This window comes from Magnolia sinica, chromosome 13, assembly GCF_029962835.1.
Source record: "Magnolia sinica isolate HGM2019 chromosome 13, MsV1, whole genome shotgun sequence".
NCBI lineage: Eukaryota > Viridiplantae > Streptophyta > Magnoliopsida > Magnoliales > Magnoliaceae > Magnolia > Magnolia sinica.
Window position 1 is genome coordinate 4,792,284 of NC_080585.1, and position 72,089 is coordinate 4,864,372.

The window sequence follows — 72,089 nt, forward strand, 5'->3', positions numbered from 1 at the left end:
TTGTCCTTGAGTTGCTCAAGGGAATTGGCTCATAATTCTCAAATAACTTCTGACACTAATGTTTATTAGCCCTTCTCTTGTACTTGGCATTAAGCTCTTGAGCTGATACAATACATGTACTCATACTCTTATTGACTTGGCTAGTATGGATTGGTTCCTTCACTTGTGTCTGTAAAATCTCGCATCCCCTTCTGATAATGTGGGTAATTAGGCGGACTTGCCCCTGAGACAAGATCAATGTGGTTTTTTATATCTCGTATGGGAGACAATTTATTAGAAAGTTCATTGAGCATAATCGACTTGAAATCCCGCAATATTGGTTTCAAATTTCTTAGGATGTTCACAGTGCTCCATATTTTTTTTTTCAACTAATGTATCTACATCTCATGTTTTCTCATATTATTTAATGAAATCATGTTTGGGTATGAGAGAGTGTTCCTCAACTTTAGAAGTCTTGGGTTGGTTATCCGTTCTCATAACGTACGAGACAAATCTTTCTACCGTCTTTAACAAATATAAATACGTTATCCCGACCTCAATGCGTAGCATTAATATTATTTTACCATAGTCGACCAAGTACATATGACAAGCTTTCATGTTGATTACGTTATAAAGTACTTGAACCTTATAATTTTTACCAATTGAAAACAAGACAATGCATTGTTCTATCTTTGTTTTGTTGACATCCTTGATCCATCCAATCATGTACGGAGATAGGTGCCTTTCTGTTTTTAGTTGCACTTTTCTACCATTATTTTTGACACGAGATTCTCACCGCTCCTAACATCGATGATCACATTACAATTTTTTTGGTTTACAGTGCACCTTGTTCGAAAGATGTTCCGAACTCAAATTGAGTTAGAGACGCAGAGATAAACGTGATGAGGCCGATCACCGTCTTCCTCGGGGGTAATTATTCAATCCACGAAACTTCTTTAGACTCCTCACAGAGAAACCTCGAATCCACGAGGAAAGAAAATAGAAATAATTCTAAAATATTGAAAATAAATTTATTGATGATTGAAATAAACGAGTCTTCAACCCTTTAAATAGGGATACCAAGCCTTGGAAAGATTTTATGAATTAAACTCTAACTAAAACTCCCTAAAATTCATAACTTACTATAAATAGTAAATTTACTATTTATAGTAAATGTCCTATGTGGCTTAACCACGTTATTCTCCTAATTTTTCTAAATACTTTTCATGTTGGACACAACTCCTAAAGCCCATCGGATGAAGAGTTACCATCAAACCAAAACTTACTAAAATAGTAAAAGCGAAAATAAACAAGGAATTTGATAAAATCTGATGGAATCTTGAAAATTCGGCATGGGAAACCTGGATAAGCAGGGTTGGTTGGCTAAAGTGGCTCATCCTACCCCAAAATCATATATGGTACATCGAGTAACTCATTCTGGTTTGTGAGATATGCTTGTTTTAAGGTTCTAATGGTCTTGATGACTTCTGCCTTCTATCAAGCCTTCTCTGGCCCATCTTGGACATGAAAGTGTCCGCGACCCGCTCTACATCAGTCCACTCCACTTCAAAAGTACTGGTCCTCAAGTTCTCATTCTGCTTCGGTTCATGATACTCGATCAGGTGCGCTCCGTAACAATACCTGGATCAAAAGTTATAATCAATTTACGATCCACCTTTTGGTCTAACCATGCTAGAAATGTATTTGTGATATGTTCGACATCAATAAGGAGGAGCACATGTAGAGAATTGTATTCCATTCATCATCTTTTGGGTTATTCCTTAGTATGGGAAGATCTTGTACCTAAATGAAGAGTGGGAAAGAGGTAAGTTTTGTAATTCTATTTTTCTTGTTTTAGTGAAGAAAAAAATTCCGTGTTATTGCCTTGTGGACATAGGCATTAATGGATAGATTTTAAAAAGTAATAGAATAAGAAAAATTTCTAATTTCTAATACAATTAATTAATTAATTACGACGCCCATTTAGATATAGACATGTTTCCAAAAAAAAAAACATCTAATTTAATTAAATGTACCTCACAATGAGCCATTGATTGATTGCCAGTGCCGATCTACCAATCAAGGGAATATGTCATAGATCTATTCCAAGTGAAGATAATGGAGAGCTTTAAATCTATATCTTGGTAGGAGCTAGATCTGACTTCTCAGTGTCTTTGAAATTGAACCTTAAAGGTCTATGTACATTGATCCTTCTCTTAACTAGTTACTCTATGAGGTGCCAGTAGAGTGTGAACACAACATAGACTTATCCAGAAGGTTATAATGTACTTAAAACTACATGTCAATATGCCGATGCAACCTTCACACGGTTCACTACATGAATTTATGTACGTGGGATTTTGAATGGTTGTCCACACTTTTATATATATAACGTGGCATGTGCATTTCATCTTAAGGTGGCCATCAACATGATAAGGAGATGTTGGATAGTCAGGCCTACACATTCATTACGAGAGCCTAGACAAGGGTTTGGTTGCAAGTTAAACATTCAAGGCTTGCTTCTCTTTTGTTGAGATAGCACCGAGATTCAAGGGATGGGGCATGCATAAGGACTGCATGGATTTGGATAGAAATTCTACTCTTAGCATCAAGTCTTTTTTATTTTATTTTATTTTATTTTTTGGGGTGCTATTAGATTCTGAGGCGTGGGGCATAAGACTTAGATATAAGCCCAGATTTTTTACTAATTTGTTTTAGCTTGTCAAGCTGAAATCAATTTGAAGTTTTTATTAAGGTTGATAATAGGCTTGTGACTACAGTAAGCCCATGGGCCCAGGTGGTCAGGCCTGCTTCTAACTCAGTCGTAGGTGTACTTATTGGGTTGTGCTTCAGTTTTAGCCTAAAAGCAAGGGATATTAAAGCAAATGAGTCAAGTTATGGCTAACTCACTCCCATTTCAAGGATACACATACGTATTAGAAAAGGTTTCAATTCCCAAATCAGATAAAATTTAGTAAGATCCTTTTAAGTAAATAGATCAAAGGAATGGTTATTTGGCCTAATAATTTATTGACGAGTGGGACCATTTGTTAGAAATCTAAACCCAATTAGTATATGGGTGACGATCAGGTCATTGGTCCATGTGGGGCTCACTATGATGTTTATCTTGTATCCACTATGTCCATCTTTTTTCCAGCTCATTTTAGGACATCAATATATGAGGCAAATATTTTTTTTTTTAAATGGAGCTCACCTCATAAAATAGTGGGGATGGAAATGCCCACTGTTCAAACCTTCTTGGGCCACTATGATGTGGATATGTCATCCAATCCATTCATAAGGTGATTCTCATGGGGATGAAGGGAAAAGGCAAACATCAGCCTTTAAAAAAAAAAAAAAAAAAAAAGGCCCCAAAACAAGTTTCAATGGTGGGTGAATCCTTGTTCCTATAGGACACTTCAATACATTCTCTTGGGTAGCCTATAAAAAGAGGAAGATAGATGGAGAGATGTATTTCATTCATCATCTTTTGGGGTATTTCTTAGTGTGGGAATATCTTGTAATGAAGACGTGTGGGAGAGAGGTAAATCTTATAATTTTGTTTATCTTGTTTTAGTGAAGAAAAAATCTTTGTATTTCTATCATGTAGATGTAGACTTTGCTAGGCATTTTTTAAAATGTAATGAAATATATTTTTTTTAAAAATTATAATACAATTAATTAATTAGTTAGGATGCCCATTTAGATCTAGTCATTTTTATTTTAAAAAATTATTTTAATTAGATACCCATCGATTGAATGTTGCTTTCGATCTCCCAAGCAAGGGAATCTCTCCTAGATCTATTCCAATTGAAAAGGATGGAGAGCTTTCAGTCTGTATCTTGGTAATTATGACCATATATGACTCTTAAGTCATTTGCGAGATTGCAGTTTAATGGTCTAAGCACATATGATCGTCCTCTAGGTTGGCTACTCTCTGAGGTCTTGTAGATCATTAAGCTTATACATTAAATGTGTGGTGACAGGTATGCTACTGAAGTGTGAACACAGCACAAACTTGTCTAAAAGGTCACCGGGTAATCAAAATTTGATGCCAATAGGCTGATGCAACCTTCACATGGTTCAGCACATGAATTTATGTTGGATTTTGAATGGTTGTCCACTCTTTCTACGGCTTAGCATGTGTATTTCATCTTAAGGTGACAGACAACATGGCAAGGGGATGCTTGGAAAGTCAAGCTCATGCATTCATTATGAGAGCCACAACATTGAAGACGATGTATAACCATCCATAGATGAGAGGGAGTTTTTAAGGAGTGCGGCCCAAGACAAGATGGGTTTGAGCCTAAATTCTAGGGTCACTTCTCCTCCTTTATTGAGAGCATCGGGATTTCAAGGGGTGGAGCATGGGACTAGATGGATTTGGGAACAGATTCTACTTTTACATTGAAGTATACCTTTTTTCAGGTGTTGCTAGAATCCAAGGAATGGGGCCTGAGACTGGATATTAGCCCAGATTTTTTACTGATTTGTTTCAACTTGTCAGGCCTAAATCTATTCAAAATCTTCATTTTGCACCATGTAGGCTTAAACAAAGTGCTAAATTATGGCAGACAATGAACTCGTGCCTCTGGTCAGCCCATATTAGGTTGTGCTTGAGTTTCAACCTGAAAACAAGGCTTATTTTAAAAAATGAGTAAGAAATTGAGATAGGCTATGGCTAATTCACTCTCGTTTCAAAGCACTTTAAGGATATATGTTGGTATTAATAGAAGGTTTTAATTTCCTAATCACTTAAAACTTAGTCAGAGCCATTAAGTAAATGCATGGTTTTGGTTTCTCTCTCTCTTTTTCTTTTCTTTTTTTCTTTTTTTCTTCTAGTGTTCACCACATAAATTTGTGGTAGATTTTGAATGGATGTCTACATCTTTCTATGGTGTGGCATGTATATTTCATCTAAAGGTGACTGGGGAATATAATAAGGGAATGCCCGAAGGTCAGGCTCATGCATTCATATTGAGAGCCACAACAATAAAAACAATGTACAACTATCCCCCAATGAGAGGGAGATTTTGAGGAGTCAGGCTCATGCATTCATTATGAGAGCCATAACATTGAAAGCAATATACAACCACCCCTACATAAGAGAGATTTTAAGGAGTGGGGCTTGAGACAGGATGGGTTTGGGCCAAGATTCTACAGTCAAGTCTCCACTTTTGCTAGAATCACTGAAATTTCAACAAGTGGGACACAGGACTGGATGGCCTGAGATTCTACTTTTTAAGTTTTCTTTTCTTTTGGGTGTTATGAGATTCCAAAGAGTTGGGCTTCATACTGGAAATGGGCGCATACTTTTTATTGAATTGCTTGCGCTTGTCAATCCAAAGTCTATACGAAAATTTTATTTTGCATAGCCAGGGTTAAGGGAAACGCTCAATTACAGTTGGCAATGGGCTTGTGAATTTGGTCAGCCTACAGGCTAGCTGGCCAGGCCTGCTTTTAACTCAATCTTAGGTACACTTACTGGGCTATACTTTGGTTTCAACCTGAAAACAAGGGCTATTAAAGCATATGAGTCAGGCTGTGGCTGACTCACTCCTGTTTCGAACAGTTTCAAGGATGCCCATAGGTATTAAGAGAAGCTTTCAATTTCCAAATCTCGTAAGTTACTAATAGGTTTAAAATAAAACTAAATGGGTCAAAGGAATGGTACTCATGTCTAATAATTTGTTGACGGGTGGGACCATATGTTAAAATTCTAAACCCAATTAGTAAATGGGTGAGGATTGGGGTCATGGGTATATGGGCTAGTCGGGATTTGAATAGTCTGTCTATCTTGTAGCGAGCCATTGACCCGAGACTAGTCCCACCCTCTACTACTCTGCTTAAAATTTGTATTTGTATTTATTTATTTTATAGAAATGATGGATTCGGTGATGGATCCAAGTTTACATCATTGAGCTTGGGGTTCAAATAACGCCCAAATATTCAACAAAATATATAAGAGATATGCCAACAAATTTGTATAGCAAGAGGTTGTAGAGATTATTCTTGACACCCCCACGTCATCTTGGCATTCAACAACCGCCACCAATGGCCTCAACTACTCGTTACACACGATTGTGACACAGCACTGATAAATGATAATAACACCGAGCAGTTGGGATCGTGCGAATCGCGCACTTACCTCATCTAGAAAGGGACCCACCGTTTAGATGGTTGGGATCACGATTCAGATGACTAAGTAGGAAGAAGAGAAGGGTGATTTCGACAGGAAACCGATAAGAGTCATAAATGGGGATCTGCTAGCCCCACAACATAACCCTCCATTTGTCCACACGCGTTATCCTGGTGTCCGTACAATACATCCGAACCGTTTATCAGATAGGTTCCACCGCATAGATGATCTGGCCAAAAAATAGAACTGGTAAAAATATTGGGTGGGACACACTGTATCTAAAATATCCAACGGCGTAAAAGCCTTAACTGTCAACCATTTTGGATAAATCTGGCCTGTTTAATTGCCGACCAGTCTAATCTTTTTGACAGATCATCTAGACGGCGGGTCCCACCTGATAACGGCTTGCCTGTTCCACAGACATTTCGAGATGACACGTGTGGTTGAGTACAGATGTGCGTGTGTGGACCATTTAATCTTCGGTTGAAATAAAATATAGTCACCTATGTGCATTTGAGAAACAGAGGTTCATTATATATATGTATGTGTGTGTGTGTGTGTGTGTATATATATATAGAGTAGTGGTCTCCTACGAACCGTACCGCACGAGACTTCGTGCGCACTAAGGCCGGCTTACTTGGACAGTAGGTTGAGGGTGGACCCCATTGTGATTTATTTGTGACATCCATTCCAACCATTATTTGCCTTGTTAAAATTCATGCACAGGAATGAAAAATTTATACGTATGTACTATTGATGTGACCACACCACATGAAAATGTAGTTATTGAACGCCCACCATTAAAAAAATGTTAGGGGCTACAAAAGTTTTACAATAAGCTGATATTTGTGTTTCCCTTCATCCAAGTTTGTATGACATAATTAACAAGTTGGATATCAAATAAACATTATAGTGGACCCTAGGAAGTTTTTAATGAGACTAGTGGTTAAACGGTCATTCAATAATCCTGCAACAATCTTCTTACCTCTGAAGTCAACAAAGAGATGAATCAAATGATCATGCCCGATGACTATTTGCCTTTGTACGAGACAATTATTAGATATATTTTCTTTTTATTGTTTTACATTTAGAAGTTGAGTCAGTGACATATATTTTTATTGAATGAGACCAATTTTTTTAAAAATTAATATTAAATTATTACTCCACTAAGTAACATATCATATATTTTATTGAAAGTCTTTACTCATGGCAAAATAAACTCATTAAAAAAATGAACATTTTACTTCACAAATTACTTAACTTTTTGCAATCGGTTGTTGAATAAATGACCTAGTTCTCCCAACCTCAATTTTTTGGGTTTATTTGGTGAATAAGGTCACAGTGTTCAGTTCAAGTTGAACCAATATTTGTTGTGCACACTAAGCATGTACAACACATCCAACTAAATTGGGAACCAACAGTTTCTTGTAGGAACAAGATGTGTACAAAATCACTCCGAATGTTACCTGCAAGATACAATCGGCCGAGTCTAGTTTCAGTGTCATATCTAAAACCCAAGCCTAATAGAACTACCATACTTCCTCTACATGCCGTCCAATAGAAAATGAAAACAAATATTTTAAAAAGGGAAGATGAAGGCAAAGAAATTTTGTTATCAAGGAATTCTTAAGAGCCCACACATTTATTTAGAAAGAGAAAAACAAATCCCCACCCCCAACACAAATATAAGAAACTGATGAATCTGATAAAAAAAAATATTTTTTAAAGAAAGACCTAAAGAGGGAACCAACCCAAGCCAACTGGGGCTAGATACACACCTGCATGTTTAACGATTTTCCCGGCCCATTTTTTCCTTTGGCCAATCTCGTGCATATTTGCAAACTAGAGTACCATATAACAATTTTTCAAAAGATTATTTCAAAAACAAGTTCTGTAAAAGCTTCACTCTAAGAAAGATACAATTTACTTTTAGCTGTTTTTTGGAACTTTGTATTTAATACTTCAGCGACTCTACTCAGCAAGGTCTTTCCAAGCCATAAATGAGATCCATGCCAATTCAACCATGGAGACCAATAAAATCAAAAGTCCATATACAGGTGAAGTCCACGTGATGAGTGGACCAGCTTGATTTTTCATTGCATGGATTTTCTACATAGGTGGCACCGATACTCTCTAGGCTAACAGCACGTTAAATCCAAACCGTTCAAATTGCAGTCCAAGCTTTACATAGACATCCGTGGAATGACTCGAGTGTACTGGTATAGCGCACCCAATCAGGACTAAGATGGTCATGATTTTCTTAATAGGTAATCATCACCGTTCAAATATAATACGTTGGCTGGAAAAGTGATGGCTGTATAGATACAGCGAATCCATATTAATTTGGAAAAAAAAAATTTACGGTTGAGATTAAATGCATCTTCGTGGCACGCAATTTAAGGCCCCAACTGGTTTCATCCATGATTTCACCGCATCTTTATGTTGCATTAAAAATCCCAACCTTCTGCATGAATGGGCCTTTTATTCTACGGATCGTGATCAATGAGGGTCCTCCCTTATGTGAAGGGGTGGGACACGTGTCAGAGATCCGGTCCTTTAGTCTAGGTAGGGAATATACCGTGGACATTCATGGACCAAAAATAGTGTTGGCGGGCAGGTCAAAGCGGCGGAAGCGGATTGGCTGGTGTACCAGACACCACCGATCCGGCTAGTATGTTGATGTCACCAAGTTTTGTGGGTCCCATCATGAGGTATGTGTTAAATCCAAACCGTCTCTCCATTTGGTGAGCTCGACATAAGGATTGAATCAAAAAATAAGACTGATCGAAAGATCAAGTGGACCACACTGTAAAAAGCAGAGGGCGAGTGAACATCTACCAGTGAAACCCTTTTGTTTGGGGTCACGGAAGTTTTGGATCAATATCGTATTTGATTTTCCTCTTTTCCAGGTATGTATGACCTTATGAATAGATTGGATGGAAAATAAATATTATAAAGGGCCCTATGAATATTTTAATGGTAGGATACCTATGTTATTTGTGGTGTGGTCCACTTGAGATTATTACATGATTTAGTTTTGAACTCATGTTCTAAAATGATCTCACTAAATAAATGAAGAGCCAAATGAATGAAAAATTTGGATATAGTAAATACATCATTCTAGGGCTTAGTTAACTTTGATCTTTTTTAACAGTTCACATGAGCGTTACCGCAATGGAAAAACGACGTAAAACAGAAAAGGGAGTGGATTGGGTGCTGACGCAACACCACCTAATTAGGTGGTGTTGGATACCGTGGGACCACTGGTGCATTGTATCCACGCGGTCCAATTGTTTTCCCAGCTCATTTTAAGGCATAGAACAAAAAATGAATCAGTTCCAAAGTTCAAGTGGACCATGCCACAAGAAACAATGGCGATAATGACACCCTACTTTAAAACTTTCTTAAAGCCTGCCTCAATGCTTATTAGCTATCCAACTTATTGACAAAGTCAAGCAGACTCATAGGAAGGGAAAAAACAAATTTCATATTGATTCAAAATTTCTTTACCCAGTGAGTTTTTAATGGTAGGCATTCAATCACAACTGTTTCCTATGGTGTGGTCCACTTGAGCTTTTGAATTTTTGAATTTTTATTTTATTTATTGCCCTAAAATGATATGGCATAATGGAAGGGTGGTGTGGATAAAACATATACATCATGGTAGGCCCCACAGCACTCAACACTACCTAGGGGTCACCACCCAATCAAATTAATGGACACTTAAATGACACATTTATAACAAGTAGGTTAGGTTGTACACATTTAGTCAAATGATTAATTTAGAAGTTCATGAAGGGCCTCACCTGTTTGGGATGGATAAGGGGCTTCCTTGTTGTGCACTGAATTCACACATGTGAGGTCATGGTTGTTTTATACAGGCCATTAATATGAGGTACCCATCACGAATGACCGTCCCCTCCAAATCTCCTGAATCGAAAGATTCCACCGATTGAATCTTTGATTGTTGATACATTTCTTCTTAATAAACTATGTATTTGCATTGCAACGATGGAAGGAAAATTTTTTGCTTGCATGGTCCATCCATGATGGGGTCATTAAATCAATGGCTATGATAGACTTAACCATGGTCCCCACAATTGTTTTATTGTTTTTTTTTTTTTTTTTTTTTTTTTTTTGGAACCTAGGATTAGGTGATGTGGAATTGCATTTGGTCATGTAAATTCCATTTGGTGTTTAGAGACAACGGGAAGGATTGAATCAATCTAAATATTATATCATCATGTGTCGGCAAAAGATATAGCAATTTATGGAAATCCACATTTGCATTCGTGGGCCTCATTTTAATGCATGTGTTTTTATCTATATTGTCCATTTGTATGCATCTTATACATGTGACAATCGAGTTGCATATGCATAGAAGTGACTGTCATTAGCTGTGAAATCTAGTCCACTGATTACAATGTTATGATCCACCAAATGCAAGAAAGAAACATCCCAAACCAATGATTAAATAATTCCATCATGTTAATTGAATAATCCTAAGCACCCAATCAATATCACATAAAATGAATAATCAAGATTAAATGAATAATGATTCCAGATCCTTTACTTGCTACAAATAGAGAGTTTCTATATTCCCACATTGTGATTTTAACGTTGTCAAGACTGTTCCATTAAATTTAGGTTGTCATGATATATCTCAATCATATTGTTACAAATGAAAATTTTCTCTTTATGACAAGGAGAGTTTCCCAACTTCTATATAATAGATCTCATTTTGTGTTACTTATAATTCCAAAGTAGCACTTTGCTCTTATGATTCTAACCATACTATCTATATATAGCTCATAAAAAAAATTAAAAATAATTTTTTTTTTTTTTTTAAAAAAAAAAAAACAAAACAAAAGCTTAAAGCAAATTAGCTTCATTCATAAGGTTATGATCAACCCATGTGGTACCGTTGAATGAATAGTTATATTAACGATTGGGCATCCCACATGTAAATTAAAAATTTGGGAACAAAGACGAAGAGTTATATTGATACTGTCTGATGAGGTCTCCCACTTATAAAATAAAAGCTTTGGCTTTTTGCTAATAATAATGTGGAGTGAACCATTCATCTGTGTTGTCGCACAAATAAGAGTAAGCCATGGTGTAAAAATCACATCATCGAAATGATCTAAAACATCTTATCAATAACATGTAAAATGCATAGTTGAGATTGACAGGAGAAAGTCAATAAATAAATTAGGTTCAATCATCATCTTGAAATATTCACTTACGACTCCAAAGTAATACTTTGGTTGATCATTCCAACCATATGGTAAATGATTAGTCAACCAATCGGTGTGATTCTTGCACCACAGCTTGCTCCCCATGGCACCATGAAATGAACTGTCCCAATTGATGATTGGCTATCTGATATGTTATTTAAAAGGATTGGAGACATTACAGGAAAATAAGTTTTTTTTAGAGCCGCATACATGAAAGACAATCCATTTACACACTAGACACATGTGAAAGTGGCACGTGTGTGCAATCTAATCCATGCATCAGGTGGGCAACTTGCACCTTACAATTCAAATTAAGGACTTTTTGCAAGCAAACTTATCATAGCTATTGAGATTGAATGAGACAATATTTTCAATTTAGACCGTTCGTCCTGTACTTGATAGGGCATTTACCCTTAACCTTCTCCTGCATGAAGGTAAAAATGAATTCATGGACACTTAAATGACACTTTGATAAAAAGTACGTTTGGTTGGTCTCACTTGTTTGGGACGGACGAGGGGTTTCCTTGTTGTGCACAGAGTTCTCACGTGTGAGGTCATGGCCGTTGATATGAGGTACCCATCAAGAATGACCATGCCCTCCAAATCTCCTGAATGGAAAGATTTCACCGATTGCTCAATCTGGTAACTTTTTATTAACCATGTATTTGCATGGCAACCAAGAAAGGCTAGAGTTGATAAATGGAGAAAATTTTGCTGGCATAGTCCATCCATGATGGGGGCATGAGATCAATGGCTAGGATAAATTAACCGTGATCCCCACATCTACAAACTTAGTGCATGATAGCTTACCAAGTTAAAATTGTGTTTTATTTAATTCCTTTAGGCTTTTTTTGGAACTTGGGATTCAGTGGTATGAAATTGCATTTGGTCCTGTAAAAATTCCATCAGGTATTTAAAAATGACAAGAAGTATTGGATTAATCTAGATATCATATCATCACATCTAATAAAAGCTATGGTGATTCTTGAAAACTTACGACAATATTTATGGGCCTCATTTGGATGCATATATTTTTATCTACATTGTCCATTTATATGCATCCTATACATCTGACAATCGAGTTACATATTCATATAGGTGATCAGCATACGCTGTGAAATCTAGTCCATTATTTACAATTCCATGGTCCACCAAACGCATTTCATCCCAAACACGGGATTGAAGGGACAAAATACAATGTTATTTCTATACATGTAATCATTGTTCAGTAACGACAGTAATTCCACCTAATCTAATTTCATACCATTTAACCCACATTCCAAATAAGCCCTTAAGATCACTTGAGATTAGACAACCCATGCCATTCAATCATTACCAATATGGTAGCCATCATGCTTCCCACTTTTTATATGGAAAGATGTTAGTTAGGGATACGAGTTGTCCATCATGCATCCCTACTTTTGATTGCCCATTTCTTAAAAAAGCAAGACATTGATCATGTGAATCTAGCATAGAAAGGTGGATGCTCTATTTATGATTATATTAGATCCAATTATGATTTAGACCATCACAAAAGGCTATCTTTGATTGCTCATCCTAACTAACCAATGAATGGCAACGAAAATTGACAGTCCATATTGATTATATTAGAAAAATGTCCTGTTATTAATTTGAACTAGCCATGACATGGGCCATTTTTTATTGCCCACGTCACCAAATATTTATTACATCAAATTAGGTCCTGTTAGGAGACGAACTCTCCATCACATGAACCACTGTTTCACTATCCATCCAGAAAATCACTTTGGTCTTATGAATCTATCTGATCTAGAAATGGTTCAATCCATGTTTATTGTAGGGGAAAACAAAAAACTTGAAGAATATTAGTACCGTCTATCTATCATATGATTTTAGTCCATGAGTTGGGCTGGCTGGCTGGTTGGACTTTTGGTCTGGCCTCAGGCTAGAATGGGCTTAAATTTAGGCCTGTTTCTTAGGATTGCAGCCTGGGAAAGATGGAAAAGATTGGATTAATTCAGGTATTATATCATTTTAGCCCCAATAAGAGATACAGTATGATTTAGGGTGGATTTCTAAATCTACTACATTTGTTGGCCCCATGTTGATGCATATGTTTTTTCTATGCTATCCATTTATACACCCCCTTTACATGCCTTTACATATGTCAATTGAGTTGATATGCATACAAGTGGTTGAAAAACGGTCCAATGATTACAATCTTTTGGTCCACAAAATGCAGTTTTCACTTAATACAATGTTTTTCCTAAGGCAAGAATTTGGGAATTTGATCCCAAAGGTAGAATTGGATGGTCAAATTATTGTGATATTTCCATTCATCAATCAATCAAGCAGGGAATCTTGTGAGCATGCCCTAGTAAAAAACGATAGGCTGGTCCACTCGCTCTGTAGAACCTAAGCTCTGTGGGGATCTCTGTAATGTTTGTGTTATTCTGCGCCATTCGTACATTTAGCCAGCTCCTCATTATAGAGCATGACATAAACATGAGGCGGATCCAGATCTCCAATGGCCCATGTTACAGTTGGAGAATAAGGCCCACCGTTGAAACCTTCCTGGGCCTCCTATGATGTTTTTTTGCCATCTAACCCGGCAGGTGAGCCCAACCTGCAAAATAAAAATACAAGACTTTCTGGGTACTCCTGAGAGGCTTGTAGTTGTGGGTGGCCAATCCCCACTGTTTCTAGTGGTGTGGTTGAGTTGAGACTTGGGTCTGCCTCATGTTTCGGATCATGCCCTAAAATGAGTAGGCCAAACAGATCAACGGAGTGGATATAACACAGACATCGCAGTGAACCCCACAGCTCGGGGTTGCAGGCAATCCGCATCAGCTAGAAGTGGACATGGAATATGGGCCAGTGGCCATTTTCGCCTTTTAGGATTGCATACTGACATGTCAGCAGTGCTATGTAGGAACCCACCAACATGAATGTGCTAATTCATGCTGTCCATACATTTTATATAATTATCAAGAATCATTTAACGCTCACCGTTAAAAGCTTCCTAAAGCCAATTGTAATGTTTACTTGCTATCCAACCTGTTTACAAGTTCACGCACACCTGTTTAAAGGAAAACACAAATATCAGCTTTATCCAAAAGTTTTGTGCTCACGAAAAGTTTTTAATAGTCATTCATCACTGTTTCTTGCAGTGTAGTCCACCCCAGATTTGTATTGCTTAATTTTTGGGCTAATGACGTAAAATGAGTTGGAAAAATGGATGAATGGTAGATATACAAAGCATACATGGAGGTGGGCCCACGGTCAATGTACCACCCACGTTGATGTATGTATTATGTATCCACGCCGTCCATCCGATTTTTCTAAATTCTTTTATGGCATCATCTTAAAAATGAAGTAGATCCAGTTATCAGTTGGACCATATCATAAGAAACAGTGATGATTTACCATCCTACTGTTAAAAACGTCATAGGGGGTGTGTTAATGTTTTAGTAGTGTTTATTGGACATTCACAAGAAATCAGATTGCCCCCTGAGTAACTCAGTATGCTCTTATGGTACTGAGTAAAATTTATTGAGCCAGCGTAAATGCATTTGGTTTATCGAAGCTGTTCATCTGTTTTTCCAGATCATTTAAGTGGTTGAGCCTAAAATTGAAGCATATCCAAAGATCAAATGTTGATTTCTACCTTTGAAACCTTTCCAAGGCCTTTAGTGGTGTTTATTTGTCATCCAACTTGTTAGCAAGATTAAAAATAAAGAAAAAAAGACATGGATTAAGTGAAAAAACAAACATTAGCTTGATCTAAAACTTTTGTGGCCCCCAAGAACTTTTCAACGGTAGACGTTAAACTCACATTGTTTCCGGTGGTGTGGTCCAGTTCATCTTTATATGTGCTTAGTTTTTGGGCTAACCATCTAAAATTAACTAGTAAAATGGATGAGCAGAGTGGATAAAATGCATAAATGATGGTGGGCCCCACAGAATTCACCCAGTACGCTTAGCCTAGTGAGTTACTCGGTACGCAATCCGCTTCCTAAAAACAAATATGAGCTTGATCCGAAACTTGTGTCTCATTAATGGTCAATCACCATTTTTCTTATGGTTTGCTCCACCTGATAATTGGATATGCTTCATTTTTGTTATAATAATCTAAAGTTATATGGAAAAACGGATGGATGGCTTGGACACATAATACATACATCAAGGTGGGCCCACCTAACCCCACGGTAAGGGCCGCACCGTCCGTCTTGGGAGAGGCCGGGGTTTCACCTAATCCGCTCTCCCCAGCAAGTCGCTCCCGCCGAGTCCCCAGCCCTCCTCTCTTTCCCACGTGCAAGGGTTTTCTCCTCATATGCCTCTCTTCTCCCACGTGCAAGATTTTCTCCCGCCTCCTCCTCCCGCAACAGAAATCAAAGCGCCAATCTCTCACTCTCTCTGTCTCTCGCGTTTCCGCTACCTATCGAACTCAAGGTGCGCAATAAGCTATCCCTCTTTATTTTCCATTTGACATAGAGAACAATCATCTACAGGCATGGTACCCCAACTTGTAGCACCGTACCATCTTTCCCGCCAAGATGCCACTCGTGTTGCTAAATCAATACCGGAAAAATGATAGGTCCCACCGCGAAAATCATCTTTCTCCGAAATCAGGCGGATCCGCTTATTGGATGGGCCACACCTGTATGTGAAGTGAGACCGTTGGCTGTCTACCAACGGTGTGGCCCATCTAATCAGCGGACTGGCTTCATTTTTCTGGTGCTGGGTGATCTCAGCGGCTCAGCCCACTACCCAAGTGGCATTTTGGCGGGAAAGATGTTACACTGCCACAAGTTGTGGTACCTTGCCTTTCTATTTGCTGTAGTGTAAGTAATGGTAGTGGAAACTCGGTCTAGCTTTTAAGTAGTTGATTGGCAGAAGTTCTGCAATCAGTTGCTGATTATACATTAACTGCCCTGTTTTATCTGGGCTCCTGGAACCATCCATCGCTGAGCTCAGTACCTTATTTCGACTTCTCCTTCCTTGAAATATAAGGTTTACCAGACTTCTTGCAAATTTGGGGCAATCTGATCACTTCACCGGACCATTCAATTAGTTGGAGTGACATGTGGTTTGTACAAAGTGTTGGGATGTATTCAATGCGAGATGGTGACTCTCAGTTACCAGAAATTTGTCATTGAAGATCAACAATTGCAATGATGTATTCGTATCGTGATAGAATTCTCAAAGATTACCCAGGCCATCAGTTTAGGCTACAAGTTCGTTGGATATATCCATTTAGCGCACGTGTGGCCTAGAACATCTAAGAGCATGATAGACATGTTCCATGGCCTAAACGACTATTTGAAGTGGGTAGTAGGAAGTGAGCCCGCTTTGTTAGTTTGGATGGCTGAGGGTTATAGTCAACTTCTGTTCATTGTTGTCAATGTCTCTAATTCAAAATCCAATGTGAATTGTCTCTTAGATGGAAGATGGATAATGAAGCATTGATAGCTCTAAGTTCAAATCCATGTAGTTCTGGATTATTTAGCATTGATCCCTTATCCTTTCCCTTGCGCATGTATCCGAGTAGGATTGCGCATGTATCCGAGTATCCTACTTGGGTGCTCTAGTTATTTGAAGGCTTCCAGTATCATAGTTTATGAGTGATGATAAAGGGGAGAGCAAATTGTTTTTTTGTAGTCCACCGGGGTGGTGACTGGTGATGGTTTGGTCGATTCAAATGACACGAAATCTTACACTTTGAAGAAAGGTTTGAAATTTTGTGTTGGCATTTTCATGATATATAGAATTGCAAGGACCATCATTGTGGACACGATCTTTTTTGGAAGGTCATGAGCTTTATTGAAAACAAAGCAACCAAATAGAAATAGGTGTGAAGTGCTATCAATTGACCCTCTTGTCACTCGCTCAATACAAGGCTAATGGCCCGACCAATGACAAAAAACAAAGACTACAACATGGGCGAAGTAAAAAAGCAATAGATGCAAAGTTTTTCATAATCAGGAGAGAACCTCCTGCCCAGCTGACAAATGCCCATTGTGAATCACTTCTTTGAACATGAGAGACTTGACTGAGAATATCTTCTGAAATCAGGTCTCTGGAGTGCCTAATCATTAACCATATGATCTATGCTTCTTTTAATTGGCTCGACCAAAATGACTTTGCCCTAGAGCTGTCAATGGTTCGGGCCAAAAAGGGGGGGGGAGCCTGACCCCGGATCTGAACCGGTTGACAGGCCTAATTTTTCCTAGACAATGCTTTGATTTGTTTCCTTCCACAAATCCCACAATATACCTTTTCCACATAGTACTTGTTTTGGATTTTAATGGACTCCCATGACCCAATCCCATCCGATGATTAGCGCAGGGAAGGAACTATTAAGGGCCTGAGAGACCTCAAATAGCCAAAATCCCCCTAGCATTATCAGCCGCCTTGGAATGAAGAAAAAGATGATCCACACTTTCTTCCTTATGATGGCACAAGGCACCCATATTTGGGATAGCCATCTAACGCTTCATTAGATTATCCACTGTTGTGATTTTGTCAGCTGTTTCTATCAATGCAAAGGCTAGCACTCTAGGTGGGACAAGGCCTTCAAAACTCAGGTGCATGGTGGAAGTTTCCATCTTGTGAGGTAAGGATCTGAAACATAGATTTCATAGAGAAACTTACAGTTGACATAAACTTGCAGATTGTTCTGTCCTTGGCCAATGGATCGACATTAACCTGATACCGTTGAGGCCACTATCATTCATTACTAATGAGATTTGTGACCTCACATCTTGATCTAGTGTTTCATTCATATATTACTTGAGGCTAGTGACATGGCTGACTCCCCTAGCTAGCAAGGGTTATTGCGATTAGGGGTGTACATCAAGTCGAACCGAGTTGAGCTGGCCTCAGCCGGCCAGCTCGACTCGGCTCGGCTTGGTTCGTTCAGCAGGTCGGGCCAGTTCGAGCCGAGTTTGAGCCAAGATCGAGCCGAGTTCATCATTGCAGCATTTTCACAAACACCTGGACTGCACCTTCAAAATCTCACTGTATTTGAGACAACAGCAATGGTTTTACAGGTATTTTATCAAACACCTTCTAAGCAACATAAAAGTCAAGAAAAAAAGGGTGTTGGTTTCATATACATACCTTCCTTGCCACCAGTCACACTTTTTTGAGTCATTTCATCAAACACTTGGTAAGCAACATCAATATCAAAGTAACCGAGTCACCGAACTGGTTCGATCCGAGTTGAGTCGAGCTGGGGCTAGCTCGAACTCATTTTCGAGCTCAAAAAATCAGCTCGACTCGGCTTGAACTCAGCTTCGAACCGAGTCGAATCGAGCTTTTTCGAGTCAAGTTGAGCGAGCTAACCGAGCTAGCTCGGTTCATGTACACCTCTAACCGCGATTGTCACTTTGTTTAGGCTAAACATTGTTTCCACCATTCATGAACTAGGAAATTGGAATAAAGGAATGCAATAAAATATCTCAAAACCTCATCAATTGCCTAAATGATGCCTGTGGATCAGATGCTTCTCTTCTTTATATCAAATCTCTTCAAAGGATGATTTAGTTCCCAAGGGTACAGAGGCTCATGCTTAACCATTTGCTCGTATTAAGAGTGTCCATTTTATGAAGGACACTTGCAAATTGACAAAGATTTTGAAGGCCGCTTCTAGAAGATGCAGTTTTCCTTCCTATGGTATCCTCACAACTGCTAGCTTTCTCGCATACACTTTTGGAACTTTACACCCTCTGATTGGCACAACAATTCCTCTGCTGTGTCACCTTTTCTTATTAGACAAATGAAGCTTACAATCCCATTATTTTGGTTTTATATGATGGCTGAACTCACACAACGATAGGAACCACTTGCCTCTTGGATTTGGATGACTTCTTTTAGCGCTTATGGTTACTTGGAACCATCTATCTATTAATTGAGTGCATATGGTTTCCCCATTAGTAGTTGTTGTTTTTTTTTTTTCCCAGCTCATCAACTGATAAAAGATATTTGTTATTGATTTATTTCCCTGTTTCTCTCAATGGTATGGTAATGATTAAAAGACTTTGACTTGGGCATCACCAAAGTGACTGTGCAGAAACTATCTTTCCATTGTTTACTTTGATAGCACCATTGTAAATTTGTAGGTTGTTGTTGTTGTCATTATCATCATCATCATCATTATCATTATCATTATTACGTTTGTAGTGTTTTTTTATTACTCTTAACTTTGGTTTGATTTATTTCTTATTTCCTTAATGGTTTTTTCCTAGTTTGTAATGTTCTATTTCTGTGTATTTCCTTCTTCTTTACTCTTCTTCTTCTTCTTCTTCTTCTTCTTCTTTTCCTGGTTGCTGGTAATTATAATATTACCAGGTTTTACTAACATCCACTGTTGAATTGATCAGGAATGAAGAAAATACTGAGGGGATTCATGACCATGGTCTCTTCCATGATTCCATCAGCAAGTCCTTACATTTTCAACTTTGGTTCACTCTATGCGGCTTTACAGTGAAGCCATGTCATTTACTGCCTCTTTTAATGTGAATGTTACCGATATCTATCCGTATTTACCCTGTAAGAAAGGGGAGAGAAGGGCACGTTGGTGAAGAGAAGCCCTTCCTAAAGAGATGATGGGCAAAGAAAAAGGAACCCCAGCTACCCCACAGACTCCCAAAAGAACAACCAGATCCTCCTCCACAACACCTTCAAAACACACCCTCAGAACTCCAAAGACAAGTGATCCTGTCCCCCCATCTACATCAAGTGATCTCTTATTCTCGGAAAAATCCATCAGCTTGGACAATCTGCTCTCTAGTTTCCCAGGTAGACGACTCCAAATCCTCGAGTTATTGCGCTTGATTGGGCCTCTGAATTCCCCCATGATCCCTTTCCTCATTTATGGTGGTGTTTCTACTGGCAAAACCAGTGTTATCCTTCAAATTTTTAAGCATCTAAACCGCCCATTTGTTTATTCAAGCTGCCGGTCTTGTTACAATCCTCGAATCTTGTTCGAATCTGTGTTGAATAAGTTGTTGGCTCATCAGAGAAATGCGAGCAATGGTTATTCCAGTGCCAAGCGCTGTGAAAAAGTTGCTGATTTTGTCAATCTTCTTAAAGAAGCATTGATTCGGGTAATAGATGGTATCAACGGATGTTCGAAGAAGTCAGGTTTGAAGGAGACAATGAAGCAAGGCAGCGGAAGGATGGTTTACTTGATATTTGATAATGTGGAGCTTCTTCGAGCTTGGGATAAGAATTCGAGCATGATTTCTACATTGTTCAATATCTCAGATATTCTGAAAATGCCTGAAGTGGGTCTGATTTTTATCAGCGGCACCTCGCCTGATACATATTACTCGAATACTGGTTTTCCAGATCCTCTTCCTGTTTTCTTCCCTGATTATACAGAAGATGATCTTTATCAGATCTTCATGAGAAACCAAGCAAACCCCAAGCTGTATTCCTCTTTTCTGGAGTAAGTCAAATAACTTACATACTTAAGAGTAGAAACTGTGTCATATATTTTTATATTTTGAGAAATGCTAGTGCGATGCATACTTCAGAAAACTTATATGAAGTGCCTTACCACTGTAGACATGGCCGATGTGTTCGGTGATTAAGGCCATTGATCTAGTGGGCCACTGCATGGATAGGCCGTCAACTAAAGTTTGTACTGATTAAAAGACCTGACCATCCAATTGATTTTGAGTTTTCCCTGTTGAATGCCAACTCTTGGTCATTTTTGGCGCTAGCAGTATCTTTTAATATTGTTGTTTGGATGGCTACCACTTCCTGACCATGTTTCCTTTTGGCTTATGACCCATCCACTTGCTTGATCGCCATTTTTTGCAACTGTATAATGGAGATGAGATTCTCACTTTATGGGACTTCATGAGGCGCATGTCATAGCAGTACACATACTCTCTTGGTCGATATAGTTTCACTAATCTTTTGGTTTATGTTCCTTGTCAAACAGTGCTGTCCTGAAGCCTTTCTGTAGAATTACTAGACGGATCAATGAACTATCCATTGCTTTGTCACCATTATATCAGAAGTATTGCGAACCCTTGAGTGACATGGAACTTGTTCCTGATGAAAACACGAAGAGAAGGCTGTTCAGTCACCTTCAGCCACACATAACTAATTCTTTGAACCAGATTTTCAAGGTTCCTTCTCGACCTTCTCTTGAGGTTAACAAGGAGAAAGTCAAGCGAAAGGGGAATATGACGAAATTGGCTGGTGGGGAAGGCTGCAATGAGCTTGATTTTCATATGTCCATCTCAGCGAAATATCTTCTTATTTCTGCATTCCTTGCTTCAAGAAACCCTGCTACCCTCGATGCTGCACTGTTTGACTCAACTGGAGGGGGTGACAATCGAAAGCGCAAGAGGAAGTAAGTCAATTCGATCTTTGATTTTGTAGAACAATCTACTTGTTATTGTAGCATGGTAGTGTAGCACGTGAAAGAAGAGAAGAAAAGGAGGAGAAAGGAGCAAAGATGAGGAAAGCCCTTTTTGAGTTGGACCTTCCCCTCTCTCCCTTTTTATAACTAAAAAAAATCAATATGACAATTATATAATTTTATGTAACAAAAGCAAAAATACCCAAGATATCCTAATTAACATAAATAAAAGATAATAAGAGAATAAGACCTAGGTGGGCCACATCCACTTCCGTTAACAGATATCACTGTTTCTCTAAAAATGCTGCTGCCTTTAAGAGTTCATCTGATGTTATTAAATGCACTGGGTCATGTACTGTCCCGATTCTCTGGTATGTAGAAATGGGCCCTAGGGTTTGGGGATCCAGATTATTGATCTGCTGGGGCCCACCATGATGAGGGATGCTCAGAATCTTTGCCTTGCAAACTTTGGCCTTATTTCCAAACTGCTGTTGCATATTTTTAACTGAGCAGTGTCTTGTAGGCCACCAATCAAAATCTAGATTCTACCAATTGGGAAACTTTTGGGGCATCCCCAACCACAAGGTTCCGTCAGATAAATGATCTGAATCACAGAACTATGGGCCTCACTCTCACAGACCCGGCACATCAGGATCTCATAATTCATTTCTTGAATGATATGCGATAGGATCTCATTTATTGAATCAATTTACTTCTACCTAGGAGCTCGGCAACATCCATAGAGAAGACAGATAATGCAGCGCAAGAAATGCTGATGAAAGGACCTGGCACTTTTCCATTGGAGAGGTTGTTGGCCATATTTCAATGTATCACATCCGTGGCAGAAGGCTATCTTAAGGATGACCAGCAAAGTGTGTCAGTGATGGAAGGCATGGATGTTGGTGGACTTATGTCTGACGTTCTATTGCAATTGTCTACTCTCTGCAATGCTAATTTTATCAGCAAAGGCAAAAGCTGCCCCCTGGAGGGGTCTTCCCGCTACCGATCTACAGTGGATGAAGAAATGGCTTTGAAGGTGGATCATTCAATTCTGTTGGCTTGAAATTTGTTAGTTTTTGACTCCTTGAGTTCTTGTATTCTCCAGTTCTCTGAATTTCATTTCTTGAAATGGTTAATAGGTTGCGAGGAGTGTCAACTTCCCTCTGTCGAAGTATCTTTACAGAAGATGATCAGCGAAATGCTTACCTACCTGTAAGGTTCTATTCTTCCAACTATTCTGAGAGATCTGTTAAGGATGTCAGAAGAAAAAAAAGTTTTGACTGTTAAATTGAATGAGGGTTGGATTGGGAATATTCAGTTCAATCTAGATGAAGTAACAAGGCATTTCAGTTTCAAGAGAGAAATGATCTCTATTTCAAGGATAAGAGAGAAAATTAAGGAATCACCAACTTTTGGGCACTTTCATCCCCGATTTCCCGAGAGCCACACTAGGGTAACTCATGTCAGGTACCTACTGGGGTTGTATGCTGCTTCATTTTAACTGTTGAACCAAAAAATCATGATCATCCAAAACTCTGGTAGCCCACTCTGCAAGAAACAGTTGGGATGGAACACCCACATTAGTTCTGTGTAGGACCCGCCTTGCTATTTATATGCCATCAATCCATTCATCTGATGTGCCTCGTCAGGATGATAGAATTAACCAACAAATAGTATTCTAAAACTCAGGTTGGCCATACTACATGAATTTAGATTATTATTATTTTTTGGAAAGATAATGAGAGCTTTTATTAAACGAAAAAAAAAAAAGAACAAGAAAAAAAACAAGCAAGAGATGCCGAAAAGGTGACCCGAACTAACCAAGGAAATACAGAATACATCCCTTTAAACATAAAATAATGTTTGCCCATTCTATGACTGCCCCTCTTGCCCTTTGATATTTCTTTCTTCCCAGATGGCCCACTAGATTCCGAGCAAAGCCTCTCCCTCTCTTGTTGTTTCAGTGCACAAAAATTATTAACCAGAAATATAAATTCATAAATATTAACAAAGATTAATGACAAATTATGAGATAAAAAATACATAGAATATTATTGAAGGAATGCACCTGGATCAATAAACGAACGTAACTAATGGAAAAGATAGTATCAATAAACTCAGTGGAGGCGCGAATCCATGTCGCTTTCCTGCAGACTATTCCCGCCCTTTTCCTAACCTTGACGATTGATCCAGATATCCTGCAACGAAAAGCCTTTGGGATACAACCACCAATCGGCTACGAACGACCAACTCAAACACCAAGTGATTGATGCTCACAGTACCTCCACTTGAATAGAAAAACAAAGAAATGGGGAATTTATTGATTTCAAGAAAACGAGAAAGTACTCTTTTCTTAAGATGGAAAGATAGATCATGTGGCAACTGCTCTGATGGGTTTTTTTATAGTAATCATAGGGCTTATGTGGCGGACACTTGACGCTGAGGTGTCAGCCAACGTAAACATTAGTTTTACAAACGGTTATAATAACGTTGCAAAGAAATGCCACATATTGTAGCAACAAACTCGGTCAAAAGAAAAAAAATCAAAACAAAATAGAACAAAAGGAATCATGTAGATAAGCCCGAGTTCGAGCTCGAGCCCGAGCCCGGCCCGCCCGCACGACACAACGCGGCAGGGCGGGCACGCGCGCATGTGTGGTACATGTCATAGCATACTCAAGAGCTCAACATAAGCTTACCACATGCTCCTATATATAAATGAGAAAAATTTCTCATATCTCTCCAATGTTGGACTATTCCCACAAGCAAAAATACAAAGAAAGTTCAAAACACTTTTTGCTCAAACTTTCACTCTCTTGTTTTTTTTTTTTTTTTTTTGTTAAACTATACATCTAAACCAACAATCCCCACTCTAGAGAATTCGCCAAATTCTCATAGAAAGTGGCCAAACCTTCACACTCATATATGTGAGTCTATCAAGGACGCACTTGTGACTCTGCGTCCCATCCATAAGGATTATTGTACTCATTAAGAGGTAAAACCTCTTACTCTAAATTGTCACAAGTTGTACTGGTTCTTCATTAGAATGGGTTAGGAAACCCAATTTCCTTAATCCAGTATCACATAGAACCACTTTGTAACTCGTTTTTCCCATTGAACTTATTTTTTGGGGTATCCAGACATTCATGTTGGGTTACCATTACAGGCAATTCACTCAATTGGCTTAAGACATATTCCTCTTGCAGTGTTATAGATTTTTTTCCCTTGCAAGGCCCTTAATTAAAGGATTCACCAGATTTTCTGGTGATCTAATTTCATTTATAGAGATTACTCCTTTGAGTAACTCTCCAATCCTACCGTGTTTCTGGCTAATAGGTCTCATTTTACCATTATATTGTGCATTATAGCACGTCTGATAGTTGCATTACTATCACGATTTAGCTTAACTGAAGGTACAAGTTTACTCCAAAATGGAATATCATACAATATTTCTCAATCACTCGACTTCTTCTGCAACGGAGGTAAGAGCTATAAGCTTTGACTCCATAGTTGAGTCTAAGATAATATATTGCTTCTTAGATTTCCAAGTTACAGTTCCTCCTCCTTTGAGAAAGATGTAGCCACTAGTTGCTTTACAATCATCAGAGAAAGAATTCCAATCAGCATCAAAATATCCTTCTAATAACGTTGGATATCTACCATAATGTAAACCGTAGTGCTGAGTCTTTCTCAAGTATCTCAACACTCTACGTACAACTTCCCAATGTTCATTTCCGGGATTACCAGTAAACCTACTTAGTTTCCCCACAACATAGGCTATATCCAGTCTAGTGCAGTTCATCGCATAGATTAAACTACCATTGATACTAGCACAACCATTCTGATCCACACTTGTCCCTTTATTAGGATATAGGTGTACACTAGGATCATAAGGAGTGCAAACGGGCTTGCATTCCGACATGTTATACTTCTTTAAAATGGATTCAATATACTGAGATTGAGTAAAAAGTATCTCATATTTTTTCATGATTATCTTGATCCTAAGGATCACATTAACCACTCCTAAGTCTTTCATTTCAAACTTAGAGGATAAAAATGTTTTGGTTTGATTTATGATGGTGTTATTTGACCCAAATATTAGAAAGCCATCAACATATAAACATATAATGACACTCAGTGCATCATTGTTCTTATAATATATACATTTATCTACTTTATTTATATTAAAGCCGTCATATCTTAAAATAGAGTCAAACTTAGCATGCCACTATTTAGGGGCATGTTTAAGCTCGTACATGGATTTAACCAATCTTCACACCTTTAAAGGTTGAGCAGGGTCTACAAAACATTTGAGTTGCTCCATGTAGATTTTCTCATCGAGATCTCCATGCAAAAAATATAGTTTTCATATCCATTTGATATATGAGTAAGTTATGTAAGAATGCAATAGCGATCAATACTCTAATTGATGTTATTCTAGAGATAGGAGAATATGTATCAAAGAAATTTATTCATTTCTTCTGTTTAAATCCATTAGCTACTAATCTGGCCTTATACTTGTCTATAGAACCATCAGGTCTAAGCTTCTTCCTAAAAATCCACTTACAACCAAGTGGTTTAAGACCATCGGGTAAGTCAAATAGATTCCAAGTATGATTAGCCACAATGGAGTCCATCTCTGTTTCTACAGCCTTGTTCTAAAAGGAAGCATCGTGAGATGACATAACATCTTGGAATGAGACGGGGTTACCCTCTACATTATAATAATAAAAGTCAGGTTCAAAATCCTTAGCAACCCTCGGCCTTTTACTGGCCCTGAGCATAACTTCAGGTTCAATAGAATCCTTTGGAATAGACCATTCGATAAATCTAGTATCAGGATCTAGAGGCTCACTGCCACTAATTTTCGATTTATAAGGAAAGGTTTCCTCGAAGAAATCAATGTCTCTAGATTCTATAATCGAAGAGTCACTTAAGGTTAAAAACCTATAAGCCTTACTATTGAGTGCATATCCAACAAATACACAACTCACAATTCTATCTCCTAACTTATCTCGTTTGGGATCTACTAGTCTAACATTAGCTAGACAACCCCATGTCCTAAGATAATTTAAGTTAGGAATCATACCTTTCCACAACTTATAAGGAGATTTGTCACTTTTGCTCGAAGGAATCCTATTAACGATATAGGCAACCGTTAGAATTGCTTCGCCCCATAAGTTATTAGGTAGACCAAAGGAACTAAGCATAGCATTCACTAGGTCTATCAACGCCCTATTTTTCCTTTCAGCAACTCCATTTTGCTAAGTGTAGGGAGCAGTGAATTGGTGAATAATCCCATGGGATTCACAGAATTCACTGAAGGCCAAAGATGTGTATTCACCTCCTCTATCACTTCTAAGGCATTTGATTTTGCTATTAAGCTAATTTTCTACCTCAACCTTATAGGTTTTAAAGTTGTTTAAGGCTTCATCCTTGGACCTAATGAGGAACACAAAACAAAACCTAGAGTTGTCATCTATAAATGTAATAAAATACACTTTTCCTCCTCTAGTTTGAGTTTCTTTATGTCGCAAATATCAGAATGGATCAGGCCTAAGAGTTTAGAATCCCCATCGACAGATTGAAAGAGTTTCTTGATTGATTTTGCTATACTACAATGTACCCACTTATCATAAGAGAACTTGTCACTTAGCTTAGGAATTAGATTTAACGAACTCATCCTCTTTACGTATTTAGGATTGATGTGACACAATCTTCCATGCCAAATATTCACATTATGGACACTAATAAAGTAAGCAGCAGAAGAAGAAGTTTTATTCAGGTCAACAGATAGTTTGTACATGTCATCTACTTTATAAGCCTTCCCTACAAACTTTCCATTCTTCGAAAAAACAACTTGCCTACATTCAGTTATGACCCTAATACCAGCCTCATCCAGCCAAAGATGAGACACTAAATTCTTCCTAAGTTCAAGGATATGTAGTACATCTTTACCCAACGAGGTTTGGGCGAATGGTCTTCACCGTAGGTTTGCTCCCTACAGGTGAGGGTTCGATTCCCCTCCTTGGCTTTACTCGATATATGTGGTTGTGGGTGATTGCGTGTATCCGCAGGGATTAGTCTCACTTCAAAAAGAGGTGAGGACACCCTGTGTCTTAAAAAAATAAATAAATAAATAAAATATGTAGTACATCTTTAAGGGTGAGTTCTCGCCCAAAAGTAAACTTGAGAGTCACATTTCCTTTTCTAGCAACTTTAGCAGTTGCCGTGTTAGCCATATGAATAGTCTGGTAATGTTGGGACGATTCATAGGTGTTAAACCATGATTTGTCTAACCCAACATGTCTTATAGCTCCTAAATGAAGCCACCGGTGCTGTTGGTTTGTCATAAAGATCGTGTCGTGGAACGTGAGAGGGTTGGGGAACTCAATTACGAAAAAAGTGATGGTTAAAGGGGCGTTGAGGAAACTAAAGGTCGATATTGTTCTTATTCGGGAATCAAAGCTTTCTTCGGTGGATGGTGCTACAATGAGCCTTCTTTTACATCGACAACACATGTCTCCGTGATCATAGCCACCGGTTGTTTCTCTTTATTAGCTTTATCTGCTTCTGTTGTATTAACTTGAACTCTTCCTCTACGATGTCTGCAGTTCCTATCAAAATGACTTGGAACACCACACACAAAATAACCCAACTTAGCCTTAACTTTCTTGAATTTCTCGTGCGGTTTTTGCAGGTCATGATTAGATTTATTGTTATGATTATTTGGTTTTTTAGGATGTTGAATTTTCGTATCAACATTATGGACTTTAGGACGACCATTGTCTTTACGATCTTGAAGACAAGCCTCCTCCTTAATCCAAATGTCCACAAGAGAGAGTGAAAGTTTGAGCAAAAAGTACTTTGAACTTTCTTTGGGTTTTTGCTTGTGGGAATAGTCCCACATTGGAGAGAAATGAGAAAATTTTCTCCTTTATATATAGGAGCATGTGGTAAGCTTATGTTAAGCTCTTGAGTATGCTATGCCATTGACCACACATGCGCGCGCGCCCGCTGTGCCGCGTTGTGTCATGCGGGCCGGGCTTGGGCTCGAGCTCGGGTTTACCTACATGATTCCTTTTGTTTTATTTTGTTTTGATTTTATTTTTTTTTCTTTCAACTGAGTCTGTTGCTACAATATGTGGCATATCTTTGCAATGTTATTATGACCGTTTGTAAAACTAATGTTTACGTTGGCTGACACCTCAGTGTCAGGTGTCCGCCACATAAGCCCTACGATTACTATAAATAGTATTTTCGGGAAAAAGCCTAACAGAGCAGTTGTCGCATGATCTATCTTTTCATCTTAAGAAAATTGTATTTTCTCGTTTTCTCGAAATCAATAAATTCCACATTTCTTTGTTTTTCTATTCAACTTGAGGTATTGTGAACATCAATCACTTAGTGTTTGAGTCGGCCGTTCGTAGCCGATTGGTGGTTGTATCCCAAAAGCTTTTCATTGCAGGAGATCTAGATCGATTGTCTAGGTTACGAAAAGGGCACAAATAGTCTTCAGGAAAGTGACATGGATCCATGCCTCCACTGAGTTTGTTGATACTATCTTTTTCATCAGTTCATTCGTTCATTGATGCAGGTGCATTCCTTCAATAATATTTATGTATTTCCGATCTCATAATTTGTCATTAATCTCTGTTAATATTTATAAATTTATATTTCTGGTTAATAATTTTTGTGCATTGAAACAACAATCTGAAGACTAACTACAGTGTACAAAATTTATTTCGTGTGCAGATCTATTTACTTTCTATATGAATCTGTGTCGATTTGTTTCCCTTTACCCCAAATTTGTTCATATTTCTTTTAATTATCCAGATTTGTTCCATTACTAATATCTGCAGATCTATATCATTATTTTATTTGGATCTAATTTATAATACAGAACTCTGGCATAATATAGTATAGATCTAATTATTTTATTTTCAGTTGCTTAGATATGTTAATTATTCTGCATCTGTTTGTTAAAATCTGCTATTATATCAATATGCAACTGTTAATGTTGGATCTAATGTTTCATTTAGTATGACTTTTCATATTAATTTGCTTATCGGATTTATCTGATTTTACAGATTTTTCCTTTATCAGATCCATTTGATCTGCCGAGTCTAATTAATTCTTCTGATCTAATAAGTCTAATCTACCATAATTTTTATCTAACCGGATTGTCAGAATTGTTCTGTGATATATTATCTGTCTGGACTTGGATATTGTTCTTTCTGAACTTTTAAATTAGTTTTATTTATGTAATAACATTGATATAACTCGATACATCTCTTAATTTGAGTAACTGATGTCCTCCTCAATGAGTCACTCCCTCTCCTCTATGACAATAGACTTGTTTGATGGGTCGAATTTTAAGAGGTGGGAGAAGAAAATTGAATTTCTCTTGTAAAAAGAGAAAATTTTGTACATCTTAAAGTCGGAACCAAATACTCACATGATGAAACTTTATTAGTACTGGAGACTTAAGAAATGAAAAGAAGATGGTGAAATCTGTAAAGATCATATTTTAAATTGTATGACAAACCCTATGTTTGATCTTTATTGTGACAATAAATTATCTAAAGATTTCTGGAATGCTCTCACCAAAAAATACCGCAATGAAGATGTTGGATATAAAAAATATGTGGTAAGTCGTTTTAACCACTGCATGATGGCAGACGACAAATCTGTTGTGGCTCAAACAAAAGAAATCCAACTCCTTTTCAATGAAGTATTACAAGAGGGTATCAAGGTTGATGAACAATACTTGATAGCATCTGATATTAGATAAATTACCACCTTAGTGGAAAGAATTCCAGAAGGACTGATGGTTTTACAATAGAAAATAAATCATGTAGACAAGTCTGAGCCCGAGCCTGGCCTGCCTGCACAACGCGGTGCAACGGGCGCGTGATCCATGGCTTAGCATACTCAAGAGTTCAACATAAGCTTACCACATGCTTCTATATATAAATGAGAAAATTTTCTCCTTTCTCTCCAATGTGGGACTATTCCCACAAGCAAAAACCCAAAGAAAGTTCAAAGCACTTTTTGCTCAAACTTTTGTTTTTTTTTTTTTCAAAAACCATACATCTAAACCAACATCTCGCTGTCCCTCCTCTCGTCAAGGAAATCTCTCCATATTTCGAGTAGGAAGTTAGGCGAGTAGGTCATTGTGGGGGTGACTCAATTAATGTAATGACTCGGGCGTCAAATGTGGGAGCTTGACTTTTTGCTTAGGGTGTGTTTGGTTGCACCAAATGAGACTGATTAATCATGGAATATCATAAAATTTCATGATATTCGGTGCAGCCAAATGCACCCTTAATCAAATTAGCTCTCTTGCTTCCGTGCTAAACACTTCATTTGCTCTCAAGGGCTATTTCTGCCACTTCTGCACTAGCTAAGTGCAATTTTAGCTGTGAGGCTCTTTTTATCATGGGCTCAATCCCCTTTGTAATGCTTTTGCACTCTTTGTAATAAAAAATGAAATATTATTATTATCTTCCTAATTATAATAAATAAATAAATAAAAACTTGGAAGTAATGAAATTGTAGTGATTTCCTCGTGAAAACTTTATGTCTACAGGCAATGGTGTCATAACTTGTGGCACCTTACCTTCTTTTTTGCCAACATGCCACTTGTGTAGGAAATCAGTTCTATGAAACGAAGACCACCCTTCTCTAAAATGAGGCTGATCTGATCACTAGGTGGGCCACACCTGTATGTTGAGTCAGACCATCAGTTGTCATTGATTCCAATGGTGTGCCCACCCGATGAGTGAACTGGCTTGATTTTTGCGCCAAGTGATCTGCATGGTGGGGCCTTCCATTTATATATATATATATATATATATATATATTGAGTCCTACACAAAGTGGCATGTTGATGGAAGAGATGGTACTGTACTGCAAGTTGCGGCACCTTGCCCATATGTGATCAGTTCTCTCTCCTAGATTCATTCTGAGCAACTTGCAATTATATCCTTCCTGCTCGAACTTGAAAGCAAAGTAATGACAATCTGGAACCCTCATAGTTCCTAAATAGAAATGCTAAGGGCGTGTTTGGCTGGGTGGATTAGAAGGGATTGAATGGTATTAGGGTGGATGGCATGGATTTCAAGGTAATGATGGTGCTGTCAGTGGATTGTCTTAAGATCCATGGGATTGCTATATCCCGGGATTGCTATATCGAGTCTGTTTGGCACGCCTGGCCAATCCCAGGATTAAACCTTCCCATCCCTTCCAATCCCTTGAACCAAACATGTCCCAGGCAAATTTGAATGGATTAGGGTGGATTGGATGGGATTTAAAGGTAATGATGGTGTTGTCAGTGGATTGTCTTAAGATCCATGGGATTGCTATATCCCGGGATCAGATCACCTAGTCAGTTTGGCACGCCTGGCCAATCTCGGGATTTAACTTCCAATCCGCCTGGCCAAACAGGCCCTAAGGAATTACAATTTGGGCTTGTTTGTTTCGTCGATTTCCCCAGTAAAGAAAATGTGTCATCATTGTAATTTTATCACTGCTAAACCAAACATGGAAATGGTTGGTCAAATGTATGTATTCAAGAGACTGGGAATTGTAATCATTGCACTTTTTCATATATAATTACCATTAAAATCTCTCGAATCCAAACAATGATACCAGTATATTTTGGTGATGATTTGGCATTAAAGTAATGTACAATGCCATTATGACAATTTTACCGCCAATAAATGAAGCACAGGTAGTCAAATGCAGATGTTGTCAAGAGACAGGTAAAATAATTTATCGTCTCCTCACTGACATGGTAATTGGGGAAACAAACAGGCCCTTTAGTCATTTCCACTTTAATGAACTAATTATTACAATTCAACTCAATAGTGCACCCAAACACAGCCAAAGGGATATTGGGGACTAAGTGTGCAAAGTTTCTTCTTCATTCCTCTCTAACAATCACATTTAAAAATGCTGTTTTTATTTATTTATTTAGTTTTCTTTTTGATGCCATCAAATGAATGGAAATGCAGTTAGTTTGAAGATCAGGCGTTGGATGTGATGTTGTTGGCTGCTGAGGGAGTGGTGTCAGAACGTTCAACAGTCTTCTTGCTCCTGTGCCCATATGAGGGGACGATTCGTCATGGGCTCTATGCTGATTGCATGGATTCCGCCCTTCTGTGAAGAAAGGCAGCAGCATAACTTAAATTCAATTGAAGAAGCATGTGGAATGATGCTGGTGGCAATGTTAGTTATTCACTTATTTGTAATCTTTTAATTCTATCATGGATGGATGGATGTTTCTGTTCAATATTATGAAATTGGCCCATTTAGTGATGATGGCCCTTTGGTGGTTGGCTAAGATCTTCTGTGATGTCTTTTATTCTTTGGCAGCTTGTGTTAAATGGGGAGGCCTAACTCCATTTTACGTATGGATTAGCTATGTTTGGTGTATTATGTAATCTTAGATAATCTTGTATATTTCTCAATTGTTGTGTCACTTTGGTTTTGATAATAGAATTTTCCATCAAATCATTCAAATTGCCAATGGCTGATTATGCATGGCCCATCCCTCAGACAGGTGGACCACCATGGAGATGCCTTGCTCATCAGGTGGCCCTTTCATTGTAAACTTATATGTGGAAATTGGCCATGCTTCTAAGCCCTCCGTAGTTTTTGTACATATATAGTCTACTTGATGAGTGGCTGTGCTTTCAAGTCGACGCAGCTACATGATGGGCCCCCACCTGATAACTGAATTCGATTTGACACACCCCATGTGAGTCCCAGTATATAGGTCTTTTTAAAAGGATTTTACTTCAAGCTTTCAGCAATGGCTAGCAAAGAGGTAGCCATTCTAATGGACGGCCAAGATCAATGAATACATTCCTTGACTAGCGTTGGGGAATGCAGGTGAAACTTAATTAAAATAGGATAAATGAGTAATTTAATAAAGTTTTTATATGGGTTCATATAATTAATTAATTAAAAGAAGATGACTTGTTCGTGGCTAACAAGAAATGGTATTCTATAATGAATTAAAAGATGGTAGTTATTCATGGCTAAATAAGAAATGGCATTCTATGGTGCTAGTTACATGGACGGGGATGGCATCGTGCATATTATTTAGCCTTACATGTGGAACCCACCTTGATCACATGCATTGCTGCATCAATGGGTCCATCTAGCATTGATCATTGCCCAAAAAACCATTTTGAAGGTACGACCCTAATCTTCTAATCCAGATCATGCAAACCGATGACAGGATTAAAAAATCAAATCTATGGCCAAAAGTCCATGGGATGAACGGTTAAGATAACAGATATGAGAGATTAAATTTCGATCATGGGCAGTCCAATGACTGATCATGCGTTTCTCAACGGTTGGAAGTTTTGTGGAGCTGATGGTCGAGATTAAAGAATTATATGGCAACACAAAGCGCTTGTATGGTCCAGATTATTCATAAGGTGGACCCACCACATGAACGTGACCTGGCCCAAAATCAGACCGGTCCATTCAATAGGTGGGATGCAGATTGTGCAGTGAGGTCCTCACCACCCTTTAGCGTGGGCGTGGTGTCAAGACTCCATGGGGCCCACTGTCCGAGCTGTACCGTCCAAAGGAGATCAAATTAACATGCCCCACAATGATGTATTTATTATATCCACACCGTTGATCCATTTTTCTATGTCATTTTAGAGCATCTGCCCAAAATTGAGTAATATCCAAACCTCAAGGGGACCACACTACAAAAAAAAGTGGAGACAATGACTCTAACTGTTAAAACATTCATAGGGCCACCATAACGTTTATTTTACATCCAATCTGTTTTCCATCCAATCTATTCATAACGTCACACAGACCTAGATTAAAAGGAAAAACAAATATCATATTGATCCCCAAAAGGGTTTCAATGTTAGACATTCAATCCCCACTGCTGCTTTTTACAGTGTCGTCCACTTGATCTTTGAATTTGTCTTATTTTTTGACTAAGCCTTACCACGAGCTTACCAAATGGACAGGTAGTTTGAATATAACATGTACCTCATAATGGGACCCACAAAACTTGGTGATGTCAACCCACCAGCCAGATTGGTGGTGTGTGGTACACCGGCCAATCTACTTATCTATGCTTTAGACCAAAGTTGTAGTATATGCAAAGCTAAGTAGATCACACTGTAGGAAATAACGGGAATTGAACACCTACCGTTGAAAGCTTCTTCTTGGACAGAAGTTTTGGATAGGCTTATATTTATGCTTTTTGTTTTGTTTTATTTAGATAACCATCAGCATGGGTCCTATGAAGGTTTTAACCATAGTTGTCATTATCCCCATTGTTTGATGTGGTGTGGTCCACCAGAGCTTTGAATATGCTTTAATTTTAGGCTCTTGCTCTAAAATAAGCTGAAAAGCCCTAAAATGAGCTGAACAATGGATTTACAGCCGAGATAAATGCAAACATAATGGTGAGTCCCACAATCTTCACCCCACTTATGTGTCACATCAATAGGGCTGTCAACACGTTGGGCTGGGGTTGGTCTCAGCCCGGATTTTGAATTGTTTTAGGATTGGATTTATTCAAAATTCTGATTAACACCCCATACGTATTTAGGGTGGACATTGCCCCACAGACACACACACACACATATATATATAGCGGAAACGCTCACATGCGAACCAATTCGTACGTAGTACGTATGAACTTTTCTGAGAACCCATCCTATGTAATGTAGATCCAAAATCTGAACCGTTCATGTGAAGCAGCACCTCGTGAAACCCCTCAGGCCCAAGTTTTACTTTGATCTAAAACTTTGATGGCCCATGAAAAATGAAAACAGTTTCCTCCCTTGATTTGCATTTCTCTTTGCTATGGCCCACCAGAATTTTAGATCAGGGTAAAAATTTGTCACATAAGGTTTCATGGGATTCCGCTTCACATGGACCGTTCAGATTAGACACCCATGACACGTGTGCAATGGTGCGAACGTGCGTAGGAGAGCATGACTCTATGTATATATTATATATATATATATATGAGTCTAAAAATGAGTGAATTCCAAATCTCAATTGAACCGTTTCATGGAAATCAGTAAGGAACAATGACGTTCAAGGTTGAAACCTCATTAGGCATACTATGATATCTATATGCCATCTAACTTATTCATAAAGTCACACCAACATAGATAAAAGGAAAACATAAATAGCAGCTTGATCCAAATTCTTTGTGGCTCTTCATCTATTGGCTACTTTTTTTTAGCATGGTTCACCTGAGGTTTGGATCTCACTTCTTTATGGCTCTTGTCCTAAAATGACTTAATAAAATGAATGAATCTTATTTGTGGGTTATGTCAACAGTGTCTATCCATTTTTTTAAATTATTTTAGAACATAAGTTAAAAAATGAACCAAACCCAAACCCTAGTGGACCATATCACAAAGTGACACCCACAGTTGAAGCCTTACTAAGGCCCACATTATATTTATTTATCATCCAACATGTTCAAAAGGTTATACCAATGATGAAGGGAAAAATACAAATACCAACTTGATTCAAAAGTTCCAGCAGCTCTAAAAAGTTTTCAATGGGAGGCCTTTAATACCACACGAGGTTTGGACCTAGCTCCTTTTTAATCTTATATGACAAAATGATCTTACAAAATGAATAAGATGGGGTGGGGGGGGGCTTGCAAAGCTTGTCTCGATCCCTTCCAATACCGTCCAATACGCCGGGCCTGTTTGGGCGTGGGATTAGAAGGGATTTTATTATATATGTATACATAAATAAATAAATAAATAAATAAAAAAGGAAGCTACATTCCAATCTCAACTGGACCACATTACAATAGAGGAAATAGTTTTGATTGAACTTTGATCATTAAAAACTTTTTGGGGGCTATAAGGGCCTGTTTGGGCGGTGGGATTAGAAGGGATTAGGTGGGATGTGATTCATCTGGTCCTGTGCCAATTCCACTCCGTGTTTGGGAAGAGTGGAAAAGCCTGGAATTAGATTAAATGGGATTGCATTGCGTCCCATGCCAATTTCACTCAATGTTAGCAAGTTGTGTAGGTCCCACCATAATGTGTAGGCTATATACACACCGTCCACCTATTTTTCGAGATTATTTTAGAGCATGGGCAAAGAAATCAAGTAAATCTAAAGCTCAAGTGGACCCCACCATAGAAAGCAACAGGGATTGAATACTTACTGTTGAAAACTTCTTTGGGGCCACATAAGTTTTGGATCTACCTCATTTTTAGGCCCATGCCATAAAATAAGGTTACAAAATATAACAGGTGTGTTATTCTCAATAATTTCAAATAATGGTAGGTATATCCATTTAATGTCCACCGTATTACCAACAAAGCATGACATTAATCTTATCTCATGGCAAGAGGGGACAATCCCTGCCATGGGTAATAAGTATGTTTTTTTGAATTCCATCCCACCTAATCCCTTCTAATCCCACCGCCCAAACACACCCTAAGGGCCCATTTGGACGGGTGGATTGGAAGGGATTGATTGGTATTAGGGTGGATGGCATGGATTTCAAGGCAATGATGGTTCTGTCAGTGGATTGTCTTAATATCCATGGGATTGCTATGTCCAGTCTGTTTGGTACGCCTGGCCAATCCCAGGATTAAACCTTCCCATCCCTTCCAATCCCTCGAACCAAACAGGTCCCAGGCAAATTTGAACGGATTAGGGTGGATTGGATGAGATTTAAAGGTAATGATGGTGTTGTTAGCAGATTGTTTTAAGATCTAGGGGATTGATTGCTATATCCCGGGATTTAGATCACCCAGTCTGTTTGGCATGCTTAGCCAATCCGGGGATTTAACTTCCAATCCCTTCCAATACCATTCAATCGCTTCCAATCCGCCCGGCCAAATGGGCCGTAATATTTTTGTAGTGTGATGGGTGTGATGGATGATGCACAAGCACTTCGAAAATACTCATAAATTACATACGTTGCATGTGATTAATTCAAATTAAAACGTTCCAATTATGGGAGACAGTTTACTGTACCATGAAAACAATGATTAGCTTATCTTATTATCTGACTATTGGATTGATGGACATTTATTGGACGCGTAGTACCGAAAAGTATCCAGCCATCATTTCCTTTTGAAATAAGCATATTCATGAATCAAAGGTTAGGATTTCTCAACCAATCAGATCTTAGAAATGTGTGTTTTAAAAAGTGGGGTCCACAATTTATTCGGTTAAAATTGGGTTAATATATGCCTACTGTAGAAATTCCAAGTACAAGCTTATCAAGTTTTACACTCAGCCAGAGCATCAAAATAACTTCCCATAATTCCACGAGCCAGAGCTGGCAGCTTTTGTCCTTTTGCGGAAGACAAAGCGGTTTCGCTCTCCCAAGAAAGGAAAGGAATCTTCTCCACAACCTTTTTACACAGTGCCGAAAACACCCAAGCCTGCGGGGCCCACTATGGGGTATATGTAAAATCTAATCCGTCTATCAGGTTTTATCACCGTTGTTAGGCCTTAAACACGAAAATCAGATATCACACATCTCTGATGGCCCACACCTCATGGAACAATGGGGATGAGATGCAAACCGAAAGCTTGCGTGTGGTGCCACGATCGATGGTGTGTGTATTTCATCGAACCTGTTGATCAGGTGTAACTCACCAATGTCAATAGAAGATACAAAAACTCAGACGGGCCGTACCCTTTGAACTTAACGGTGTAGGGAGTAATTTTACGCTGTTCCCATTGTTATGGTCCATATGAGTTTCTAATCGTTGTTATCTTTTGTATTAGCGGTCCAAATAATGTTTACAAACCGATGGACGGATTAGATCTCAGATATACAACAAGATGTAAGAGCTTGGGTGTTTTGCAGGCTGTGTGGACCATACCGGTCCTCCAATGAAGGCTTCGTCTTATCGAACGATGATCCAGACCGTTCATCCAAGCTCCTAGAGTCTGCGTTCACCATATTAAAAACTAAAACTGATCGGAGAAGGTTACCGTTCACACGAATGTGATTTATAAAATGCTTTCTCTGGACCGTTGTTTCCAAGTCCCTTTTTTGAATGAAGAGATTCTGATGAGTGAGATCTCTTACACATAAATCATATCCTGCAGAAAATTCTATGCAAACGGTCCGGATCATCACATGGTCGGGTAATGGACTATAAATAGAAATTATGACTGACATTCATTGGATGGATGGTCTTAAATCATCCAACGGTCTGAATTCACCAACATGTATCCACTAATCATAGGTTAGGATTGTTCAACTATTCTGAGTTTTATATGACGATTCATCTGCAATGGTTATCCTATTTTGGACCATTTAAATTTACTAATATATTCCACGCATACGATTGTTGTGTGCCTGCGCATCAACCATGACACTCTGCCAGACTATAAATTACTCCCTCCTTGCAATCAAATCACAGATTTCCAAACCACCAATCACAATCCTCGGGAATGAAAACGCATGCGCGGCATCCGCACGGATATGGGTACGTTACTTTAGATGACGTGGACTGAACGACTTCACGTGGAAGAGATCCACGCCGTCCATCAGGTTCGCCAGCACTTGTTTGAACTGGAACCTAAAAATGAGTGCTATTTAACACTCAGTTGTGCTAAACCATAGGAAACAATTGAGATGGGAAGCCTCACCGTTAAATTTATCCAAATTGTGCGTGGGGTCCACCTTTGTGTGTACGTACAATCCAATCCACTCATCCGACGATCCACGCCAGAATCAATCGATTCACAAAAAATTAATATATTCAAATGTGTATGTGATACACATCACTTAAATTTACAGTTCTAGGCATGATTTAACGGACGCGGGTTTCCTGGAAAAGGCTATGCAGGAAGTTCCTGCGCGCTGGGAAGCTAAGTGGGGCCACCTTAATGTTTTTGTGAGAAATCCACCCCGTTCATCTATTTTTACAGATCATTTTAGCATAATATGAAAAATGAGCTGGATCCAAAACTCGAGAAAACAGTTTGATTCAATGACCACCGTTGAAACATTCATGCGGCCACAAAAGTTTCGTATCGGGCTAAAAATTTTTGTGATTTCATTTCATCCCAACACAATGACTTCATAAACGGTTTGGATTGCATATAAACATCATGGTGGAGCCCAGGAAGGTTTCAATGGCAGGATTTCACTCTCGTGTGACCCACTTAGCTTTTAATACGCCTCATTTTTTGTTGCATGAGCTAAAATGACCTCGAAAAACGGATGGACGGGGTGGGTGGATTTCTGACAAACATCATAGTGGGCCCCACCACCTAGCATCCCAGCGCAGGAAATGGAAACCCGCGTCCTGATTTAACACCGTTGCCTAAGGTATGGCCCACCTAAGTCTTGGATTTGTGGCATGGCCCACTTAAGTCTTCGATTTAACTGAATTTAAGGATCGATGTTAAAAATGTAACGTCGCATCTGATGGACGGCGTGGATCTGATTCACGTTGGTCCCACGTAGCGAGCCGCTAGCGAAAGCCAGGCTAGCGCAGCCCCCCTCGGAAATAATAGAAAGAAGGGCAATTTGGTAATAAAAAATGATTCCCGTTTTGTTCAAACTCACCAGTGAGAGCCTTGGCGGCTCTGATTTGACCTGAAACGATTCTCTCTCCATCCTTTTTCCTTTTTTTTTTTTTTTTTGTTTAAATTCTCAATTCTTTATTATTATATTTTTACATTATTTTTGGGTAATTATTTTTTCCACGGTCAATTGATTTTTGAGTCTTTTGTTTTTAGTATGCTTCTCTTCCAATTGACTTTGATTCATTTGCCGTTTTCAGGTTCTTGGCAGAAGACCCCATTCTCAGATCTTCTAAAAGGTGAGAAGATCTTATCAATCTCTGCTGAAATTCATTGATGATTGGATGAATTTATAGTGAATTTGGGTAGCACCCAGAAAGTCATTTTCTGTGAATTCATGAAATTTTCGATGCCTGGGTACGTAAATCAGTTCTCGAATTTATGTGTTTTTCTTTGTTGGGGTGATTTCAGATCTTGGGGTGGTGAGATTTTTCTTTGTTTTTTGTGAAATTCATTTTCTGATTCTGTATATTTGTCTGTTTTGAGAGACACCCATGAAGTGATTTATGTTAATTCGCAGATTTTTTTATTTTTTATTTTTAAAGGAAGTTTGGTAATTCATGAGGTTTTCTTCATTTGGTATTTGATCATTTCTGTTATGAAATCTGCATTTTCCCTTGTTTTGGATGAAACTGGGAATTGAGAATATCTGTCTCCAGCTCAGTAGATGGACACAAACAACACAACAGTACAAGCTATTGTTTTCCCAAAATGTAGGAGGAACGATGCCCGCTCTCAATCAGGTTTGATGAGCGGGTCCCGCTGAAATTTTGTGTTCATTGTATAAAAATTATAGATTCTAAGAGATGTCCGTGAAATGATTTTTGTTAACTAATGATTTCTTTTTCTTAGGTTTGACAGAATATCTAATCAGAAATATATTTTATTTTATAAATATGTATTTTTCTGAAATCTGAGATAACATTCGGAGGCTTGCTAGGCTAGCCCCACCGGGGAGCGGATTAGGTGCGGCCTCAGCCTCACCCAACACAGTGTGGCCTGACCATGGGGCGCATCTTGATGTGTGTGTATCCACGCCATCCATCTATTTTTCCAGATCATTTTAGGGCATGACACCAAAAATGAAGCAGATCCAAATCTCAGGCGGACCACACTACAGGAAACAGTGGTAATTGACCATTAAAAACTCGTTGTGGGTCACAAAGGTTTTCGATGAAGGTGATATTTATTTTTTTTCCCTTCATCCAGGTCTGTGTGACCAATGACCTTATAAACAGGTTAGATGGAACATAAACATTATGGTGGGCCCTAGGAAGTTTTGAATGGTGGGCATTCAATCACCATCGTTCTCTGTAGTGTGGTCCACCTGAGATTTGTGCCTGCTTCATTTTTGGGCTCATGCCCTAAAATGAGCTGGAAAAATGGATGGACGGCATGAATATACTACACATACATCAAGGTGGGCCCCACGGTCAGCGCTGCACCATGTTGGGGTAGGCCGGGGCCGCATCTAATCCGCCCCATAGGCATCTCTCTCTGTCCACTCCTTTACACCTGGCATATGTGCCAACCTGGCAAGTGGGTGGACATCTTAGTGGTCTGTAAGGTGGGCGCTACTGTTAAGATGGACATGCATGAAAATTATGATGGTTGACTTATCAGGTGGGTCACTCGTTACATCAAATTTGGGCACTTGACAAGCTTTTATAAGCCATCCATCCGGTCTTTTTTTCATTGGTTACCTGACTCACCTGATGGGTGGACCAGCATGGTTTTCATGTGTTTTTCTTCATGGTGAGAGCCACTGTAGGCACTGCTCAGATGTTTCATGCACTTGTCAAATTGGTGCATGTGAAGATGGAGTGGGTGTCTTGGTGGCTAGCAAGCTGCTACTATCTAGATTTGCAATTTCTACAAGAGAGAGAATTTCTTGCCTGCCAATCCAAACGAACTAGTACCATACAACCCCATTTTAAAACAGTGATGAGCTATCATGACAGAGTCATGATATTCCGTCCCGCTTGGCTAATATAAGTTCTGTTAGATCATTTATATGCCCTCATTTTATTGGCCCACCTTATATTTATAAAAAAAGGGCTCACTAACTTTCAGAAGGTTCATTGCCAAGTTAAGCATATACACATGCCTAGTGGGCCAACTAAAGGGTAAGTGTCTGAAGGTCCAATGAAAGAGCGGCATGTTGCCATGTTGAGCTGGCGGGCCAATGAAAGAGTATCATGTCACGGCATAATATAACTGGATATTATCCCAACCTGTATTCAGGCACGACAGTATCCACTCTCGTGATTTTTAAACTATCTCCTCTCTCCACGTTGCATGTTCCACCTCTCTAATATAATATAAGATGCCGCTTCTCCTAGCTTTGCTGTAGGGCTCACATGCACCCCGTGTATTGGACTTGAATTACGGTGTCGAACACAGCACCCAAGCCAGTATATATAATCTGTTGATGTGGCAAGGTTCCGTAGTCTCTACTATAATGTATGTGTTGTATCAACAACGTTCATCCATTTTGCCATATCATTTTAGGGTATGAGCCAAAAATATAGAAAATTCAAAACTCAAGTGGACTACACCACATAAAGCAATGGGGATTGGATGCCTGCCAATGAAAATTTCTTGGGAGCCAAGGAAGTTTTGGATCAAGTGATATTTGTGTTTTCCCTTCATCCAAGTCTGCATGACCTTATGAATAGGATTATGAACAAGGTGGATGGCAAATAAACATCATGGTGGGCCCTAAGAAGGTTTCAATGGTGTGCTTCATCATCCTGACTCCCTGAATTTTCCAATTTCAACATATACCTATAAAGTGATTTCTGTTAATTTATTAAAATTTGGGCTTGAGATAATTGTCTTTCTGAGTCATTTTTCTTTTAGGGCGCATTTGGTTGCGCTAAATATCATGAAATTCTATGATTTTTGCACCAAATTAGACCCAAATCTCTTTCGATGAAATTTGTTGGCTAATTCCTTTAAATAATTTTATTTTTTTTAAAAAAAAAGGAGTTATCGATGAAGAGATTTTGGTTAATTCATGAACTTCTATTTTCTTCTTATTCTTCTTTGCTTTATTTTTGACTTAATATATCGATTCTATAATATACATGCCTTTTTTCCTGGATTTCTTTCGCCAGTGATTTCTCATCAACGTTCTAAATTGGTGTATTGGGTATCATTCACATCGATACGGTACAACATTGCTCTATATCTAGCTGTTTTGGACCGATACGGGCTGATACAGCCGTATTGTTCTGGGCTGATACAGCGGTATTGTTCATGTGTGATACTGGTACATATCAAGCATGATGTACCGGTTTTGGACGATACTTAAAACTTTTCTCATTCTCCTCACTGTTTTACATGAACCATGAGCTTTTTAAGGTTGTAGCATTTATCATTCAACCAAATTTTTTTATGGTTCTAAGTATTTCTCAGGAACTGGGAAGACACGTAATTGTATAGAGTCTTCGTGGCATTCTTGAAGAAGCTTTGCGCAGATGGTCCCTATTCCGAAATGGAACTTCTCTTGGACTTTGGTAGCAACAATCATTTCTCTTGTAGCATTAGTTTTGGTTGTTCATACGTTCCTGTACCCTTTGGTGCCATCCTCTCTTGATTATCTTGGTGGCCGGCAATCTCGGAGTTCTTGTCTCCAAATTAATGGCTCGATTGAAGTAGGTGGTGGCCATTTGACCAGTAATTCACTGCTAGGCCTTGATTTAGATGCTCGGTTTCCTGCTGACTCTCATTGGGCAGTGAGTTACCGGGGTGCACCGTGGAAAGCAGATATTGGACAGTGGTTTTCTGGCTGCGATTCAATTGCCACAGAAATAGATATCGTTGAGGTAAGATATGGTATTATTATAGAGTGTTTAATCGTTAAGTTTTGGCTGCAAAGCAATGCTCAAAAAAAAAAAAAGGTTGCTAAGGTTGACATTTGTATTTCCATCTATGTTTGTTTGTCTAATTCAGATTTATCTGATTTCTCTGTTGCCCAAGAGTTTGGTGCATAAGCTTTTTGGGTTTGATTCAGATAGCTCTGAGAGTTTATTATGATGTATGGATTTCTAAGATATTTTTGGTTCTCGAATTCGTTATCCTTTTGGATTTTAGTATTTCATTTTCTGGTTTATTACAGGGTGTATTCAGAATCCAAGAGTTTAGATAGTTCTTGATTCAAGTTCCACTTTCGAAATTTTTCATTGCTTAAATATTCCTCTTATGTTGACAGAGCATAGGTGGAAAGGGCTGCAAGAACGACTGTAGTGGTCAAGGCATTTGTAACCGTGAACTGGGACAATGCAGATGTTTTCATGGATATGCTGGTCAGGATAGTTTTCTTGATATTTGGTTATTTGGATTGTTGCAGATGAGAATTTTCAGTGCTTCTTTTATGTTTGAACCATTAACTATAGTCTAAGAAAAATCATAATATGTATGTTCATTTAATAGGGGAAAGTTGTTCCGAGAAATTGCAGTTGGACTGCAATCTTCCAGTATCTCCGGAGCAGCCATATGGGCGATGGGTTGTTTCAATTTGCCCAGCACATTGTGATACAACAAGAGCAATGTGCTTTTGTGGAGAAGGAACCAAGTACCCAAATCGTCCTGTGGCAGAGGCATGTGGCTTTCAAGTGAAGTAAGAACATTAGGGTCCATTTGGATGCATGTTTGAATTGAATTGGAATGCACTCAATTTATTATAGAGTAAAGTGACCACCACAATGGGGTGGAAACCTTTTAACTTGTAATAAAAACCAAGCTCATTTGCTACAATTCCATGTTTGGCAGTTACTTTATTGGATTGACTCATTCCAATTCAATTCAATTGAACTTCCAAACACTTTCTCACTTATCAAAGTCCAATCTTTTTCAATCTTCGTTCACGCCAAGGTATCTTGCTAGAATGAAATTTGATTTCCAAAGCATGGCTTTTTCAGGTTACCATCTGAACCCGGCGGTCCTAAGCTGACTGATTGGACAAAGGCTGATCTGGAAAATATTTTTACGACCAACAGTAGCAAGCCTGGCTGGTGTAATGTTGACCCGAAAGAAGCATACGCTTCCAAGGTGAAATTCAAAGAGGAATGTGACTGTAAATATGATTGCCTTTGGGGACAGTTTTGTGAGGTGCCTTCACTATGCAGTTGTGTCAACCAATGCTCTGGGCGTGGACATTGTCGCGGTGGATTTTGTCAGGTAAGTGATGGGAGTTTTGATGCTTTCTACTTGTGGTATTTTCCAAAAATCTTTTTCTCCTTCTGTATTTGTCAAACAGAATCATTACAAAAATGGAAGACGTAAAAGAAGATAATATCAAATTGACTCTCTTTTTTTATATAGTTTGGACCAGATTATATTGGTTTCACCCATTTCTTAAATGGCAGTAACTTCCACCATACTCATGGCAAACATGTAAATATGGGCCCTCTTGCTGATGGAGCATAACCCAACAGGGACGCTAATATGATGCTTGGAACCACTGGTTGGCAAGGTCAAGGGTCCAAATTCAACTGCTGATATTAGATGGTTATGGTCATCCTATCAGTGTTTCGTTGGCAACGTCAAGGGTCCAAATTCAACTGCTGATATTAGATGGTTATGGTCATCCTATCTGTGTTTCTTTTTTGGCTATGTTCCATCCACAATGGAGCCAATGATTTTGGATGTCTTGATTTACATGCATGCCATGCGTGTATGAATGACTCACCACCATCTAAGGCATACAGTTCTATAATGGTCTAGCCCTTATTGTAATTCAGCATAGTTAGGAAGCTTTAGAGTGCAATTTCATTCAAGAGAAAATTTTCGTATTGTTTTTGAACTGACACTGATTACCCATGTCTTTTTCTTTCCTGCTGTTTCAGTGTTGTATGTTCTTAATAAGTTGAAGTCGAATATACATTTTATACTATATGATTTCGATAACACCCATTTTCATGTCATATACCATGAAATTATGATATTTAATTGGTGCTTGTTTTGAAACTCTTAACTAAATCTGGCATTCTTTTCTCAGTGTGATGCCGGTTGGTATGGAATAGATTGCAGCATTCCATCTGTTTTGTCATCAATGAGAGAATGGCCTCGATGGCTTCAACCGGCTACAGTCAGTTTGGCCGATACACATCTTACTGGTGATCTCCTGAATGTTAATGCTCTGGTGAAAAAGAAAAGGCCTCTTATATATGTTTATGATTTGCCTGCAGAATTCGATAGTCATCTCCTTGAGGTCAGGTTTCAGAATTTCCGTTCATCTATCATTAGAAGCACCATGATCCACGTCGTCATATATCACTTTGTTGCTGTGTTGCAGGGGCGGCATTTCAAGTTTGAATGTGTAAATAGGATATATAGTGAGCAGAACACAACACTGTGGACAGACCAGTTGTATGGCTCACAGGTTTCATCAACCAAGACACTTCAGTTTCATGCCAGAGTTTTGTTTAGTCTACATGTTAGGCGACATTTGTTTGTGGGTCATTCAAGCCATGTATGAGGTGGCATCCCTTGTGTAGAAGACCATGCCCAGAACTTATGGCAGTCAACTCATTGGGTGCGGACCATCCATCTACAGAAAATGGAAAGTTTAAAAGAGAATTGGAAAATGGATGGATTCAAAGATAATTGACAATGTACCATTTATAGCTTGCCTGATTATTGGGCCAGGTTATAAACGTGGTGAGACCCACCTGATGCAGAGCTCAGATGTCCACAAACACGTCACTGCTTGTAGAGATGGCTGCAGGTTTTCAAACTTCACATAATGATATTAGAAGTCAATCTTTCTAACCTGCCTTGGGATGCACCTTTTTCCAGATGGCACTCTATGAAAGCATCCTGGCTAGCCCTTACCGAACACTGAACGGCGAAGAAGCAGACTATTTCTATGTTCCGGTTCTTGATGCCTGCCTCATCACTCGCGCAGACGACGCACCCCACTTGAACATACAGGTACTAATTCCTATACAGCCTTCACATATTTCCACACATATTTCCACCCATTGAACCTTGAATGTATTATCTTAGACTGTCACTTTTAGAAGCACATTCCATTCAATGAAAATACTTCAACGTATGTTTTCCTTCGTATATTACAGGAACACATGGGTTTGAGGAGCTCACTAGCTTTGGATTATTACAAGAAGGCACATGATCACATTGTCGAGCATTACCCGTATTGGAACCGCTCGTCCGGAAGAGATCATATTTGGGTATGTGTGAAGGACCTTCATTGGTCGGCAGAGGAGAGCATAAGAGCAGTATCAGTTATTTTCGCTTTTGGATGACCTTTTCTCTCTGGTTTTACTAACGGTGTTTGCCTCTACTGTAGGCAGTTATTTTCATGGGATGAAGGTGCTTGCTATGCTCCTAAAGAGATCTGGAATAGTATGATGTTGGTTCACTGGGGGAACACGAATTCGAGGCACAATCACTCGACAACTGCTTATTGGGCCGACAACTGGGATAACATTCCTTCTGATAAAAGAGGCGACCATCCATGCTTCGACCCAGACAAGGATCTTGTGCTTCCCGCTTGGAAGCGGCCTGATCCCGGTTCCTTGAGATTAAAACTGTGGGCCAGGTATTGATGAAAGTTTTATCTTGTGGAGGTCATGTATGACATGGTCGATCTAGATATGGCATTTTTTGTACTGAACCCCATGACGGTACAAGCCGAGCCCCTCATGAATGGCCAATGACTTTGATATCTTCATTATCAGATGATACTAGCATCTGTTGAAAATGGGAAAATTACAACCAATGGTCTACATTTAATGGGGGCAAATAAGATGATTAGGACTTAGGACATGGAAGAGTTGTTGGGCCTAGCATCTGTTGAAAATGGGCAAATTACAACCAATGGTTCACATTTAATGGGGGGCAAATAAGATGAGTAGGACTTAGGACATGGAAGAGTTGTTGGGGTATCTCCCATCCACCAAGAGGCCAACCAAGGCACCAAATGAACAATTTTAATCACCGAAAGGTGGGCCGTTAATACACCGTGGGCTGAATAAAGGCTTCATTAATCATTGTGGTTTCTCTATCTTGCTTGTATACTTGTTCTTGATTAAATCTCATCAGTTGAAGGAACAGCCTCTCTTATGGTTATCAAGATGAAAGTGGTTGACCCTTATGTGCAGATCGCGTGAAGAGCGTAAAAGGCTGTTCTACTTTAATGGAAATCTAGGACCTGCTTATGAAAATGGCAGACCTGAAGATACGTAAGTGTCTAATTGTCATTCAATGTAAAAACAAGCTTTTCGGTCACATGGTTCCTTTGTAGCTGATACAAATCTTCTTGTGTTGTCTGAGGTAATTCAGGTATAGCATGGGTATCAGGCAAAAACTAGCGAAAGAATTCGGCTCAATCCCTGACAAGGATGGAAAGCTTGGGAGACAATATACAGAAAACACGACTGTAACTTCAAAGCGTGCTGATAATTATTATGACGACTTAGCAAGCTCTATTTTCTGTGGGGTTTTGCCAGGGGATGGTTGGAGCGGTCGAATGGAAGATAGTGTTTTGCAAGGTTGCATTCCTGTCGTAATTCAGGTAGTGTGATCTCATCATATTCTTCAACAGTTTTCTTTTATTTTTTCTTTTTCTTTTTCCTTTTTTCATGTGTTTATTGATGGGGGGGGGGGGGGGGGAATTTTTTTTTGAGCAACAGCTTGTTTAAGTGTGGTCATACAGACATACAGATATACATATGTACATCCATACATACAAATGTGTGTGTGTGGTATCTGTGTTTGTGTGTGTTAAGATGCTCACATCCAATCCATTATACCGCTAATTTATCCTCCAACCGGCGAATATTTTTCATCCTCTGATGTTTGTGTGACATCCAACCCATCCAAAAGATCGGCCCTGCCGGAGGACCACCTTATGCAAAAATCAGCCTAATCAACCCATTTGGTGGGCTACATCAATCTCTCTTTATTGTATTTGTGGGTATCCATTGTTTTCTATGGTGTGGCCCACCTAATGAGTGGAATGGGTTGATTTTTCACACTAGGAGTTTCTTATGATTGGGTCAACCTATTGGAGGGGTTGTATTTCACAAAAACATGAACAGTTGTTACTTATCCACTGGTTCGATGGTAACTTATCATCCAACCAGTTGGATGTATGTGTGTGTGTGTGTTACCAAGATCAAATTAAAAAAGAAAGAAAGAAGGAGCAAAGTTTGTGCATGTGATGCTGTGATTAGTTGAGGAACCCATGGACTTTCAAGGGGGATTTTATGATTCTCTACCTGTAGACATGTTTACCATCTTTGGGTCCTCAGTTTGTACAAGTGTTTCCATGGTTTAGTGATTCTAAGGGCCTGTTTGGAATTTGGTTACCACCACATAAGTTACTTTTTAACTTATATTAAGCCATTAAGTTACTTTTTCACTTAAGTTAGCTTGGTAATCATCATTGTAAAAGTAACTCATGTGTTAAAAGCTACTTATCCCAATAAAAAAAAATTCTTAGCCTTTTGACTTGTTACTTATTGACTTCTCTCTCTCACGGTCCATGTGCTCTCTCTCTCTCTCTCTCTCTCTCTCTCTCTCTCTCTCTCTCTCTCTCAATCCATATCAAAGGAGGGCCAACATGATGGACTATCCACATCAAAGGTGGGGCCCACATCAAAGTTGGGCCGTATTAATGTGAGCCCATATAATGGATGGTCCACATCAAAGGTCGGCCCATAATGATAAATAGCCCACATCCAAAGCGGGCCGGTATGGTGGACGACCCACTTCAAAGGTAGGGCCTACACGATGGACGGTCGACATTAAAGGTAGTCTCCACATGACGGGTAGTGGACTTTGAAGTTGGGTCCCACATGATGGATGGCCCACATCAAGGGGGGCCACATGATGGATGGTCCGCATCAAGGGTCGGTCCCTAATGATTAATGGCCCACATCCAAGGTGAGCCTTGCATGGTGGGCAACCCAAATTGAAGGCGGGGCCCATATGATGGATGGTCCACATCAAGGTGGGCACATTAAAGGTTAACCCTAATGATGAGTGACCCATATCCAAAGCGGGCCCCATGATGGACAACCCACATCGAAGGTGGGGCCCAGATGATGGGCAGTGGATATTGAAGGTAGGCCCCACATGATGGACAATAACATTGATGATAGGCTTCACATGATGGACAATAACAGTGATGGTGTGCCCCACACGATAGATGACCAACATCAAAGGTGGGCCCTACATAATGGATGGTGCACATTAAATGTTAGCCCCTAATGATGAATGACACACATCCAAGGTGGGCCCGCATCGAAGGTGGGGCCCACACAATGAACGGTCCACATCAAAGGTTGGCCCCATATAATGGACGGTGGACGTGAGGGGGACCAAAACAACCTTGAGGGATAAATGCTTATTATGTTGGAACCAAACATGCTTTTTCTACTTCTTGGCTGATAAGTATGTTGTCTACCAAACATGCTTATCTGCTTAATAAGTAGAAACCAAGTAAGCTACTTATGCCAGTGGGAGGAGATTCCGCAACTAGTGGATTAATGAGGATCCAATTTTCTCCCCCATTCCATGTATTGACATTTCGACACTACTACACGAGAAATAGAAGTCAAACCTGTTCGGAAAGAGAACTTCCTTCCCGATCGCTCGGTGAACTCTCTTTGTCCACCAACTCTAGGATCGACTTGGAAATGTCGAAAATAGAACAATTGTAGTTTGGATCAACGATTTCCTTTGAATATTCGAGTGGGAGCCCTGGGAGAGATGACTCGACTCTTTCTATGGGAGAAGTTGAGTATATCCTAACTTACAACAATGACGAATGAGACCTAGTTTCTAATGGGGCAGAAACAAGCCATAGAGAATCCTAAAATAATAAATGGGGTAGGCAACTCACTAATGTCATTGAAGGAGCGAGATTTCCAGGAGAAAGGTGGATGATGGAGTTCAGATGAAAGCATACCAGCGACTGCGCCTAATCACCCGCTTGAAAGCAAAACCCACAAGCGTCAGCATAACCCCACTTCCATACCATTAATAATGATCCTTCGAAAGCATCACCAAACCCATTACTAACTGTTGGAAAGTCTGTCTGATTGGGGTCCTGACACCAGCAATTCTCTCTTCTCAAAGTTGTTATCTGGCACACAGAGTGTTTATCAAGAACGTACTGTCAAGCAAAGGGAGTCAGGCTTGGGAACCAACAACTCACTTATCGATTAGAATAGCTCGATTGAAGTTAGTTAGATGTAGTCTTCACCTAAGAAATAAACATATAACCTTACCTTACTTCCCTCCACTTGCCTTAAACCCACTTCCATTACTATACTCAAATAAACAACACACTTATTGGGCCAAGAGACGAGTGTTTGGACTCGCTTTGGACCTCTGCTCATTATAGTAGGGTCCCTTTTGGATCTAATTAAGGATTGTCACCCCTCGGAAGGGGGATCTGATAGTGACAATCATCGGAATGTAGGTTATCTGAGGGGACTATACACTCCCAAGGGCCGAAAAGCCAATGAGATAGTCCTTCCTAGGGTTGTCTACTTCATTTCTCAAAGCAGTTTGATTCCCATTAAGATCTTTTTGGTAGTTCCTTGTGGCTATCAAAAGTCCACTTCTTCGTCGATAATACGACTAGTAAACGGGTAAGATCTTTGGTTGACCATAATGATCGATACTCCCTAATGATTACGTGGTCAATCGACGGATGGTTGGATTTGAGTGTCCTTGTGAAGACACAAGACTCTTGGCCTGGCTGTAGCTGACATCTCGGCCACGGTGAACCGTAACCCTATGAGTGTCAATTACCTACACTCGCCTTAAAGTCACTTTCAGCGACGTTTAAGAATCACGTACCCCAACTCCGAAGAGTTAGGAAGATTATTAGCAAGGAAGTCTCCTCCGGAGGAACTAACCGCTCCACTTAAACACACTGTCTTCGCTTCACTCGTGCTTCTGGAGGGAAGCACTTCGTTACACTCTCCTTACCTAAAAGTCCCTTACCTTAGGAATGTACTCCATCACTTACCTACACTTGCACCCTAAAGGACCTTCTTCACCATAACAACCAACATGTCGCTAACGCTCTCATCACTTACCATGCGCCTTAAACACACTGACCTCACGTAACTAAAACACCTACACAGTCGTTCCACTCGTGCTTCTGTTGGAAAGCACTTTGTGTAACTACCTCTACCAAAACAACCTAGCTACTAACACACTTGTGCCTCCCAGGAATTAGGCATTAAGGAAGGAAAGTTCCCTCCGGGTTTCCTAAGGAACACAAGCAGCCATAAGCAGCTTATCTAAAGCAACATATGATCCAAACACCCCCTAAATATCCCCACCTTCATTTGGGGCAAGGTTACTTGGATTGTGGGTCGCTCCAGTACATGGTATGAGAACGAGTATGACATATTCTACTTACCTCCAATATGTGGTACGCTAGGGGTATATCATGCGGGTACTCCGATACATACAAATTACAAAGTGTGTACAATGTAGTTTTATATTGGTATTGATATTGTCATTTATATGTGAAATGATGAATATTATTATTACAAATCCCACATGCATGGTATTGCATTATATGCATGCTATTGCATAAATCAAAGTATTAATCTCTATGTTCTTAATATAAATTTACATTATAACTTAATCAAAATTCAAAGTACAAAACCAGAATTGCGGATCGGTGAAAGTTGCAATCTTGATCGCAAATGATCCATAATCCAGATTGAACGATTCATGACAGAAAACATAGGGTGGTTAGCAGTTTAGGTAACATTGGCCGTGGGGATACCTCAATTATTTCCCCAATCAGACAAGCTTAAACCCTTCGATCAATGGCCTGCAAATAGATGGTTAGGAAAATAATGCAGAATGGCCCACATTCCTTAGAAGAAATATTGTATCTTCGGTGCTTAAAGTCTTGGAGAATTTTTAAGCACGATCCATCCACAGGGATGCTGTGGCACCCATTGGGCCTACTGTCTTGATCGTTAAACTATTATCTCTGCTTATACAGGTTGACTGCCTGAGGATTCTACTTGTATCCTTGCGTTGAGGATCATATGATTGCTAAAACTTAAATCTAGTTATTTTTTTATGGAGAAGGGATTTCATATGTCAATCTTGAAGAAATGTGCATGATATGTTGTTTCCATCAGTTTCCAATATTTGAAGAACCTCATTTGCTCATGATCATGGTATGCAGTTGAATTGGAGATTTTGACTTCCACAAAACAGGATGTTTTATCTTCTTCGACTTGGCATTGTTATAAATTACATGATTCTTTATTACTTACATCTATTGCAGGATGGAATCTTCCTTCCATACGAGAATGTTCTCAACTATGATAGCTTTGCTGTACGCATTCGCGAGGATGAGATTCCAAATTTGCTGCAAATTCTTCGGGTAATTATTTCTTTCTATCGTTAAGGGTCCATTTGGATGCACTATTTAATTGAACTGACATTTGAGGGCTACTTTATTCTTGTGAGTGCTAGGAAACATCATTATTTTTGTTGTCATTTCTTCTTTTATTAAACTGAAGCTTTGTGATTCAATCCACTGTCCAAACACAGACTAATTCAAGTGGAAATGAGATGTGATATCTGCGAGGGCTGTCGATAACGTATTGGGTTTTTGTTTCTTCTCATAGGGATTTAATGAGACAGAAATCGAATTCATGTTGGCAAATGTGGGCAAGATCTGGCAGAGGTTCTTATATCGCGATTCTGTCTTGCTTGAGGCCGAGAGACAGAAGAGATTGTCTGGACAAGTCTATGATTGGGCTGAGGAGTTCTCAAAACTGGGGGAGGATGATGTTTTTGCAACATTCATACAGGTACTTCCTTTATTCTCATTCCCGCAGACTCCAAATAGTGTGCAAGTCACACCTTGTTTCAGTTGGAAATTTTTTTTAAATGAGATCTGGTAGTTGCACGGTTTTTTTTTTTTTTTTACATGCACGCACACCCCCCACACTCAGTAGGTGCATGTGACATCCAACCCCTCTAATGGGTAGGCCCATCCGTGAAGATTTCCTAGTTCGAACATCAGCCGAATCTGCTCATTGGGTGGACCACGAAAGAGGAAACAATTTCTAGCCGTTGATAAATAGCAAATTACAAGTGAGGTCCACTTGAAAAGTGGATTTGACTGAATTTTTCTGAAGGCGATCCTCATGATTGGGCCAACCAATTAGATGGGTTAGATTTTGAATATAGATCGCACGTTGGAAGTTATCTGCTGGGTGGACCACAATTTATAGTCCAAACGGTTGGACTCAAGAGCTTCTCTCTCTCTCTCTCTCTCTCTCTCTCTCTCTCTCTCTCTATATATATATATATATATATATATATATATATATATATATTGAAAATTCCGTACTTCAGAACAATTTAACAGAAACCACCCTGAATTCCTAACTAAACTAATCTTCTGAAAATGACCGAAATATCCTCATTGAGCTTCCTAAAAGTTCAGATGATTTGGTGGCCAAATTCAAAGGTGGCCCATTGATTCGAACAACTACAATTTGTCCAGGCTGTGTGCATAAATTTCAATATTGCCATGTACCACCAACCAACCAAACAGTGTGCAAGTCACACCTTGTTTCAGTTGGGATATTTTTTTAATGAGGTCTCAAGTCCAACCGTTTGGACCACAAGTTACCATCCACCCCTTGGAGATAACTTCCAGCATGTTATGTGCATGCAATATCCAACGTGTCCAATAGGTTGGCCTCATCACGAGGATCCCTTTTACAAAAATCAGCTGCATCCTCTCGTCAGGTGACTGCACATGTATTTTGTCATTTATCAGTGGGGAGAAATTGTTTCCTGTGGATTGGCCTACATGATGAGTGGATGGGGCTGAATTTTGTACAACGTGATCCTCACGGTGCAGCCAGAATATTGAAAGTGTTGGATTTACCCCGCACATGGCAAGTTGAAAGCTATCCACTGGGTGGACGGTAACTTTTGGTCCAACTGGTTGGGCTTGAAACCACCTCTTTCATAAGATGTAGAAATTGCAAACACACAGCACATATACATTCCCACCCACGCATGCATCTGTATTGCCAACCCCAAGTAGTTGGGATAAGGCTTAGATGATTATGATGATGAGCACAATGAAGATCCTGGCATACAGAACATGCTGGTCTACTTATCATTTGCCACATTGTACGGACAGAATGGATGGTTTCAATTATACCTTCCAATGCTCGTGCAAGGTTTTTTTTAGTTGGGCTCACCTTTTCGCATAGCTTGGATGTTGTAGTAATGTGACACACTGGTATGGAATGGCCCATAACCGAGGGGTACAAGGGATTCCTATAACCCTTAACATGGCTCAATGGAAAAGTCTCATGTGTGCAGGTGGGGCCCGCAAATCACTTTGGATATTCCAAAGGGTGAAAAGATGCTTTTACTCATTTCACCTCAGGCTCTGCATCTAACAAGAGCACATGGTGCTTTTTCCATTGGGCCACATCAGGGGTTACAGGCAATTCATGTTCATTGATATAGGTGCATCCACCGCATGTGAAGTTCACATGCAAGGCAGGTGAACATTCCTCAATCATATGCATATTTTGCTGTTGTGTGTTGAACCAGATTTACTGATATTGCTGGTCATATGATTACAGTGACCATGGTCTCAACAAACCCTTTTCTTTTTGTAACAAGGTACTACACTACAAATTACACAACGACCCTTGGAGGCGGCATCTTGATTCTCGACGAAAGGAGTTTGGATTGCCAAAAGCATGTTTAAGAAACAATAAGTGAGGGATTTTTGAATTAGGAATTTTTTTACGAGAATGTCATTCGTTTCTTATTTTAGTCAGGATGGAGCAAATGCTTCTTGTTGTAACAGTTATTTCCTTCGAGCCTTGCCCTTGGCTCTTTTTGTTTGCGTGTGTGTATGTCCTTTTCCAAGTTCATAACAAAACGGGGACAAAAACATGAGTTTTTTTAGTCATAAATAAGATTTGATTTTTTTGGGTTGTATTTGGATGCTCTAGTGAAGTGAATTGCAATAACCTGTCTACTAAAGTGGAAATGGCCAAATCATAGTTACCTTCCACAGGATTTATATTTAGGTACGAGGGTCCAATTCGTTAGGGATTTGTGCTGCAGAATCACATAGATTTGGATCTAGAATACCAATCTAATGGCAACAAGCATACCAATCTAATGGCAACAAGCAATCACAAGAGAACACAAAGATTTAACGTGGAAAAACCTTGCGGGAAAAAACCACGGCACAAAGCGACAGAATTCCACTATGAAAATATAAATTACAAAGAGAAAGGACTTAGCCGATTCGAACAACCTTGAATCTCACCCTTGCTACACCCTTTAGAAACCCTAAAACCCTTTTAGGAACCCTTGAAAAACTTTTTGAAAGCCTTAGAATATTTTAGAATAGCACTAGGGACCCCTATTTATAGTTTAGGCAACTTCCTTTTAGCACTCTTGCGAAACTGCCTCAAATTTACGCAGTCCGCACCAAATCCACGCAAGAATCTACATAACTTCGACTAGTCGAGAGAGAGCCACGACCGGTCGAGCAGACCCTCGACTAGGCGAGCAGCATGAAATAGCAAAAGACAGAACTCGCTGGACTAAGAGTCGAGCGAGCCTCGACTGGTTGAGTGGACCCTCGACCGGCCAAGCCAGGCCCTCGACCAGTCGAGCAACCCAGAGAACAATTACAGATTGAAGACATCAATTTGACAGCAATCTCTACTATGTCTTCAATCTTTAATCATGTAGCTTATTGACATTTTTTCTTATTTTTGCATCACATCATAGCTTCTCGTGCACACTCCATCCTTCTTTTCCGCCATCACCAAGCTTAGGGAAGTTGCACAGAATTTGAACTTCTCTACAAGAACGTTCTAGGTGAGCATGTCTGCCGGATCAGAATCCACGTGCCTAACCATCTTTGCTCCTGTCTTCTCAAAAGGAAAGACGTAGTCTTCTTATCATCTCATTGTTACCCAATATTGTTTGTCAGGGTATTTGCTCACGACACTGATAGCCTGTGAAATAACCGGTCTAATCCAAACCATGGCATGCACTACCGACCGCATTCAAATAATGCTCATGAGATATTCTGCTTTTCCTCATCTATTTTGGGACATGTCTTGAGGAAAACTTGAAGAGAGATGCATAGGGAATGCTCTCCGGCTTTGCCTGGTTCATCACATCCTTGATCAATACTTACCCAAGGTATTCTGTCTGCAATAAGCAAAGCATATTCCTCCTTCAATGTCAATGTTGAGAACCCTCTTTGCAACCCCCGATCCTTCATCCTGAATGTCCCACTTAACCGAGTCTTCAATTCATTGATTTCAGTCATGTCATAATTGGCGATCTACATGTCATCAATTCCTGACTCACCATGAAGGAATTAAACCACTGCCTAAGCGACAGGTCGTACCACGACTTCCTGCAAACTCTTCTTCTCAGCCCATTTAACTTTGAACCGATCTGGTTACTTCATGTAGATCTGCTTTTCCAATTTTCCATACAGAAATGCAGACTCCACATCCATCCTTCCAACTTAAGATCACATTGGCCAACCAGCGCCAATCACAGATCTAATAGACATCTGTTATACTATCGGCGCAAATATATCTGAGAAGCCGATACATTATCTCTAAGCATAACTCATCGCCACCAACCTTACTCTGTATCTATTTTGTATCCTCCTGAAGATCCACCTACATCCAACCACTCTCCGGCCCACTGGAAGCTCCACCCGCTCTCATGTGTTGGTCTGGTGCAACGAGTTAATCATATCGCTCATAGTCACCTTCCACTTCTCAGCACCAGGCTCACCTAGAGCCATCAGAATAGAAGACGATCCTCCTGCGATATTAGAGTCATTCATGTACCTCGTCGATATCCTGCGATCATGCCGTGTAATTCTTCTCACAAGTGGCTGCTCCACCTGCTCTGTATTCTCATAGCTTGGATGTTGTAGTAATGTGACACACTGGTATGGAATGGCCCATAACCGAGGGGTACAAGGGATTCCTATAACCCTTAACATGGCTCAATGGAAAAGTCTCATGTGTGCAGGTGGGGCCCGCAAATCACTTTGGATATTCCAAAGGGTGAAAAGATGCTTTTACTCATTTCACCTCAGGCTCTGCATCTAACAAGAGCACATGGTGCTTTTTCCATTGGGCCACATCAGGGGTTACAGGCAATTCATGTTCATTGATATAGGTGCATCCACCGCATGTGAAGTTCACATGCAAGGCAGGTGAACATTCCTCAATCATATGCATATTTTGCTGTTGTGTGTTGAACCAGATTTACTGATATTGCTGGTCATATGATTACAGTGACCATGGTCTCAACAAACCCTTTTCTTTTTGTAACAAGGTACTACACTACAAATTACACAACGACCCTTGGAGGCGGCATCTTGATTCTCGACGAAAGGAGTTTGGATTGCCAAAAGCATGTTTAAGAAACAATAAGTGAGGGATTTTTGAATTAGGAATTTTTTTACGAGAATGTCATTCGTTTCTTATTTTAGTCAGGATGGAGCAAATGCTTCTTGTTGTAACAGTTATTTCCTTCGAGCCTTGCCCTTGGCTCTTTTTGTTTGCGTGTGTGTATGTCCTTTTCCAAGTTCATAACAAAACGGGGACAAAAACATGAGTTTTTTTAGTCATAAATAAGATTTGATTTTTTTGGGTTGTATTTGGATGCTCTAGTGAAGTGAATTGCAATAACCTGTCTACTAAAGTGGAAATGGCCAAATCATAGTTACCTTCCACAGGATTTATATTTAGGTACGAGGGTCCAATTCGTTAGGGATTTGTGCTGCAGCATAGACCCGAGTTTCTGTTCGTAACTCATACACAAACTGTACTCACTTAATTCTTTAATCAGTTTAATCGTATGTGATAATTACATTCAATATAAGATCCACCATAATCTTAATCACACATACATAACACTTAACACCAATCAACCAAGCATATATAAATCTTGGCGACCCTTAAAATAAAATAAATCTTAAAATCATTCATTCATTATACCATTATACTATAATGATGTTTATTCCATACTAACATTGTTCTAAATAAAACAAATCTAAATAATTTCTTAAAGTCTCAAAATAAATACCAATATGCATTATACGTTAATCAAATTATGCTAACAAATAAGCCACATAATTAGAAATGATCTAATGCCATCTATCTTCAGATAAGTATGGCCACGTTTTACATGGGTCGTGTTCAGGACGGTAGATCCTTCCGATTCTTGTGCCATATCATCTGCTAATGGCTCCTATGCGGTTTTTCCATCAATAGAAAATGTAAGCTAGTCAGGCTTAGTGATATAACCTAACATGGTCCATAATCATATCAATTAAAATAATATAAAAATGCATGTACAATGATATGAATGTAAAATGGTGAATGAATGCATTAGATGGGATGATCGTCCATCTGCTTGGGTTAGAAGTCGTCAACCCGCATCTACCCGTTGGGTAGGTTTCCACCTTTCGGTAGGCTTGGGCATAGTCCGCATCTGGTAACGCTCTACCAGGATCGACATTTCTTCTACGGAGGGCCCCTATGATCGATCATGTATTATGCAATGTAATGAATGATGGATGATATGTAAATGCATATTTTTCATATTTGACATAGTTTTCTTGATCAAAATATTCACTTATGAATTTAGCGTATAATTATCATATCAAAATACTCAAATCAGTAAATCAATTCAACAATCACAAAAGATTTATTTTAATTTTAATGAATTATGAAACAAGTTGGGTTACTCACCTGAGTTTGGTAGTATTGACTCTGCAATATAATTAAGTTGATTTGAATTCCGAGGTCCTATTAATTATATCAACGATATTATTATTCATTTATTTGTATTATATGGTGGGGCCCACCTTTGATTAACATCCTATGTAGCTAAATCCAAAATAATTAAATAATTAAAATTTTTATTCTATTTTTTTTCCTTTTTAAGATTATAAAATTGAATGGAAATTAGTTGATCAGGGTGGCCCATCGGATGGTTAGATCATTCAGATTCTTAAGGTCTTGTCATGTTTTGCCTCTACGCATTTGATGAATGGTGTGGATCTAACCACACATACACCAATGACTTATCTCGACCTTCTACACCAAGTAATACCAACACTTGCACAAAATATCTAAGATTCCTTTATCAAACACTTCTAGATCTAACTAATGTGGCCCATCTGATGGTTAGATTGATCTGAATATTAAGACCCTTGCATATTTTGGCCTTAGGGATCATATGATCCGTACATATCTAATCTAATTTGATCAGATGCACACCAGCTACAATTACATAATTTTAGATTCTCCTCACCTTTAAATGGCATCTACCCATAATTCAATACAATGAACGTGTGACCAATCCACACCGTTCATTGCATACACTGAATCAAATTATATTAGATATATAAAAAATATTAAAAGGAGGACGATATACATACCTGATCTAAGCACTCCAAAATTCTCTTTCTCCATTTCTCTGTTGTCGTAGGTAGCCTTTTTGTTAATATTTAAATTTGACCAGAACTCTTTTATGACTGAGTGTTTGAATATTGAAAGATGCGGGGAAGGTTAGAGGTATATTTAAAGTATACGGTTTAAGCCAGGCTCTCGACTGGTCGAGCAACCCAGAGAACAATTACAGATTGAAAATATCAATCTGACAACACAATTTGGCTCCTATATTGTCATTTCCTCTTGATTAAACTGAGTGTTTGCAATTCAAATCACTTAAGCATCCAAACGTGGCCTCTTTAATAATAATTGCAGTGGTGGTAGCAATGAGAATGGCAAAGATGGAAAAGGATTTGTTCTGATCAGAAGATTGCACATGTGCTGAACATGAGATTCTAATAAGTCTCTCTGTAGTATATACAAAACCCAAATGACATCTGATCATCGAAAACTTTTTAAGACCCACTGTGATGTTTATCTGCCATCCAACATGTTCAAAATGTTACATAGACTTGTATGACGGGAAAACAAAAAGATCAACTTGATCCAAAACTTACGTGGCCCCTAAAATATTTTCAATGGCAGGCTTTCAATCCCATTGCTTCGTGTGGTGTGGTCCACTTGAGCCTTCAATCTGCCTCTTTTATGGGCTCGTGCCCTACGATGATCTATCAATGGATGGATGAGGTGGATAAAACATATACATCATGGTGGGTCCATAAACTCCATGATTGGATTGTCCGTCTCTAGTGAGGTCTCGATGGGGGTATTGTTGTGTTAATTAAATCAAACACGAGGCCACACATGTGATCAAGGGCCTGTGTTTGGATATCTTGTGTGATTACTAGACTTTACTCAAACTCAATGTTTGATTGAACCGTTGGTGTCCACCGCATTGAGTTTGATTGATTGGAGACTGAATGTGGGATCTGGCTATCCTCTCAACCACTGGTTGTGATCAGTGATCATGCGATTTGTGAAATGGTAGAGGTGAGCCATTTCAAATAAATTCTTTTTACATTGTGTTTATGGACTTAAGAGCTTGTTCTTTCATCAATAATTTAGTTTTACACTTTTCAAAGGAATAAAAATGAATAGATAAATAAAAAGAAAAGCTAAACAATGTCAATTTTATTAATATTTGGATTATATTTCGTGATGAGATGGTTGACGGAATCACCTAGCACATAACAGGAAAGCTTTACAGCCTTCCATTTGAAATTAAGCGATCTTCCTTATGATCCAGCGGGATGTCATGGATGAAGGATAGTGAGATAAACTTAAAACTAACTAGGGTTGAAACTAAAATAAAATAAAATAAAACAAAGAGATAAATGTCCATGATAAATGAATAAATAAGAGCTGTTTGATTGTATTGGTGTGAGGCCTACAGCTCTTCACATAGTGTTGTTTATATAGGCTTTTGGGAGGCAATGACCTTGCGTAGTCTTCAGGATCATGAAGTCTTTGGGCGATTGGTTGTGAAAATCTCATTAGTTCTTCCACACCAACATGGCCTATTGTGTATGGCCACATGCACAATGGATATGTCTCACGTGGATTCCTCTTTCACTTCATTCCTGGCATGCAAAGTTGTTGGAGTCTCTTGAATTTGGCATCCGTAAAAAAATGTTTTTGCCATGATTATAGCATTTAATGCTACATAGAGATGCAATTTTATAAGATTTTGACATTTAATGTTGAGATTCTTAAATTTTGCAAATAATACTTTTAATAGAAGTTTAGTATATAATGTTATCTCATGTATATGTCTCTAATGTTTCTCTTAAAATCATCTGCACCACGTATAACACGCATGTTTCGTGACGCGCTTCTAGAATGTTTGATATAAGCATACCAAAGCAAGTGTAAACACTTGGTATAGTGTCAACACAAGGTGGATCGGGTGTAAACGGATACCACCCAATTGGCATCCTACTACATCACACGAAGCAATGACCATTGCCAACAAAAGAAAAGTTTTAAATCAGGCTGATGATTGTTTTTTAAAAAAAAAAAAATTTGATCCAGGTCTGGATGATCTTATCCACAGGTTGGATGGTCAATAAACACTACGGTGGACTTTACGAAGTTTAATGACCACTCCTTCCTATCGTGTGGTCCACTTGAAATCTATATCTGCTTCATTTTTAGCATCGTGCCCTAAAATAATCAAGCAAAACAGATGGACGGCGTGGATATGCAATCTGGTTCAACGTCCCAGCCAAGTCGCTTGCGTGGACCATGGTTGAAGGACTCAGGGGATCAGATGAACTCATTCCATCTCGAGTTGAGTTAAGACTCGCACGAATCGAATCTGCCTGAATTGACTGAGACGTGTCTTAAAACGATGGCCAGGATAAAATCCATGCCGTCCATCATGTACGCCAACGGTTTTTATGGTTCGAAGGTACAAGTGGTTTCTATCTCTTGGGATGTTTCACGTGAAAATTTGCCACCAATGTACCCGGACATAACGTGCATCAGACGATCCCCCTGTTGCATGGTACAAACGGATCCCATGATATACGGCAGACATGAGATGCTTAAAGAAAAGTGAGGTCCACCTAGTAAAAAGAAGGAAAATACAAGGTACCTTGGCATGCAACGTATTTACTGGAGTTCTTTTCACTAACGAGGGAAAAAAATATTTAACATAAATAAAATCCATGCCGTCCATCATGTACAACAATGGTTTTTGACCCTATATCCCAAAAATCAGGATGGTTCGACACTCAGATGGACCACCCCGAATTTTTTACTAAAACTTCTAAGTTCCTGTGGTATAGCCTACCTGAAGTTTAGAATAATGTGATTTTTGGGTAACTCTTTCATCCTGATGAGAGACATCAGATGAATGGATTGGACGGCATATAACAATACGGTGGGTCATACATAGAACTAATGGTGGACGTTCCATCCCAACTTTTTCCTGTAGCGTACATGAGTTTTGAGTTTTGAGTTTTGAATTATAAAGATTTCGGGTTCCAATGGTTAAAATGAGCCAACGTATCCTGATGGACGGGGTAGATCTTGCAAGAAGCATTCAAAGCACTGCCTAGATATCTACAGGGCCGTTGGTGGTCTGATGGTCTACAAGGGTGGGGCCATGAGTTCGACCCTAGTCTACTCATCAGTCATTAATCAAAGAGAAGCAATTTGATACTCTGGCTGCATTTGACCCTTGAATCCTTGATGCACATAGACATTGAAATGGTGCACGTAATATTAACTCAAATGAAACCGAATAAATTGTTATCACACTCAAGAAATCCAGATTGGTTGAACAATCCTAACCTTTGATTAGTTTGTGGACACTTGTCTTTTTTGAAATAAAACCTTGGATATTTTTCATTTTTAACCGTCCAATATCCCAGCAATCTAAGTCACATAACCCCAATAAAGGTAATCTTTAGTTCTTGATACATCTAATTAGGTAATCTGTAGATGCAGTTTCTCAATAATTTCCAAGTGCCTACGTATTATCCATCACACTCTACCAGAGTATCAAAGTATATATCTTAATTAAATGGAATAAGCTGTCCACATCTCCCTCTCCCCGTGTATAGCACGGTAAGGAATCTAGAGCAAGCAGGTTGTACCTACTCTATTAAAATCCAGACTGGTATCGTTCTTCAATAAACGTCATGGGATGGGACCCATCAGAAGAGTGGGACCCATGCCAATAATGAGAGAGAGAGAAAAAAAACTTGCTATTAACACCTGCCTTGGCTGATGGACACCCCATTCTTTCTACTTCTGGTAATTTGATATTATGATCGACGGTGTATATATCAAAACTGTATGTATGATCTTTCACATACCACCCCTTTCCAGCTAGTTACTTGTGCATGCATCTACGACATCCGAGCCGTTCATAAGATGGGCTACAGCATTAAGATCTCCTATCCACTCGTTAGTGTGTTGGGAAGCACAAACTGAACGTTGAATCAGATGAATCAGACCATTAGCTGTCCAATAATATTGATGGTGTGGACGTCAAAGGAGTAGACCGACCGTATTTTTTCCCCAAGGGGTTGCATTAGATGGCCCACCTTTTTCACGGTTCGGATATCCTACGTGAATTACACATAGGTGGGAAAGATGCACCCATGAATTGATGTGTGATGTTCACATACAATGCTGTATAGGAACTTTAAATAGAGCATTTTTATTTCCTGCCAATGCGGCTCTCTGGCGGAAAATCCAAGCCGTTAGAGTGGTGGACCATGCAAGGTTGCATATGAACATTTCCCGCAAGGTAATATCGATATTGAGGGATGATAACAGATTAACAGGATTCACTCGCATCAGTCAGAGACATGCATGTAGATGAATTTCAAGAAGATGAGTTAGAAACATGCATATCTAAAGGGCATTAAATATTAAATTTTTTTCAAAAGTAAATATCATTAAAGTAAATTCTGTCTAAGCAAGTCCTGGGAAGAGGTTAAATCTTAGAGATATATAATTTTTTTTAAATGTTAATTTATAAATGGAAAGAATTCAGTCATGTTGAAATTCTAACAAAGCTTCTTAGCTTCTTACAAATATTACTACACTAGATTGCAAGATATGAGTGAGATATTTTTGAAAATCGAAAAGAATTGTGCGGCTGAATGCCCACTGGCCTTCCTAATCAATATAATTGATGGAGAGATGTAGCTACTTTCGAAACATAATTTATTTGAGGTGCTACATGTTGCAATGTTGTTTATATTAGTTTAGCTATCAAATCCTACATTATCTATACAATATGCATAAGAGTAATATAAATATCTACGGACTATTGTAGTCGGAACCTAATCAACCAAGTCCTTACTTGCAAGATTATATTCTGATCACATCCTATTTAATGTTATCTTAATTATTTGTTCATGTAGGCAATCACAAGTATTTATCTTATGTTCATTTCTTTTTTTAATTTGTTTATCTGTTAATTGTACTAAGTTTCAATTATAAATCAATAAAATTGATAAAATTGATTATCTGACCGTGCAATTGGTGGCATTTATTTGACGGCTAGAATGAAAATATCCAATGGTTCTAATTCAATAGACTATTGTCTATGAATCAGAGTTCAGGAATGTTCAACCAATATGATTTTGGGATCTTGAAGTAGTTACATTGATTTCCAGAATTTAGTCGGTTTAAATTGAATTAATATATATGACATACACAATTTCTGAGTGCCTGCTTATCAAGCGTCACACGCTACCTGAGTATCATATCGCTCCCCAATTATTTGCGGGCAATTCCACTGCGATCTTCCTACCATGTTGCTTTGAAAGTTCATATGCGGGAGTGGGACCCGGCATACCTAAAATCATAATGGACCACTGGACGCGACGGAATCACTGTGGACTGAAAAACACTCTAAAATAATCTCATTCCGTGATTAAAAAAGCATTCGATTAGATGTCTAAAAATGGATGGATATTGTCATGTAGTTTTATCATCTGTTGGTTTGGATCATTGGATGGTTCTCTTATAGCCATGTGCAATATACACCGGGAATCCTGTATCCATCGAAGGCAGATTAGGTGAGGCCATAACCGTGCACGGCCGTTTGTCAGTTTTGCCCGCTCAATTTAGGGCATGACTAAAAATGAAGCAGATCCACACCACAAGAAAAGTGGTGATTGAATGCTTGTGTACCACAAGAGTTTTGGATTAAGTTGACGTAGTATTTTTCCTTCATCAAGGTGGGCCTCATGTGTTGCTGGCAATTCAATCAAACATAGGGCTATATATGTAAGCGAGCTCCAACACCTTGATCCATAGCTCAAGTGGTAGACCGAGTGACAGATATATACCTCGTTTCAACACTGAGGTCTTGGTATCAATCTCTAGTGGGGGTGGCTAACACTGAAGTGGGAACGGGCAGTGGGGTGTAGTGAAAAGTTAACAAATAAAAAATAAAAAATGTAAGCAAGTGCTTGTATTTAGATGTCGTGTATAGGTGCGATGTGCGAGCATATTAAAGTTGTACTTGACTCAATATTTGATTGAACATTTGTAGCCTTTACCGGTTGAGTTATATTGATTTGAGACTAAATGAAGGATTCAGCTATCCTCTCAATCATCAACTGTGATCAACTATTTTAATGACTTGTGAAAAACTATGAATTAATACTTCATAATGGATTCTTTTTGTCATGCTTAAGGACTTTTCTTTTGCCATGATAGCTATTGTATTTTAATAATAGCAATAAGGAAAGAAAATAAAAGTTGAAAGTGTTCTTCTATTAATAATATTTATAATATTGGCACTTACAATCAACTCGAAGGATGATGATCCATTCACTGTCCAATTGTGGACCTAGTCTCAAATGAGGCATGAGATGTTCAGTGAAAGGTAGATCTTCGATAATTTATTCGTCCTTCAGTTGAAAATGACCAATGTGGTGACAACGTGTACTCATGGTTTTGATGAGAATTAAGCATGTGGTGAGATGATCATGATTCGACTATCATTTCGTCATTTTGTGTGGACCAAATTTCGTACTGTGACGAGCAGTATAGTGACAGTCAATTTGTAGTCTTCGTAGCAATCAAGCACATTGCGAGATGGTCGTGATTCAATTACTCATTTATCGATTGATGTATATCAAATTTTGTGATGAGGTGGCTGACGGAATCACCTTTTATATAGCAGAAAAATCCTACAACCTTCCATTTGAAATTAAGTGATCTTTCTTAAAAACTCATATTATAAGTAGCAACTTGGTTAAAATTAAAATAAAGTAAAAGGATAAATATTCATGTAGAGAGTACTTTCCATATAACTCTAGCACTTAATGCTTTATTACATTTACATCTCTAACTCCTTTTGAAGTTGGGCTACACAAGATAAGGCCTGACTGTGGCGTCTTCTAAATAATTTGATTTAGGTATATCAAGCTAAGTATAAATAATATTCTTTGTACTTGAGTAGGATTTTATTTATTATTTAAGGTAGAATGACAACACATGATGGCATCTCATTGGTGTGAGGGTGTTTGAGAAACAGATACAGACACAGTGGTCACCGTATCACTGGACTCGTGTTTCCTTGGACCCTCTAAATTAGAGTTTGGCCTCTCTGAACTAGCGTTTGTATCGAACAGGCATCACTGATAATTGGTGAGGCTACCTGCGGCCGCAATATGGGAACCTGAAATCGTTACCCACTTTCCATGGGCGCCTTTACTTTTCTATTTTTAAAGAAACCGGATGTCGATCCCTCGATCACACCCACGACTCTCTTCCTGCGAGCTCCACTTAACAAGCAGAAGACTTCTGTGGGCGCCGTAACGTTTGTTTGAATGCATTCTCACGTATAATAATTTGATACATTGGGACTTTATCTATTGGAACTGAATATTTTACAATGATCCAAATCATTCATATGAGAGGGAACTCCTTGGATTGGGGATGACCCAAATGTTTTTCATATTGGTTATTTTAACACTTTGATTACACAAAAGTTATTGTGACCGTCCATTTTCAACGCAAAACAACCAAATTTCAAATGCTTGAAATAATAGAATTTAAGAGAACTTATTTATTATGTATTTACAAAAAAAAAAATTGAGACTAATAGCATAAATGATTTAAATCACTGAAAAAACAATTCAGATTCAAAGGATAAGGTCCCGACATATCACGTTAGAGTACGTGGGGTATGCATTTCGGCAGAGCAAAGTTCTATTCCACGTTATCCGTACGGATGGGGCCGAGAAGGAAATAGGATTGCGTACCGAGCAACTCAGTAGGCTTTTACGGTACTGAGTAAACTCTTTTGAGTCCACTTTGAATGTTTGTGGTTTATTCACGCTGTCCATCCGTTTTTTCAGATTAATTAAACGGTTGATTTAACAATTGAAGCATATCCAAAGCTCAATTGGACCACACCACAGGAAGCATTGGGAATAATGATTTCCACCTTAGAAATCTTCCCAGGGCCTACAGTGATGCTTATTTGTCATCCAACCTGTTCGTATGATCACAAAGAAAGAAATGGATGAAAGGAAAATAAAAAATAAAAAATAAGCTTGATCCAAGACTTCTGTGACTCAAAATTTTTTTTTGGACGTAAGATGTTTAATTCATACTATTTCCTGTGGTGTAGTCCACCTTACCTTTAGATATGCTTAATGTTTTTTATTACAGGCACTAAAATTATACGGTAAACTGAATGGTCAAAGTAGATAAAATATGCAAATCAAAGTGGGCCCCACAGATTTTAGTCAGTACGCTAACAAATTTTCAGTACACAATCCGCTTCCGCCGAGAAGTTCGTCTTCCGCTCGTGGGACCCACGTAGACTACCGAATGCCACTCTCCCACGCGAGTGCTGTTCTGGATGCGCTTGACATCTGGTGCGATGAATGGGGAGCGGATCGGGTGAGGCCCCACTACGTGGCGAGATTTGGTTGTGTCACATGCCCCAAAGACGGCCGCACAAGGAGCACTTGGCTACCACGGAACCAGCCATGTGGGTGCGACCCTGATGGCCCACCTTGATGTATGCATTGTATATCCACTCCATCCATGTGTATTGCCGGTGGTTTTCGACCATTAAAAACCTTCCGTGGGCCACACAAATTTTGGATTAAGCTGATATTTCCTAGACTGCTTGAACTTATCAACAGGTTGGATGGTCTGCAAACATTACACTGGAAGTTTGGAAGATTTTAGAAATGGGCGTTGAATGACCATTAGTTCCAATGTTGTGATCTACCTAAATTTTAGGTATTTTTCATTTTACTAACCACAAAATACATAAGCCGGAAAAGACACCCAGATCCATAGGGCAACTGGCAGCCTGAGTGGAGATACCTCGTTTCAACACTCAGAGGTCTTGTTTGGGGGGATAAAAGAAGAAGAAGAAGAAGAAGCTGGAAAAGCATATGGAAGGCGTGGATATGCAATGCATCCTTTCGGGTTGGACCTATAGTCAGTTCACCCACAGCTGGTTCCAGGCGGCAGTCAAATGACGGCTCCAAGCAAGGCATGTTTGATAGCACCCAGTTTTAGTTGGTGACTTCACGACCGCAGCACTGGCCAGCTAGGGCAATGTAAACCCGTAGTGATGGGTGTGTTTTATCAACATCGTCGTGCGTATTTTAGAGCATAAGCTAAAAATAAAAATAAAATGAAGCATATCTAAATTTGGAAGGCGTGTGTACTAACAAGCTAACTCCTAAAAAAAAAAAAAAAAAAAAAAAAAAAAAAAAAAAAAAAGAAGGAAGCTGGAAAAGCATATGGAACGCGTGGATATGCAATGCATCCTTTTGGGTGGGACCTATAGTCAGTTCACCCACAGCTAGTTCCAGGCAGCAGTAAAATGACGGCTCCAAGCAAGGCATGTTTGATAGCACGCAGATTTAGTTGGTGACTTCAAGACCGCAGCACTGGCCAGCTAGGGCTATATAAACCCACAGTGATGGGTGTGCTTTATCAACATCGCCGTGTTCATTTTAGAGCATAAGCTAAAAATAAAAATAAAATGAAGCATATCTAAATTTAAACGGACCACACTGTAAAAAAAAAAAAAAAAAGTAGCTGCAATTGAAAGCTTATGGTTGAAAATATTTTGACCCCTCTGCAATGCTTATTTGCCATCCAATTTATTCGTAAAGTCACGTCAATCTAAGTGAATAGGTAAATAGAAATATCAATTTGATCCAAAACTTCTATAATCCTTGTGTAGTTTTCAACTATAGGCATTCAATCCCTTTTATTTATTGTAATATGATCCTCTTGATCTTTGGATCCGTTACATTTTTCAGCTCGTATCCTAAAATAATTTAGCTAAATGAATGAAGCATAGATAAAATACATACATCTTTGTAAGGCCACAAAACTATGACATTAGTGGTGGCTAGCTGGGTGTTGTTGGCTCACGAGCCATGCTGGTTTGAAAAGTGGTTGATCCAGTACACTTTGTTCACTGAACCGGCTCTACGACCAATAGGACCGACTGTCAATGATGTCAGGAGAAGATTAGTTGTTACCCAAATAACAGCTTAGTGGTGTTATTATAATTGTGTGGGGCCTACTTTCATGAATGTGTTTCATACCTAAGTCGTCCATTCATTTTTTCAGCTCATTTAAGTCATACCAAAACTTAAGCATATCAAAATCTTCAGTGAAGTACACAATTGAAAAAAGTGGTGTACATCCATTAAAAACTTTTTAAAGCCACAAAAGTGATGTCCAGGGAGGAGTAAATGTTACCCTAATAACAGCTTAGTGGGTGTTTTTATTATTGTGTGGGGCTTACCACGGTGAATACGTTTCATATTCATGTTGTTCATCCAGTTTTTCAGCACATTTAAGGAAGTCATACCAAAACTTAAGTAGATGGAAATATAAGGTAAAGTAAAGAGTTAAAAAAAGTGGTGAATCACTGTTAAAAACTTTTTTACACTACGAAAATTTGAGATCAAGCTAATCTTTGTATTTTTCTTTCACCTAGTTCTGGTTAATCTTATCAATGGGTTGGATGGCAAATAAGTATTAATGACTTACTTACGTTGGGTATTGAAAATTTTTAATAATAAGCATTCAATTATGAAACACTGGTGTGATCCACTTGAGATTAGAATATGCTTAATTTTTGGCATGGTACCTTAAAATGGGCTGTAAAAATGGATGGATGGAGTGGATATACAACATGTGATCAAGGTGGGCCCTACGGTAAAGTTAACACCCACTAGGTTGTTACCCGGGTGGCACCCCTGTTATGTCATGAGGAATTTGTGATTGTGGACCCCACCTTTTATCCAAAGATTTTTTTTGGAGCAATACAAATTTAACTTGCGAAATTATACCTGCTCGTACGGACAGCAAATTTGAGGACAAAAATACCCCTCCCTTCCTTTCGAAGAGAGTTGTACAAACGGCTCAAAAGAGATCAAAGTTACATGGCCCCATGGCTATGTATTTATTATATCCACAACGTTCATCCATATTTCGAGATCATTTCAGAGCATTATTCAAAAAAAAAAAAAAATCATATCCAAAGATCAACTAGACCACACCATAGAGAGCAGTGGGAAAATTGATTTTCACCGTTAAAAATTTTGTAGGGCCCACCATAACATTTGTTTTCCATCCAATCTATTCATAAGGTCACAAAGGCCTGGATGAAGAGGAAAAACAAATTTCATAATGATCCAAAACTTCTGTAACCCCTAAAAGGGTTTCAATGGTAGACATTCAATTCCCCACTGCCTTTTACAGTGTGGTCCACTTGATAGTTAGATCTGTCT

At 38.9% G+C, this 72,089-nt stretch overlaps 2 protein-coding genes across 4 annotated transcripts; both read left to right on the forward strand.

Annotated features, from left to right (window-relative positions):
• The first annotated feature begins 15,658 nt into the window (after positions 1–15,658).
• Positions 15,659–33,200, forward strand: LOC131222513 (origin of replication complex subunit 5). Of its 2 annotated transcripts, XM_058217616.1 has the most exons (6): positions 15,659–15,786; positions 19,719–20,788; positions 21,290–21,706; positions 22,439–22,751; positions 22,855–22,927; positions 32,738–33,200. In XM_058217616.1, the coding sequence occupies exons 2-5, from the start codon at positions 19,941–19,943 to the stop codon at positions 22,903–22,905; spliced, it is 1,629 nt and encodes a 542-aa protein (XP_058073599.1). In that variant the 5' UTR covers positions 15,659–15,786; positions 19,719–19,940; the 3' UTR covers positions 22,906–22,927; positions 32,738–33,200. The 2 variants fall into 2 exon arrangements, with proteins under 2 accessions (XP_058073599.1, XP_058073600.1); XM_058217617.1 differs by lacking the exon at positions 15,659–15,786 and having other exon boundaries at positions 19,573–20,788; positions 32,734–33,200.
• Positions 33,201–40,390: 7,190 nt separating this feature from the next.
• LOC131222515 (uncharacterized) lies at positions 40,391–56,311 on the forward strand. Of its 2 annotated transcripts, none has more exons than XM_058217618.1 (15): positions 40,391–40,542; positions 43,724–44,133; positions 44,520–44,613; positions 44,741–44,927; positions 45,229–45,487; positions 46,308–46,520; positions 46,605–46,691; positions 47,108–47,242; positions 47,389–47,502; positions 47,626–47,873; positions 48,436–48,516; positions 48,617–48,848; positions 53,610–53,708; positions 53,956–54,141; positions 55,988–56,311. In XM_058217618.1, the coding sequence occupies exons 2-15, from the start codon at positions 43,786–43,788 to the stop codon at positions 56,087–56,089; spliced, it is 2,385 nt and encodes a 794-aa protein (XP_058073601.1). In that variant the 5' UTR covers positions 40,391–40,542; positions 43,724–43,785; the 3' UTR covers positions 56,090–56,311. The 2 variants fall into 2 exon arrangements, with proteins under 2 accessions (XP_058073601.1, XP_058073602.1); XM_058217619.1 differs by lacking the exon at positions 40,391–40,542 and adding an exon at positions 40,575–40,660.
• Positions 56,312–72,089: the final 15,778 nt, after the last annotated feature.

What these genes read in the sequence shown, in the direction of transcription:
- LOC131222513 (XM_058217616.1), top strand. Translation starts at nt 19,941, where the DNA reads ATGATGGGCAAAGAAAAAGGAACCCCAGCTACCCCACAGACTCCCAAA. An exon ending in CTGTATTCCTCTTTTCTGGA is followed by an intron (nt 20,789 to 21,289) that starts GTAAGTCAAATA and finishes CTTGTCAAACAG; the next exon opens with TGCTGTCCTGAAGCCTTTCT. An exon ending in AATCGAAAGCGCAAGAGGAA is followed by an intron (nt 21,707 to 22,438) that starts GTAAGTCAATTC and finishes ACTTCTACCTAG; the next exon opens with GAGCTCGGCAACATCCATAG.
- LOC131222515 (XM_058217618.1), top strand. Translation starts at nt 43,786, where the DNA reads ATGGTCCCTATTCCGAAATGGAACTTCTCTTGGACTTTGGTAGCAACA. An exon ending in GCATGTGGCTTTCAAGTGAA is followed by an intron (nt 44,928 to 45,228) that starts GTAAGAACATTA and finishes TGGCTTTTTCAG; the next exon opens with GTTACCATCTGAACCCGGCG. An exon ending in CACCCCACTTGAACATACAG is followed by an intron (nt 47,243 to 47,388) that starts GTACTAATTCCT and finishes CGTATATTACAG; the next exon opens with GAACACATGGGTTTGAGGAG.